At 35.0% G+C, this 72,089-nt stretch overlaps 4 protein-coding genes across 4 annotated transcripts; 2 read left to right on the forward strand and 2 right to left on the reverse strand.

Annotated features, from left to right (window-relative positions):
* Nucleotides 1–34,112: 34,112 nt before the first annotated feature.
* LOC141680207 (uncharacterized) lies at nucleotides 34,113–35,018 on the reverse strand. The gene has a single exon (XM_074486497.1). It carries the CDS (start codon nucleotides 35,016–35,018, stop codon nucleotides 34,113–34,115), a length of 906 nt encoding a protein of 301 aa, XP_074342598.1.
* Nucleotides 35,019–36,374: 1,356 nt separating this feature from the next.
* Nucleotides 36,375–36,884, reverse strand: LOC141680208 (uncharacterized). The gene has a single exon (XM_074486498.1). It carries the CDS (start codon nucleotides 36,882–36,884, stop codon nucleotides 36,375–36,377), a length of 510 nt encoding a protein of 169 aa, XP_074342599.1.
* Nucleotides 36,885–41,361: 4,477 nt separating this feature from the next.
* Nucleotides 41,362–44,420, forward strand: LOC141680209 (uncharacterized). Its single transcript, XM_074486499.1, has 5 exons — nucleotides 41,362–41,531; nucleotides 41,646–42,136; nucleotides 42,381–42,776; nucleotides 42,898–43,046; nucleotides 43,977–44,420. Exons 1-5 carry the CDS (start codon nucleotides 41,362–41,364, stop codon nucleotides 44,418–44,420), a joined length of 1,650 nt encoding a protein of 549 aa, XP_074342600.1.
* Nucleotides 44,421–44,575: 155 nt separating this feature from the next.
* LOC141680211 (uncharacterized) lies at nucleotides 44,576–46,342 on the forward strand. Its single transcript, XM_074486500.1, has 5 exons — nucleotides 44,576–44,600; nucleotides 45,109–45,526; nucleotides 45,624–45,679; nucleotides 45,868–46,010; nucleotides 46,127–46,342. Exons 1-5 carry the CDS (start codon nucleotides 44,576–44,578, stop codon nucleotides 46,340–46,342), a joined length of 858 nt encoding a protein of 285 aa, XP_074342601.1.
* The last annotated feature ends 25,747 nt before the right edge of the window (nucleotides 46,343–72,089 follow it).

A 72,089-nucleotide genomic window follows, 5' to 3' on the forward strand; every position in this document is an offset into this window, starting at 1 on the left:
TTCAAGAGCAAGACTGAATCTTCAATTCTTGAGCCTTATCACCTACTACATGTTGATCTATTTGGTCCAGTGAATGTCATGTCTATTGTAAAGAAGAAATATGATATGATCATGTCAAATAACTGGATAAATTGGTCAAAGACTCTGTGAAAATCATACGAAGTGATAATGACACTGAGTTCAAGAATATGATTATGAAAGAGTTCTGCAAAGACCATGGAATAAAGTAGGAATTCTCTGCTCCTGGAACTCCACAGCAAAATGGAGTTGTTGAAAGAAAGAATAGAACTCTTATTGAAGCTGCAAGAACTATGCTTGATGAAGCAAAGTTACCAACCTACTTTTGGCCTGAAGCTGTGCAGACTGCTTGTTTTACTCAAAATACAACACTTATCAACAAGCATGGAAAGACACCATATGAAATGGTGAAGAAAAAGAAGCCAAATCTGAAGTACTTTCATGTATTTGGATGCAAGTGTTTTGTTCTTCAGACTCATCCTGAAGAGCTATCCAAATTTCATATTGATGGAGACAACATGGATTATGGGGGAGCATCCAGTTCTAGAGATCACCTTCCATCTGCAAGAAAGTGGACTAAAGCATATACATCTGACTTGATTATTGGAAATCCTGAAGCAGGTGTTAGAACTAGAATAACAACATCAAATGAATGTCTCTATCATTCTTTTCTTTCTCAGACTGAACCAAAGAAAGTGGAAGAAGCTCTTCAAGATGCTGATTGGGTGCAAGCAATGCAGGAAGAGTTAAATGAATTTGAAAGAAATAAATCTGGACCCTAGTGCCAAGACCAAAGAATAGATCTGTTATTGGTACAAAGTGGGTGTTCAGAAATAAAACTGATAGTGATGGCATAATTACAAGAAATAAAGCAAGGCTGGTTGCAAAAGGATATTCTCAACAGGAGGGAATTGATTATGATGAAACATTTGCACCAGTTGCTAGATTGGAAGCTGCCAATTTCTTGGAGGCAGATTAGTTTCTTCATTTAGCAAGAAACAAAAGTCAATTTCCACATCAACTGCAGAGGCAGAGTACATTGCTGCAGGAAGTTGTTGTTCATAAATTCTTTGGATGAAGAATCAGTTACTGGATTATGGGTTAACATATTCTAAAATACCCATTTACTGTGATAATCAAAGTGCTATTTCTATGACAGGTAATCCAGTTCAACACTCAATGACAAAGAACATCAGTATTAGGTACCACTTCATAAGGGAACATGTGATGGTATGCACAGTGGAATTGTATTTTGTTCCAACAGATCAACAACTAGCAGATATCTTCACAAAACCACTTTGTGAAGCTACTTTTACAAGATTGGTAAATGAACTCGGAATGGTTTTAGGTTCTTTCTCTAAATCTGTTTAGTTTATGTTCTGATACATCAGACCTTATGATCAGTATTTACAGATATTACTATCTTTATGTATCTGTACTTAAATTGAAATTTACCTAAGTGCTGATTGTTGTCTGATGTGAATTTCTAAACTCTGATAGTGATATGAATGTTTCTGTGACTATTCAATCCAATGAGGATAACTGTGCTAGATGTTGACCTAGTAGTCTCTAATATACTAAAGATCCCATATTTGAAGTAATTGTTTATGTGGAAATCTTTTAACACAAGCAAATTCTGATATTGACTTTAGTTAGGTTTACTTTGTGTATCTTATTACTAAGTCAAAAACTAGAATAGTGCTTCTTATATGTTAAGTTCTTATGTTGGTAAGTCTTATGGATTACTCGGTGCTCATAAACCTCACTTATCAAAAGAAAAAATAAAGAAAAGAAATAAATATCAGGTATCCCTTTGAGATCTAGAGAAAAATGTATGGGGAAGAGAAGACCCAAGTGCATTGCTGGTATTAAGTATTATGCATTAGAAAAGCAAAATAAAATTTTCTTGGTGACTTTTCACATTCTCTGATTACTAGAGAAATACTCTGATAATAGTATAAATTCTGATAAGCAGTTGTGACTCACTTACACTGAGGAGCTCCTGTGAAAAAGAATATGAAAAGATGCATAAAATGAGCACAAAATAGTTGAGGTGGACTCATGCATGAACTCATTCTATAGTAGACTTCAGACTAATGACAGATTTTGAGCAAAGTTCTTAGTTATGCCTTATTCTTAAGATGTACTGAAGTGAATCAGACTTTACTTTTTGTCTGATATTTAGCTTAAAGCACACACTTACACTCCATATGAATGATGAAAATTACTGTGGTGATCAATGTTGGTTTAGATGAACAGTTTAAGTGTCAGTTGCATAAATTCTAAGGACTAATTCTGATGGAAGTTCTGATGATTAAGTTTTGCGGAAACCATATCAGTATTTGTGTGAAGAATTACAGAAATAAACTTTCACTTTTTGAGTACAGAAGCCAAATTCTGATGGCCTTTAAATTCTGATAATAGTCAAGTTCTGATGCTTACGTGGCAGTATTTATTTACTTGATTTATTTTTGGTCAATACTTGAACGGTTCTATTTTATCAGAATATTGGTTTAGGTGAGATAAAGACAGTCATAATTACTTGTTTACTGGGAACAGTTTTTTTATTGAAAAACTGCATGTGCATAGTAATCATTACTTATTTCCCAAGCCCATTAACTATTGTCTTAACTACTGCATGGCTGACAGGTGTAAAGACTATTCCAATTCATCTTAACTGCTGTCAAGTGGCGTGTATAAGTAAAAGAGAGAAAAGATTTAAAATCTTTTATCTACTTTTGTATTCAATACTCTCTCTCTCTTTTCTCTTATTCTCTCTACATTCACTGACAGTTTTTACACATGCATTTTACCAAACACCTTTCAGGCATTCTTATTTCTCACTTCTTTTTCAATGGCACCTAAGGATATAATCTTTAATGGAGAAAAGTTCATCCCCAACAACTACGCTGCCATTCTCATTAAGAGTGAAGCTCCTTCGGTACTTCATTTTATTCAGGATTTCTTATCTCATAGTGAAATTGGGTTCGCTTTGACGCAGCCATCCAGTTTATCCGGAACTCAAGTTCTGACGTTTTGGCGTACAAGACTTTATGATGATGGTGGTAAGGATGGGACTCCAAGCATCGTGTTTACAGCAAAGGAGGTTGAGTATGTTGTTACTCCGGCGACAGTTCGAAAATCTCTACACCTACCTGAAAACTGTCAATTCAGTTCTGCTGTGGAGGAGCCCTTGTAACACCCCCATATCCGGGGTCGAGAATTCGGGTTGTCACGAGTTCCATTTCCCTTAATAATACTTAATCTTATCAATCAACCAACTGCTGCGTACTGTGACCTCACAATATACACACACACACCACAAGTTATAGTCTCAGAGATGAAAACCAAAAAGAACACAAGTCATTTTATTCCACAATTATAAACCATTTCACCTCAAAAGGGGTTTCTGAATAATTTACATATTCCTTGCCATTATTACAATTCATATTATACATAAGTCTAGTTCATCAATAGATGGACTTACTTCCCGAACGTTGGGTAAGTAATCAATTCATTTACGAACACAGCAACCTCGTTGCGAATATAAAATACACCACAGAGCCGAATGCCTCAGGTTTTGAGCGAGTATTTAAATCCCCTTTAAAAGGAAGATCTTAAATATAAAAATGAGTTTTGGGATCCGCTCTAACTTTTAAAAATCATTTTGAAGACTCGAAAATACTTTAAAGAGTGTTTGGAGTAATGCTGATTTAATAAAGTAAATCAGTCCCGATATATTAGAAAAATATCTGAATATTATCATTTAATAATATTCCCATAAGGATAATCCTTATAAAAATAATTGAAGTAAAAGTTTTAAAACTTATACTTGAAATGAATAATAAATAACCAAAGATATACTTATACGAAAGTACTAACTTTATTTGAATAATCGAAAATATGTTTGATTATCGAAACATTATTCTTTAATAAAATAAAGAATATTATTTAGTAAATAATCGGAGTCATAGGACCTCAAATGAATATTCAATTAATATTCATTAAATAATATAAACTGAGTCATAAGTCCTCGAATGAATATTCAAGTAATATTCATTAAATAATATAAACAGAGTCATAAGTCCTCGAATGAATATTCAAGTAATATTCATTAAATAATATAAAGTTATCGAATAAACCTTATTCGATTAATAGTTTTTAAAAACCATAATATATATATATATAAATATATATATATATATATCATATACTCGGGAACATCTACTCCCGATTTTAGAAAAGGGTTCACCTTTGGGTCCCCTGTACTCAGGGTATACGCAACTACTGCTTATCTCTAGCATAGGTATTATGCAACTAATAAGCATCTGAACCAACAGATATATACATCAAGAATATGAAACAGGCATGCATATATACCATATCACATGCTATAATATATCGCAAGAATTTGCTAATAACAAATATGCATTTATCACAAGATCATGCATATACACATATACATCACAACAACAGTTATACGGGTAGAAAACTTGCCTGAGCGACTGGGGGTTACAAATGGCTTGGGACGAGTCTGGTAACCTATAAACAACATTTAAGTTGGAATTAAACTAAAGTCACTTATAAATCTTTACTTTAACCAATTTAGACTCTAACGCTCGCTTTGCGCTCACTGATTCTCTTAAGTCGCTCGAGTACCCTCGGCTCCAGCATTTTTAATAAATTAACCATTAAGGTTTTTAAGGCGATTCTTTCGCGAGTACCTTACCAACTGCCTAATCCACTTTGCATAAATGTTTAATACCCCAATTAGTCATTTAAGGTCCTTAACCAAGGTTTCAAAGTAAGGTGAGGGGTAATGATTCGTTCGCGAAACGTCGTTACTTAAAACGGCCGTTTCTCCTAAACCGTACATCGGAATCAAGCAAACTACATATCAAAACGAAGCTCGTAACATGAACTATATAATAATTGCAATGGTAAAAACCTATCAGTGAGTTCACGGGTCCTAATGTTAAGAACAAAAACAGCCTAAAGTAAATCGGACATTACGACGACTATGTTTACGCGATTACCCAAATTTAAAACACTCCAATTCAACCCACAATCAATCCACAATCACAAACCAATCAAAACTCCATCCATACTACATCATAACAGCCCCAAGAACTCAACATTAACAATTTATACTTATTCTTAAACTTGAATTTAACTACACTTAAGTTCATTAATCAACAATCCAAGAATTACTACCCCAAAACTTCACAAAACTAACTAATCTCTACATTCACAACAAGCAAGCCTCCCATGAATTAAAATCAACAAAACTAAACCTAATTACTCAAATAAAGTTAGGATTTGGAGGGGTTATACCTTCCTTGGAGAGTGGAGAATCAAGAGAATGGCTTGGAATCACCCTTAAAGTCCTTATCCAAGCTTAAACTAAACAAAACTTCAAGAACAAAAATTTTAGTTCTTGAAAAACACTATTCACCATCTTCTTCCATGATTTTTAGGAAAAGATTGTGAAGGAATTTGGAGCTTAGATTCATAGGATAACTATATCTAAGTACAAGGAACCTTGGATAATTACCTCACGATTTAACAACGCTTGGAGCTTGAATTTGGATTTTCTTATCCTTGAAAATAAAGGAAAGCCGAGAGCAAAGATGAAGAATGGAATAATTTTGTGTTTTGGTGAAATGATTTGTTGGTTGGTTGATTTTGATTTGTTTTGTTTTATTTTCTTACCTTTTACCATGGTAACTTTTGTGTGGTTCTCATTCAACCAACAACACACTTGCTTGGTCATGCTTATGTCACCATGTGATGTCATCCTCCCTCCTTTGTCCTCTTCTCAATGGTTTGATGACATCATCCCCACTAATCTCTTTGATTAGCTTTTAATTATTTGGCTAATGACCGCTGATCTGTTACACGGTTCGCTTAACTTTCATTTTCGTTTATCGTTTGAGGGATCATACCCGGGATCTCATTACTTAGGTTCCCTTATCCTTTCTCAATACATTATATTCCTTTTATGATCCTCTATTAAAATCCTTTAATTTAAATCCTTTTTATCCTGTTACCTTATACTCAATTCTTTCGGTATCTGGTGGATTTTCGAGAAAAATCAAAGTGTTCGGATTTGGATTCTGACGATCTTTACATACACTTATATACCACATAGAGTACTAATAATATCTCAGAAGATCAATAAAAGAACCCCTACATAGTGTGGTATGAAAAGTTTTCTTATTCAGCATAATCAGCAAAAAGCACTATTCAGAAGGGTTTCAAAAATTCCAAAATTTGGGGTTATTACAGTCTCCCCTCCTTAAAAGGATTCCGTCCCGGAATCAGATATAAAATGAATAGGGATACTCTCTTAGAATTGCACTTTCTAACTCTCAAGTAAATTTTCCCACATTGTGGTTCTTCCATCAAACTCTGAATAGTTTGATAACCCTTCTCTTAAGCACTTATCCCTTTTTCAGTCTATAACCCTTTCTGGTTGCTCCATATAGGTTACGTCTGGTTGCATGTCTATGCGCTCATATGCCCCTATTTATCTGGAATCCGAATTACACTTCCTTAACATTGATACGTGAAACACGTTATGACTTGCTACATGTTCGGGGGTAGGGATAGCTCATATGCTAACTTCCCAATACGTCTTAATATATCCAAGGGTCCAACAATTCGTGGACTTAAACTTTCCTTTCTTTCCAACCCTCATCAATTCTTTTTAAGGGAATACTTTTAACAATACAAGGTTCCCTCCTTCATACACTTTGTCCTTTCATTGTCAAATCAACATACTTCTTATGTCCATCTTGGGCTACTACCAGCCGTCCTCTGATTAGATCTATTATATCCATGGTCCTTTGGACTACTGCAGGTCCGAGCATCTTGCGCTCTACAACTTCATCCTAACATAAGGGAGATCGACATTGTCTTCCCTCAAAGATCTCATAAGACGACATCTCGATACCTGACATACTATCTATTATCGTGAGAAAACTCATCCGCGTTAAGTGATCATTCCAAATTCTTCCAAGTCTATTGCACAGACTCTTATTATAGCTTTTAGCATTAGAGCCTTTGCTTCTCAATACCCATTCATTTCCAGTTCGTAATCGCTACTACCTTCCGTTCCTAATATTATACTGGTTACACCTTTGCTCGTTAGCATTCTATAACCTTTTAATAATCGCATCAACCTTAGTATCACGAACGCGTTAGAATCGGAATATCACCATACTTGGTACCACTTCCTCTCTAGCTGCCTCCATCTTCGAAAGCTTGGTCCTTCATATAGAAGTAAAATAATTTATTGAGAGATCACTATGATCATGAACACTTGTTACATTGCATAGTTAGTACAGAAGGTGGCCAGCTTTAGTACTTGACAAGCAATTAAACAATAGATGGTATCCTACTCGGCTTCTATCACACAGATAGATAGTCATTCGGCAATACCTCCCCTTCTGGAAGGGTTGTTCTTCTCAGTTTATATGAAATGAAAAGAAGAGAAAAGAACGAATTGAAGAGAATTATATATATGAAAAAATATACTGCCACGAAATATCTGGCTTGGAACCTACCTCTGAACTATAGAGGTTTGTCATAGGAGAACAAAACATATATGTATTTATATCAACGTCAAGTATTATAGCATCGTATTTCACATGCCTAAATATTTTTTCTATTCCGTCCATCATTCTATGGACCCATGCTCTTCCTCGAGCTTATACACAATCACCTTTGAAACTCCTTCGACATCGAGAATCGAATCTGGGATCTCATTCTATACATCATCGTTACTAGAATTCTATGCTTGCACCGCAACCTTCCTCGTATAGTAATACGACTCTCTATTGATAAGAAGGAATAAGTATTCAATAGCTAGATAATCTACTTAATTAGTCTATCAATGATAACTTATACACCACCACGACCCGATTAGTGGTACTCAATCTCAACATCCATTCCAATACAACTCTCACGGTTGTAATCGACTCATTACTCGCAGAATCATTGCTGCACTACTAGGGTCCACCGTTGACCTACTATAATCATTCATTTTCCATAAAGTCTTAATAGCTAACTATACGGAGTCCATACATCTCGTATCGAATTCTTCTAAGGAGGTAACATGATCACCGTTCATGATTCATGAAGAACTCTCTTGAACTTGACGTACATATGACATGAAGCAGATAAAATTGCAGAAGAGTTTCAATCAAAGCAACGATAGCAGGTTAATACCATTCTTAATCATACGCCCTAAATAGAAGACTTAACTCAAAGGTTCGTCTAGTCCTTTTTGAAACATGGTCCTGAATTATCTCAAGATAGTACCTTCTGAGATAGATAGCCTGCTCATGGCGATTACACGAATTAAACCTTTACCAACTACTATTACGGTTGGGTATTGCACAGTCATCAGAAGGAATGTCAATCTTCAAAATCATAATACAACCTTCACAGCTTTAACCATCATCACTGTATTCCTTTGGCACAAGCGCCTATAATTGTCCTCTTACACTTAAAGTGTTGGCCACCTCTTTGGCCTTTCCTGATAGTAAAATTTCCTTACAATCATGTCCTTTTAACCACCTCCAACTAAATTTTCTACCTCACTTAATCACTACTTGTGTGAAGATGTTTTCCTTAAAATCTAATGAGTAAAAAAAATATCACCATTTTTCCATAAGTTATTGCCTCAGTCTTTAGAGGTTAATCACTATCACGACTGACTCTCAATCATACTTAGAACATCTTTTATCTTAGGCCCTAATTGCCCTGAACAATTTCGACCTTTACTGGTTCGATCCATACTTTCTCGTGGTTTAACACGTGCCCCACTTGGCATCATTATAATTACGTCATATTTCCTTTATCAACATTTCTATTCTTGAGAAATTTGAATATTACCTTTCTCCTTGTAAAACCTCTAAGGTTATCCTTGAATCGTTCCTCCTGTATTTCCTAGATACAGGGCATATCAAGATACCCTTTATTAATACCAGAATCATTGTCTATATACTTCTGAAAAATTTCTCCACTGATTCTTAAAGGTTGTTATTACCTTAATCCTTTCCAATTCATACTGTCAAAACTCATTCTATCCCCATTAAGGGTGAAATGCCAACCTTTATGCATTCCCCTAGGATTTATTTTAAGTTACCGATGTTCTATCCTTAATTCCACCTTTAAAAAGGTACATGCATCCTTCCATGGATAAATCAAGTCATATATCCCTGATAAGGGTGTCTTATTCAATCATTTCCACCTCGATAGTATATGCCTAATTTCACAATAACATCTGTATTCAAAATGAGGTCAATCAATATGGCCTCCAAAAGATAACAATGGTTATCCGCTTTTCTTGCCTAATTTGGTAACGATAACAAGGATGTTCTGGAAGATATTGGTCGTGTTCAACGTGAACTTCTTCTTAATAATTCCTTATTTACTTTTGTTGTTTATCTCAACAGTCACCTCAATGTTGGGATATCTTTCATACCTGGCATCTCCCTTTCTGGGTATCAAGCCACCGGTCTTACACTTCACATTCTTGAAGGTCACTTCCTTCATCCAATTTTCCTAATTTCTTACTTCCTTGTCTCCTCAGTCTATCCGCGTCTCATTATTTATCCTTCGAACTATCTCAAGGTTTCCTTGAGTCCTCCCAACTTACAGGGGATAAAATATATGTATCTCTTATGCCTTCAACCATCTATTTAACTCATGGTGAATCACCCTCATCCTGACGATTACATACTTTTCTATTTCTATTGCTACGAGTCTTTAGGGTTTCCTCATACCCAACTTCCTTATCATTCCTCAATCTCTATTGCCTTTATATTCCTTTCCACTTCAATTTCTTTTTATTTTCCTTTCTCTTATAATTATTTCATGAACCAACCCAACATAAGCATTGATTTCAAACATCACATCGTTATAAGATTCTTGTCATCAGAACGAATCTTGACAACTTTTACAACTTAGCTTCATATTTCATCATACTCGTCCGCCTTTGTTCCGGCTCTAAAGCTTTTACACTCTTTCCATAACCTTGGGAATTACTTTCCCGAAAATAATTGACTGAACTTTAATCAGTTTATTCTAACCTCTGGCTCCGTGCCTTTCTTGGTCTTTCACCAGTGGGTGGTCTCTCTCTTAGGAGGGTAAGTGACAAAAACAGTCTTTTGTGATTCGTCAATCATTTAGAATCTCAAATGATTCCTGTATTTCCTTTAGCCAGGCTCTTGCCTCGACTGGGTCAGCTTGTTCCTTGGAACTTTGAGAGCTTAGCGACTTAAAGAACCTGAAAGAATTTCTCGCCGTATTGTTTCCTCAAGGTGGTGGTTGGGGATAATAGTCTAAGTTCTTTTTAGAGAGGTCCATGAATTGCCGTATAGGAGTACCGTCTCGGGTCTCCTTTCCTTACTCGACTTTCTGTTTCCTTAGTATGAAATGTTTCATCCTTCTCCCATACTTGGGGTTATCTTATACGTTAAAATCCTCATTTTCCACTCCATTATGTTATGGGTTCCTTCTATCTTGATGGCGACCTCCCTGACTATCACGTTCAGGGTTCGCTCTAAATCTTATTTCTCAAACTAGCTTTCATCTAAGATTTCATCTTTAAGCTCTTGAACATTTGGAACCCAAATTCTGTAGGAATACCTCATTATTCCCTTATCATCTTTCTCGGTAGTAATCTTAATATCTAATTGTTGGCTCTCTGCCTTCATTAATCACTTTTTCTGGCACAATATGTTCTTTTCAGATAATTCGGACTATATTGCAATCTCAAACATCTTTTCGGTACCGGCTCCGGTTACCTTCACTCCTATTTCCATTTTCTCAAAATCTATTATAAACTCTCCCAAAGACATTATCATCTTGAGTTTCTCCTTTTTACTAAGGGCATCAGCCACCACATTGGCTTTCCCCGAATGATAAAGAATCTCCCAATCATAATTCTTGATTAGCTCTAACCGCCTCCTCTGGCGTATGTTGAGCTCTTTCTACGGGAAAATGTACTAGAGCACTTATGGCTTAGGTAAATCTCGCACTTCTCTCCATACAAGTAGTGCCTCCAATCTTTAGGGCAAAACTATTGCCACGAGCCCAAGCTCATGGGTGAGGATATCGAATTTTTATATTCCCTTAATTATCTTGACGCGTACGTGATTACCTTGTTGTGTTGTATAAGAAGCACCCTAATTCCTTATGCGAAGTGTAACTACACATCTCAAAATCTCCTTTTCCATCCGATAATGCCATCATAGGGGCCGCCACCAATCTTTGCTTCAGTTCTTAAAAGCTGTTCTCGCATTTCTCTTTCCATTAGAACTTCTCAGTCTTACGAGTAAGCCGCGTTAAAGGGGCTACTATCTTTACAAACTTGAACGAACCTCTGGTAGTGACCGGCCAATCCTACCTCTGGTAGTTGCCCTAACCATGGCCATCAATTCCTCAGTGGTCCTTTATTCATTCTTGTGAGGATCCTTCACAGGATCCTTCTCAGCGATAATCCCTTCTAGGATAACATCCTCAACCGCTACATCCTCAATATGAACATCATCCGGTCTCGTGTTAGGATGCTCTATCGGATCCACAATCTGATCTCCAATAACTAATAAAACATCATCGCGTTGTTGCTCCTCAACCTCAGGGTTCGGAGTCCCGCTACCATATACGATAACGAACTATACTTCTATCATGATATTTATAAGGGTTCCCATAAGGGTTTTAACTGTCAGTACTACGTTAGGTAGTCCGGCTATGAACTTGGCAAGAGTTCTTATTTTCTTAGTGAACTTATTATCATAACGTCACATCATCTCTGAGGTTTATAACGCTTCGCTCTGATACCATTTCTGTAACACCCCCAAATCCGGGGTCGAGAATTCGGGTTGTCACGAGTTCCATTTCCCTTAATAATACTTAACCTTATCAATCAACCAACTGCTGCGTACTGTGACCCCACAATATAGACACACACACCACAAGTTATAGTCTCAGAGATGAAAACCAAAAAGAACACAAGTCATTTTATTCCACAATTATAAACCATTTCACCTCAAAAGGGGTTTCTGAATAATTTACATATTCCTTGCCATTATTACAATTCATATTATACATAAGTCTGGTTCATCAATAGATGGACTTACTTCCCGAACGTTGGGTAAGTAATCAATTCATTTACCAAAACAGCAACCTCGTTGCGAATATAAAATACACCACAGAGCCGGATCCCTCAGGTTTTGAGCGAGTATTTAAATCCCCTTTAAAAGGAAGATCTTAAATATAAAAATGAGTTTTGGGATCCGCTCTAACTTTTAAAAATCATTTTGAAGACTCGAAAACACTTTAAAGAGTGTTTGGAGTAATGCTGATTTAATAAAGTAAATCAGTCCCGAGATATTAGAAAAATATCTAAATATTATCATTTAATAATATTCCCATAAGGATAATCCTTATAAAAATAATTGAAGTAAAAGTTTTAAAACTTATACTTGAAATGAATAATAAATAACCAAAGATATACTTATACGAAAGTACTATCTTTATTTGAATAATCGAAAATATGTTTGATTATCGAAACATTATTCTTTAATAAAATAAAGAATATTATTTAGTAAATAATCAGAGTCATAGGACCTCAAATGAATATTCAATTAATATTCATTAAATAATATAAACTGAGTCATAAGTCCTCGAATGAATATTCAAGTAATATTCATTAAATAATATAAACAGAGTCATAAGTCCTCGAATGAATATTCAAGTAATATTCATTAAATAATATAAAGTTATCGAATAAACCTTATTCGATTAATAGTTTTTAAAAACCATAATATATATATATAAATATATATATATATATATATCATATACTCGAGAACATCTACTCCCGGTTTTAGAAAAGGGTTCACCTTTGGGTCCCCTGTACTCAGGGTATACGCAACTACTGCTTATCTCTAGCATAGGTATTATGCAACTAATAAGCATTTGAACCAACAGATATATACATCAAGAATACGAAATAGGCATGCATATATACCATATCACATGCTCCAATATATCGCAAGAATTTGCTAATAACAAATATGCATTTATCACAAGATCATGCATATACACATATACATCACAACAACAGTTATACGGGTAGAAAACTTGCCTGAGCGACTGGGGGTTACAAATGGCTTGGGATGAGTCTGGTAACCTATAAACAACATTTAAGTTGGAATTAAACCAAAGTCACTTATAAATCTATACTTTAACCAATTTAGACTCTAACGCTCGCTTTGCGCTCACTGATTCTCTTAAGTCGCTCGAGTACCCTCGGCTCCACCATTTTTAATAAATTAACCATTAAGGGTTTTAAGGCAATTCTTTCGCGAGTACCTTACCAACTGCCTAATCCACTTTTCATAAATGTTTCATACCCCAATTAGTCATTTAAGGTCCTTAACCAAGGTTTCAAAGTAAGGCGAGGGTAATGATTCATTCGCGAAACGTCGTTACTTAAAACGGCCGTTTCTCCTAAACCGTACATCGGAATCAAACGAACTACATATCAAAACGAAGCTCGTAACATGAACTATCTAATCATGGAAATGGTAAAAACCTAGCAGTGAGTTCACGGGTCCTAATGTTAAGAACAAAAACAACCTAAAGTAAATCGGACATTACGACGACTATGTTTACGCGATTACCCAAATTTAAAACACTCCAATTCAACCCACAATCAATCCACAATCACAACCCAATCAAAACTCCATTTATACTACATCATAACAGCCCCAACAACTCAACATTAACAATTTATACTTATTCTTAAACTTGAATTTAACTACACTTAAGTTCATTAATCAACAATCCAAGAATTACCACCCCAAAACTTCACAAAACTAACTAATCTCTACATTCACAACAAGCAAGCCTCCCATGAATTAAAATCAACAAAACTAAACCTAATTACTCAAATAAAGTTAGGGTTTGGAGGGGTTATACCTTCCTTGGAGAGTGGAGAATCAAGAGAATGGCTTGGAATCACCCTTAAAGTCCTTATCCAAGCTTAAACTAAACAAAACTTCAAGAACAAAAATTTTAGTTCTTGAAAAACACTATTCACCATCTTCTTCCATGATTTTTAGGAAGAGATTGTGAAGGAATTTGGAGCTTAGATTCATAGGATAACTATATCTAAGTACAAGGAACCTTGGATAATTACCTCACGATTTAACAATGCTTGGAGCTTGAATTTGGATTTTCTTATCCTTGAAAATGAAGGAAAGCCGAGAGCAAAGATGAAGAATGGAATAATTTTGTGTTTTGGTGAAATGATTTGTTGGTTGGTTGATTTTGATTTGTTTTGTTTTGTTTTCTTACCTTTTACCATGGTAACTTTTGTGTGGTTCTCATTCAACCAACAACACACTTGCTTGGTCATGCTTATGTCACCATGTGATGTCATCCACCCTCCTTTGTCCTCTTCTCATTGGTTTGATGACATCATCCCCACTAATCTCTTTTATTAGATTTTAATTATTTGGCTAATGGTCGCTGATCTGTTACGCAGTTCGCTTAACTTTCGTTTTCGTTTATCGTTTGAGGGATCATACCCGGGATATCATTACTTATGTTCCCTTATCCTCTCTCAATACATTATATTCCTTTTATGATCCTCTATTAAAATCCTTTAATTTAAATCCTTTTTATCCTGTTACCTTATACTCAATTCTTTCGGTATCTGGTGGATTTTCGGGAAAAATCAAAGTGTTCGGATTTGGATTCTGACGATCTTTATATACACTTATATACCACATAGAGTACTAATAATATCTCAGAAGATCAATAAAAGAACCCCTACATAGTGTGGTATGAAAAGTTTTCTTATTCAGCATAATCAGCAAAAAACACTATTCATAAGGGTTTCAAAAATTCCAAAATTTGGGGTTATTACAGCCCTTGCTACAGCAAATGATGGCTAATCTAGGGTATGAAAAGAGTTTGGCTAAGATGAGTCAACTCAAACGCCCACATATTTATAGGGAATGGAGCTTCTTCTTCGATTGCATCACGAAGACGTTTGCCAACAAATGCTCAAATTTTGATGTCATTCCTATTCTGACACAACAAATTGGGTATGCACTCTTAAACCAGTCTCATTTTGATTATGCAAAGACTGTGTTATGTTTTATAGGAGATAGGATGCATGAGGACAGGAATGTAGTTTACTTTGCTAGGTTCTGTCAGTTAATCTACAGTTACTGTACATCTGATGAACCACAACTAGCAAGTGATCACATAGAACCTTTTAGATTAGCTAAGAGGGCTTTTACTGATCACTTAATTGCTGACAACAAGAAGGAAGTTTTGAGACCCCTTAGAATTCCTTTATCAGTAAAGCAACCTCTGATAAATGCTGATTCTGATACCTATTCATTGATATATCCTGATGTCTAACCCACCAACACACAACAGCCATCAGAACCCACCACTAACCAACAACAATCACAACCTCAACAGCCATCAGAACCTACTACTGCCACTCAACAAAGACACACATCAGAACATGCCAACCATCTATCAGCATATAATCAAGAAAAACTTCTTATTCTAGAGCAAAGAGGACTAAGACAGTACCTCAAGCACATCAGAAAAGAAGGAAGATGATTTTAAGAGATGAGTCTGATGATGAGGTACATGTTCACCATCAGAACCTGTTGCTGAAGTAGCTGAGAAGGTCTCTTCTCAGACAGCTCAAGAAACTGGGAGTTCCAGGCCCCTAAAAAGGCTTAGAAAGCTAAACTCTGATGATCAAGCTCCCAGAGTCTCTCCACCAGCTAAGAGACTTAAAAAGCAAATAGCAAGAAGGGCTGTAGAAGAATCAACCTCTGAAGAAGGAATGAAAGCAGCAGCTGTAGAAGGGGGTCATGAATCTATGATCCCACAAGACCCTACTGTAGTTGAATCTCTTCGAAGTGCTGAGCCAGAACTTCATGAAGCTCACAAATCTTGAATCCAAGAGCCAGAGACTACTCCACCTCCTGTGTTTCCAATAATCTCTCCAGTACATGCTGAAAACCCAGGCACAAGTGCTGAAATTGATATCAACAACTTGGATGTGCCTTTGGTCTTGTATCTGGAAGCTCCATCCACTTCACATCTTTCTCAGCACACTCCACCAGCAACTCCATTGATAGATGCTGATGTCCATGAAGATGAATATTCTATTTCTTCACATACAATCATTCTATTAAAAGATGCTGATATTGAAGATTCAGTATTGAAGGAAATACTGGTGAAGCTGCTGCAAATATCAATGCTGATGCAGCTGGTCCTTCTGGACATGCACCTTCACAAACTGTTTGTAAAGCTGATTTGATTAAGAAGTTTGTGAGAAAGGTTGAACCAGTTCCTTAGAGTGAAACTAACAGAGGAAGAGAATGGATCAAGGAGTGGAACAAAGTTGATTTTGTTCCTACTGCAGATATTCTTGCTGATCACCTGGCTAAAGCTGATGAAATGTTGATGAATGATGACTCCAAAGCACAGCTCAGAGTTACTGCATTGAGTACCAGGAACCTTCAAGGTCAACACTCAATAACTCAAGCCAAGGTGGACAAACTTCAAGACATAGTGACTAAGCAAACCATGAAGTTCACATTGGACAAGAAAAGGTTTTTTAAGCCAGCCTTTGACCGCATTGAGTATATAGAAAAGACTCAAGAAAAGCAGCAAGCTCAACTATCTGATATTTTAAAGAATCAAGCTGCTCAACAAGACCAACTCAATGAAATCCAAAACTATGTGGAATTGCTTGTCTCCCTGCTTCTTCCAGATGATGCCAAAAAGGGGGAGAAAGTAATTAAGTCCAAATGCATAACTGATCAATCACTGAAGGGTAAGGATGATGATAATAAAGACCAGGGAAACTCTTAAAGGAGTAGAGGTCTAAGTCAAGGCAGGGGTTTGTTAGATATATTTGTGATGTTATGTCTAATGATGATTTGTGTTTAGTTTTCAGCTAACAAGACAAATCAGGACTTAACTGCAAATCAGTACTTATACTGAAGTCAGAACTTAAGCTATCAGAAGATATTTATCAGGGGATAATATCAGGACTTAAGGAGACTTTCAGATAAGGAAGGCGGCTGATTGAAAGAAAAGAAGATCAAGACTAAAATAAGAAGAGATATGCATGAAGAAGAATTCTATGAAGAATAGAATACTTGGAAAAAAAGATAACTAGTTGATATGTTTTAGGATGCAGACTTATGTTCGATATCAATTAGAAGATTATCTTGTAACTGTATGTCTATATAAACACAGCATAGGGTTTACACTATATGTGTTATCTTATTCGAGAATATTATTCATTGTAACCCTAGCAGCTCTCGTGATATTTGTTCATCACTGAGAGAGGACGGTTCCATTGTAATACTGTTTTATTAATAAGATTATTCTGTGTTTCATACTTGTGTTCTTAATTCGATTTGATTGTGCTAGACACTGTATTCAACCCCCTTCTACAGTGTGTGTGACCTAACAAGTGGTATCAGAGCAATCTGTTAACATACATACAGTAAAGATCCAAAAACAATCATGTCTGAAGAAACACAAACTCCAACCAAGCCCACCAAAACTGAAGAAACTCCAAACACTCAAATCCATAATCGATATGAGACTATTAGGGTTTCCATACTGAAACCTTCTGAATATCCCATATAGAAGGGGAGGATGTCTATGTTTCTGGAAGCAACAGATCCAGAATGCCTTGACAGAATTAATGAAGGACAACATAAGGCAACCAAGCTCTCTGTTGTAGTAGCAGATCAGCCAGCACAGACTGTACCAAAGGAGAAAAGTGAATTTACAGCTGAAGATATCTCATCTATTGCAAAGGATGCAAAGGTAAGACATTTGCTGCATAGTGCCATTGATAATGTCATGTCAAACAGGGTAATTAACTGCAAGACTGCAAAGGAGATATGGGATGCCTTGGAGACGATGCCAGGGAACTAATTCAATTAAGAAGAACAGGAGGACTATACTCACTCAAGAGTATGAGCACTTTGACTTAAAACCTGATGAGTCATTAACTGGTTTATATGACAGATTTGTCAAACTCTTGAATGATCTGTCACTGGTGGATAAGGAATATGATCTTAAAGATACTAATCTTAAATTCCTTTTAGCTCTTCCTGAAAGTTGGGACTTGAAGGCAACTACTATAAGAGACAACTATGCTCTTGATGAAACTACTCTTGATGAAATTTATGGTATGCTCAAAATTCATGAACTTGAGATGGATCAAAGAAGCAAGAGGCATGGGAGAAAGTCAAGGACAGTTACTCTTAAGGCTGAGGAGGAATCCCCTAAAGTGGCTATCTCAAAGAAAAGCAAAGGAAAAGCTCTCATCACAAAGTCTGATAGTGAGTCATCAAGTCCTGATAGTGATGAGGATTCAGAAATTGAAAGTCTATCTGAGATGGACCCTGATGAAGAGATGATGAAGTTGTGTGCTCTTATGGTGAAAGGAATCACAAAGATTGTATACAGGAATTTCAGAAGGGGAAAGAAAATTTCCAGGAAAGGTGCAAGTTCTGATAAGAAAGGTTTCAGAAAATCTAAAGGCAAACGAGGAAAGTCTGACAGAGGAGATTACTCAAATGTCAAATGCTACAACTGTGGTGAGAAAGGCCACATATCTCCTGACTGCAAGAAAGGAAAAGGTGACAAAGGCAAGGCACTTGTCACAAAGAAGAAAAGTTGGACAGACACTTCAGATTCTGAAAGTGAGGTGAACTATGCTTTAATGGCAAATGTTGATAGCAGTTCTGAAGCTGTTGAGTTAAAGGTACCTCAAACAACTTATGCTTTTCATACTGATGATATTACTGAGTTGAGAAGATATCTTAAAACCATGTTCATTAGTTATAGAGATCAAACTTTAACCTATGATAGATTAACTTCTGAAAATGTGGCTTTTAAGAAAAGGAACGACTATTTAGAAAAAGAGTTAGTTATGTTCCATCAAACTCAGAAAGAAAAGATGATGCTTTTTATGTTAGAGATGAAGTGTTAAAATTGAATCAATCTCTAAAAACTGAGTTAGAAAAGGAAAGAGAGATTATCAGGACTTGGACTAACTCTGGAAGAACAACTCATAATTTGTTAAGTAGTAGAAACTGGAGAGAGGGCTTAGGTTATGGAGATGATAAGAATAATAAAGGAACTGTAGAAATTGAGCCTATAGTTGTTAAACAGAAGCCAAAGGTAAATCCTGTTAAGTTTTTAGCTGTAAAGTATGATATTGATAAATCAGAAGTTAAAAAAAAATTAACTTCTGACAAACCAAAATAGGAAGCCAACCGAAGATAACATAGGCTTAATGACAAAGAAGCAGCTTAAGCATAAGCTGAAAGATGTTAAGAATTTAAACAAGGTAAAGCCACCTAGGAAAAATAGGAATGGAAAGGAAGGTGGGAATAAAAGCAATGATTATAAGCCTGTTCCTAATGCTCTTAGAAAGAAATGTTATAACTGTGGAAATACTAACCATCTGGCTTCTTTTTGCAGGAAGAATAAAAACATAAACTCCTTACCTTTAAAATCAGGAGTTAAGAGTCAGTGTGTTAGATATAGGCCACAAAATCCTTGTTTTCATTGTGGTAGTTTAAGGCATTCCATTTATACTTGTAAGGAATATCATAGTTTGTACTATGATTATTATCAAATAAAAACTTCTTTAAAGAAAGTTAGTATTATTCCTTTTAGTGTAAGTTCTGATGCAAAGTCTGATACTGTAAATTCTGATAAGAAAAATGTTAACATAAACTCTGATGTTAAATCCGCTGCAAATGTTAACAAACTTAATAAGGCCAAAGGATCCAAGCAAGTTCGGGTCCTTAAAACTAATCATTAGTGGTCTTTGTGATTGCAGGGCAATAGAAAAAACATCCTAGTTCTGGACAGTGGATGTTCAGGACATATGACTGGAAATAAAGCCCTGCTATCAGACTTTGTGGAGAAAGCTGGCCCAGGTGTTTCTTATGGACATGGCAACATGGGAAAAACTCTGGGATATGGAAATATTAATCTTGGGAATGTCATTATTGAAAAAGTAGCTATAGTCTCAGGACTTAAACCCAATCTGCTAAGTGTTAGTCAAATCTGTGACAGAGGTTATCATGTGGATTTCTTTGAAGAACACTGTGAAGTTGTAAGCAAATCTACAAGCAAAGTTGTTCTGAAAGGATACAGGCATGGTAACATTTATGAAGCCAAGCTTTCAAAAAGTACTGATGGTTCTGCAATCTGTCTGTTAAGTAGAGCATCAATTGAAGAAAGCTGAGATTGGCACAAGAAACTCTCTCATTTAAATTTCAATAATATAAATGAACTTGTCAAGAAAGATCTTGTGAGAGGACTGCCAAAATCAGTATTTGCTCCTGATGGCCTTTGTGATTCATGTCAAAAGGCAAAACAAAGAAAATCTTCATTCAAGAGCAAGACTGAATCTTCAATTCTTGAGCCTTATCACCTACTACATGTTGATCTATTTGGTCCAGTGAATGTCATGTCTATTGCAAAGAAGAAATATGTTATGGTCATAGTAGATGAGTTTACCAGATACACATGGGTGTATTTCTTGCACACAAAAAGTGAAACTTCATCTATTTTGATTGATCATGTCAAACAACTGGATAAATTGGTTAAAGACTCTGTGAAAATCATAAGAAGTGATAATGGCACTGAGTTCAAGAATTTGACTATGGAAGAGTTCTGCAAAGACCATGGAATAAAGTAGGAATTTTCTGCTCCTGGAACTCCATAACAAAATTAATTTGTTGAAAGAAAGAATAGAACTCTTATTGAAGCTGCATGAACTATGCTTGATGAAGCAAAGTTACCAACTTACTTTTGGGCTGAAGCTGTGCAGACTGCTTGTTTTACTCAGAATGCAACACTTATCAACAAGCATGGAAAGACACCATATGAGATGGTGAAGAAAAAAAAAGCCAAATCTGAAGTACTTTCATGTATTTGGATGCAAGTGTTTTGTTCTTAAGACACATCCTGAACAGCTATCCAAATTTGATCTAAAAGCTGATGAAGGAATTTTTGTTGGATATCCACTTTCCACAAAAGCCTTCAGAGTCTAAAATTTAAGAACAAGGGTTGTCATGGAATCTATCAATGTCTCTTTTGATGATAAGAAGATTACTGGACTTGAAGATTTTAATGATCATGATCAGCTGAGATTTGAGAATGAAGCTTTAAATTCAGATTCTGTAAATTTCGATAGTCTAAATCCTGATACTGCAAACTCTGATGGGTTAAACTCTGATGTTATTAAAACTGTGATGACTATGCCAAAGGAAAATGCACCTGTGCAGGGGGGCATATTGAAGATCCAACCACATCTCAAGAAGCATCAGAACCAAGAACATGCTCTTCAAGTTCTGATGGGGCAAGTTCTGATAATCCTGGAAACTCAAATTATGATTCATCAAGTTCTGATGGGCCAAATTCTGATAATTCTAGAAACTCAAATTCTGAAGGATCCAACTCAGAGAGCATAATTTCAGGGGAGCATCAGAGAATGTTGATGGAGACAACATGGATCATGGGGAAGCATCCAGTTCTAAAGATAATCTTCCATCTGCAAGGAAGTGGACTAAAGCACATACACCTGACTTGATTATTGGAGATCCTTAAGCAGGTATAAGAACTAGAACATCAACATCAAATGAATGTCTCTATCACTCTTTTCTTTCTCAGGCTGAACGAAAGAAAGTGGAAGAAGCTCTTCAAGATGCTGATTGGGTGCAAACATTGCAGGAAGAGTTAAATGAATTTGAAAGAAATAAAGTCTGGACCCTAGTGCCAAGACCAAAGAACAGATCAGTTGTTGGTACAAAGTGGGTGTTCAGAAACAAAACTGATAGTGATGGCATAATTACAAGGAATAAAGCAAGGCTGGTTGTAAAAGGATATTCTCAACAGGAGGGAATTTATTATGATGAAACATTTGCACCAGTTGCTAGATTGGAAGCCATAAGGATATTTTTGGCTTATGCTGCTCACAAAAAGTTTACAGTCTTTCAAATGGATGTAAAAAGTGTTGTTCTTAATGGAGAATTGGAAGAAGAAGTATATGTTGAACAACCTCCAGGTTTTTTAGATTAAAAATTTCCTCATCATGTCTACAGACTTGATAAAGCACTTTATGGCCTTAAGCAAGCTCCAAGAGCATGGTATGAGATATTAGCTCAGTTTCTTCTGGAAAGTGGATTCAACAGAGGGACTATTGATAAAACTTTATTCTATCTCAACCATAGAAAGGACTTACTTTTGGTACAGATATATGTTGATGATATCATTTTTGGTTCTACAAATGACAGACTTTGTAAAAGTTTGCCAAGCTAATGCAGTCAAGATATCAAATGAGTATGATGGGAGAACTTAGCTACTTTCTGGGCCTTCAAGTCAAGCAGAATGAGGAAGGAATTTTTATTTGTCAATCTAAGTACACCAGAAATTTGTTGAAGAAATTTGGAATGCAAGATTGTTCAAGTGCATCCACTCCTATGGCCACTGCAATAAAATTGGATAAGGATACTGGTATATCAGTAGATATTACTGATTACAGAGGTATGATTGGCTCATTACTCTATCTAATTGCAAGTAGACCTGATATCATGTATGCTACCTGTCTTTGTGCAAGATTTCAAGCAGATCCAAGAGAACCTCACTTAACAGCTGTGAAAAGAATTCTCAAGTACTTTAAGGGTACAACTGATCTGGGATTGTGGTATCGTAGAGAATCAGACTTTAAGCTAATAGGTTACACAAATGCAGATTTTGCAGGATACAAAATTGACAGAAAAAGCACAAGTGGAAGCTGCCAATTTCTTGGAGGCAGATTGGTTTCTTGGTTTAGCACGAAACAAAAGTCAATTTCCACATCAACTGCAAAAGCAGAATACATTGTTGCAGGAAGCTGTTGTGCACAGATTCTTTGGATGAAGAATCAGTTACCGGATTATAGGTTAAAATATTCTAAAATCCCTATTTACTGTGATAATCAAAGTGCTATTGCTATGACTGGTAATCTAGTTCAACACTCAATGACAAAGCACATCAGCATTAGGTACCACTTCATAAGGGAACATGTGGTAGAGGGTACAGTGGAATTGTACTTTGTTCCAACAGATCAACAACTAGCAGATATCTTCACAAAACCACTGTGTGAAGCTACTTTTACAAGATTGGTAAATGAACTTAGAATGGTTACAGGTTCTTTCTCTAAATCTGCTTAGTTTATGTTCTGATACATCAGACTTTATGATCAGTATTCACAGATATTACTATCTTTGTGTATTCTGTGCTTAAATTGAAATTTTCTAAGTGCTGATTGTTGTCTGATGTGAATTTCTAAACTCTGATAGTGATATGAATATTTCTGTGACTATTCAATCCAATGAGGATAACTGTGCTAGATGCTGACCTAATAGTCTTTAATATATTAAAGATCCCATGTTTGAAGTAATTGTTTATGTGGAAATCTTTTAACACAAGCAAATTCTGATACTGAGCTTGGTTAGGTTTACTTTGTGTATCTTATTACTAAGTCAAAAACTAGAATAGTGCTTCTTATCTGTTATGTTCTGATGTTGGTAAATCTTATGGATGTACTAAATGCTGATAAGCCTCACTTATCAAAAGAAAAAGAAAAAGAAAAAGGAAAGAAATAAATATCAGGTACTCCTTTGAGATCTAGAGAAAAATGTATGTGGAAGGGAAGACCTAAGTGCATTGCCGGTATTAAGTAATATGCATTAGAAAAGCAAAATAAAATTTTCTTGGTGACTTTTCACATTCTCTGATTACTGGAGAAATACTCTGATAATAGCATAAATTATGTTAAGCAGTCGTGGCTCACTTACACTGAGAAGCCACTGTAAAAAGGAATTTCAAAAGATGCATAAAATGAGCACAAAACAGTTGAGGTGGATTCATGCATAAACTCATTCTAGAGTAGACTTCAGACTAATAATAGAATTTGAACAAAGTTCTTAGTTATGCCTTATTTCTAAGATGTACTGAAGTGAATCAGACTTTACTCTTTGTTTGATATTTAGCTTAATGCACACACTTACACTCCATATAAATGATAAAAATTACTGTGGTGATCAATGTTATTTTAGATGAACAGTTTAAGTGTCAGTTGCATAAATTCTAAGGACAAGTTCTGATGGAACTTCTGAGAATTAAGTTTTGTTGAAATCATATCAGTATTTATGTGCAGAATTACAGAAATAAAAATTCACCTTTTGAGTTAAGGAGCCATATTTTGATGACTTTTAAATTCTGATAATAATCAAGTTCTGATGCTGACGTGGCAGTATTTATTTACTTGGTTTACTTTTAAGTCAATACATGAACGGTTATATTTTTCAGAATATTGGACTATGTGAGATAAAGCAGTGATAATCATTTGTTTAGTGGGAATAGTTTCTTTTTGAAAAACTGAACGTGCAAAGTAATCATTACTTATTTACCGTGCCCATTAACTTTTGTCTTAACTGCTGCATGGTTGACAGGTGTAAGGTCTGTTCCACTTCTCAATAACTGTTGTCACGTGGGTTGTCTAAGTAAAAGAGATAAAAGATTTTCAAATCTTTTATTCACATTTCTATTCTATTCACTCTCTCTCTTTTTCTTATTCTCTCACATTTTCTGACGGTTTTCTTTACAGACATTTTCTTAAACACCTTTCAGGCACTCTAACTTCTCACCTATTTCTGATGGCGACCAAGGATTTAATTGTTGATGGAGCCAAGTTTGTGCCAAATAACTATGATGCAATCTTGAATAAGGCTGAAGCTCCATCAGATCTACACTTTATACAAGATTTATTAGCCAATAGTGACATTGGGTATACTTTGACCCAACCTCAAAGTATTTCAAGCAATCAAGTGCTGACATTTTGGCGAACTGGACTTTTTGATAATGGTAGTGCTGCTGGTTCACCAAGCATAATTTTCACATCAGGAGATGTCGAGCATGTGGTGACTCCAGGAGCAGTTTGTAAAGCTCTCCACTTACCTGAAGGTTGTACATTCTCAACAGTGGAGGATCCTATTTTACAGCAGCTTATGGCCAGTCTAGGCTATGAGAAAAGTTTGGGAAAGCTGGGTCAACTGAAAAGATCAAATATCAGAAAGGAATGGAGCTTTTTCTTTGATTGTATCACCAAGGCATTCGCCAATAAATGCTCCAACTTTGATGTTATTCCCATCATGAATCAGCAAATCGGGTATGCCCTTATCCATCAAACTCATTTTGATTTTGCAAATGTTGTGCTAGGTTTTATAGGGGATAGGATGACAGAGGATAGAAATGTAGTATACTTTGCTAGATTATGTCAGCTTATATATACTTATTGTTGTGATGATGAACCCCAACCAGCCGGTGATTTAATTTCACCCTTTAAGCTTGCAAAAAGGGCCTTTAATGATTTGTTAAATGCTGACAATAAGAAACAAGTGTTGAGACCCTTACAGATTCCTCAATCAGTAAAATAAATCTTGGTAAATGCTGATCCACAAACTTATACATCTGTCTATCCTGATGTCCAACCCACCAACTCATCACAACCAACACAACAGCCATCAGAACATACCATCTCTCACCAACCTCAAACACAACCACAACCTTCAGCACATCCAGTGAAGCCTTCATCTTCAAAACCCAAGAGGACACAGACTGTGCCACAGTCTCAGTAGAAAAGAAGGAGAATTATTCTGTGAGATGAGTCAGATACTGAGGAACAGGTTCCACTATCAGAACCTCTGGTTGTAGAAGCTGAGAAGATCTCTTCTCAGAAAGATACTGAAACTGGGAGTTCTAGGCCCCTCAAAAGGCTTAGAAAGCTAAATACTGATGATGATTCCCAAAGTCTCTACTTCAGCAAAAAGACTTAAAAAGCAAAGAGCCAGGAGGGCTGTAAGTGAATCATCACACTCTGAAAAAATCCTGGAAGCAGCAGCTAAGGAAGGGGGTCAGGAATCTCTGATCCCAACAGAACATGTGGTAATTGAATTACTTCCCACTGCTGAATTAGCTCACAAGTCTCCTATTCAAGAACAAGAGGATATTCCAGAGAAAGTGCCTACACCTCTTGTGTCTCCTATTAATGATCCAGTACATGCTGAAGATCCAGGTACAAGTGATGAAATAGACATTCACAACTTGGTTGTGCCTGATGTTCTGTACTTGGAAGCTCCACCCACTCAAGTTACTCCACCAACAACACCAATTTTAGATGTTGATTTCAATGCAGATGTTCCAACAACACCAATTCTGAATCTGGATGATGAAGATCAGATATTAGGTGAGCATCAAAATTTAGATGTTGATCAGAACTTAGTTACAGATCAGTATTTAGAGGATGATATTAAAACCTCTATAGCCTCACATACTGTTATTCTATCAGAGGATGCTGATACTATAGGCTCTGTAAGTTCTGATGCTGACAATGCTGAAATTACTGGTGAAGCTGCTACAAATGTAGATGCTGATACAGCAGGTCCATCTGGACATGCACCTGAACAAGCTCCATGCAAAGCTGATCTAATCAAGAAGTTTGTTAGAGAGGATGCACTAGTACCTTGGAGAGAAACTCCTAGAGGAAAGGAGTGGACTAAGGAGTGGAACAAAGTTAAGTTTGTTCCTACAGAAAAAATTCTTGTGGAGCACCTGGTCAAAGCTGATGAAATGCTGATAAATGATGATTTCAAGGCACAGCTTAGAGTTACTGCATTGAGTACTAGGCACCTTCAAGGTCAACACTCAATAACTCATGACAAGGTGAAAAAAATTCAAGAATCACTGATCTAACAAGATATGAATGTAATATTGGAAAAGAACAGGTTTTTTAAGCCAGCCTTTGACCGAATTGGGTATATTGAAAAGACTCAGGAGAAGCAACAAGATCAGATTTCTGAAATTCTAAAGAATCAAGCTTCTCAGAAAACTCAGCTCAATGAGATCCAATCCTCAGTGGAATTGCTTATCTCTCTTCTTCTACCTGCTGATGCCAAAAAGGGGGAGAAAGTGATTAAGTCCAAATGCAAATCTATTTAACCACTGAAGGGTAAGGATGATGGAAATGATGACCAGGGGAATTCTGAAAAGGGTAGAGGTCATGGTCAAGGTCAAGGTTCTTCATCAAGGACAGCTGAAACTTTTATACAGAGATCAAACTTTGATGCTGATAGAAGAATAAGTTCTGGTAAACAAGTTCTGACAAAGCCTGATGTTCCTACACAGGGTGAAATTCAAGAGTTTATGCAGAAACTGAAGCTCAATGGGAAGGAAATAATAGTTTACTATCAAGACCCTAAGTTACAGAAGCTGGATGAAGAAATTTTAAAGAGATTATTTCTTAAAGAAAATCCAGGAATGGACTTTGAAAGTCTAAAGGAAGATGAAGCCATACTTAAAGCAGAAAATGTCAAATCCAAGCCTAAAGCTTCTATTGTTGAAAAGAAACTTCCAAAGCCTAAGGGTATTATGATTAAGGAGAAGACAAATTCTGAGGCAACCAAAGCCAAATCACAAGTGGAGGTAGATCCAAGATCCAAGGGCAAAGCAAAAATTGATGAACCTGTAAAGGTATACATGACAATCATGAATGAAGAAATAATTAATGATAAAGATACTAGTCTGATTTTGAAGAAAAAGGATATTCAAACAACCTCTGACAGAGCTCATGTTGTTCAAGATCAGGACTTAGTAAAATTTGATATTACAGTGAAGCAAGCAACCTCTGACATAGCTCAAGTTGGCTTAATATCAGAAGATAAAGAAAAGGAAACCTCTGACATTGCTCATGTTAAACCTTCAAGGATGTTACTACCTGGTTTTACCAAAGCTCAACAATCTACTCAACTTTTGAAGATTACATCAAGTGGTTTTGATGCAAGAGTTATTAGAGGAAAGGAAGCTAGAAACAACTCAGAATTGGGTAGTTCTAAAGAGAAGAGAGTAAACAATACTGCCAATGATCCAACTTCCTTGAGTGAACCAGGAGTAGGAACAACTTCTGAAAGATTGAATCAACTTGAATCTGTACAAATGATGTACCACTCTATTTTGAAAGAAGATGTCATGTTATACTTTATGACAGATGGGAGGGTATTCCAGATCAGGAAGAATGCTATTCCATTGAAGTATTTTGAAGAACTGGAACATGTTCTATTTCTACTTCAAGTGAAAACAGATCAACATATGGTGCTGCAGGTTGTTTAAAATCAAATATTCAAAGACAGAAGAGGCTTTACTCTATAAAATCTGACAGCCCATATTGTCCTAAGTACAAAGATCACAATGATGATATTGTTGAAATGAAGCCTAATACCGTAAAAATCATCACTACATTTTCCGGTATTAAGGGACTTGAATTCAATCTAGAGTCTGATAAAGCCTATATCATCAGACTAGATCAGGATATAAGGAAAGCAAAAATAAATGATCTCAGGGCTGCTATCTTTCAAACTGGTGAAGATACAGTTGAACTGAAAAATGCTAAAAGGAGGATGGTCAATGAACTTGAATATGCTGAGAGAAGTCTGTTGAGGAACTATCTCAGAACAACTCCTGACATCAAAGAGATCAGAAATTGAAGCCAAGTCAAAGATCTACAACTGCTTAAATTCTGAAGTGTATACAGACTGAACCTGATATCAAACTTTAAGGATGGTAAAGCTACAAGGACTGTAAGTTGTAGTTATCTAGTCAAATTCTCATACATTTGTACTTAATGTTTTTGACATCATTAAATATCTGTTGAACTTGTATATTATGCTAATTTACAAGTTGGGGGAGTTTGTTAAATATATTTGTGATGTCATGTCTAATGATGATTTGTGTTTAGTTTTCAGATCTTAACTAACAGGACAAATCAGGACTTAACTGGAAATCAGTACTTATACTGAAGTCAGAACTTAAGATATCAGAAATTAAGTTGTCAGAACTTAAGTTATCAGAAGATATTTATCAAGAGATAATATCAGGACTTAAGGAGACTTTCAGATAAGGAAGGCGGATGATTGAAAGGAAAGAAGATCAAGACTAAAACAATAAGAGATATGCATTCTATGAAGAATAGAATACTTGGAAGAAAATATAACTAGTTGATATGTTTTAGGATGCAGACTTATGTTCGATATCAATTAGAAGATTATCTTGTAACTGTGTGTCTATATAAACACAGCATAGGGTTTACACTATATGTGTTATCTTATTCGAGAATATTATTCATTGTAACCCTAGCACCTCTCGTGATATTTGTTCATCACTGAGAGAGGACGGTTCCATTGTAATACTGTTTTATTAATAAGATTATTCTGTGTTTCATACTTGTGTTCTTAATTTGATTTGATTTTGCTAGACACTGTATTCAACCCCCTTCTACAGTGTGTGTGACCTAACATGGTTCTTTATCAAGGGAAGCCAGAACTACAAGTCAAAGAACAAGTTCTGATACTAAAAGGATGAATTCTGATGAACAAACTCTGAAACTTGATGAAGAGATCTCCAAAAGGCTGTTCCTAAAGGACAATCCAGGCATGGATATTGAAAGTCTAAAGGAAGAAGAGATTAGATTGAAAGCTGAAAATGAAAAATCTAAGTCAAAGTCTAAAACTCAAGTCATAGCAAAGAAACCACCTAAGCCTAACGGCATTGTGATCAAAGAGAGGACAAATTCTGAGGCATCTAAGGCCAAGTCCAAATCACAGGTGGAAGTTGATCCTAGATTCAAGGGTAAGGCAAAAGTTGATGAATCTGTAAAGATATATATACTAACCATGGATCTGGGAGTAAATGCTAATGAAGATACAAGTCTGATTTTGAAGAAGAAGAACAATATTTAAGCAACCTCTGACAGAGCTCAAGTTGTCTTGACATCAGAAGAAAAGGAAACCTCTGACATTGCTCATGTTAAACCTTCAAAAGTTCTACTACCTGGGTTTATTAAAGCTCAACAATCTTCTCAACCTATGAAGACTTCAACAAATGTTTTTAAGGGTAGATTGCTCTAAGGGAAGGAAGTTAGAGATAAAACAGGTTTGGGTAATGCTGATGAGAAAATAGAGTAAACAACTCTACCTCAGATCCTACATCTCTTTCTGAACCAGGAGTAGGGACAACTCCAGAAAGACTAAATCAATTAGAGTCTGTATAGATGGTTTACAATTCCAAGCTGAAAGAAGACATAATGTTTTATTTTATGACATATGGGAGAGTATTCCAGATAAGAAAGGATGCAATTCGGTTGAAGTATTATGAAGAACTGCAACATGTTTTATTTCTACTTCAAGTGAAGAATAGGTCAACAGATGGTGCTTCCAGATACTTAATATCTGATATTGAGAGGCAGAAGAAACTTTACTCTGTAAAGTCTGACAGACCATACTATCCAAAGTACAGAGCTCACAATGGTGAATTAGTTGAGATGAAGCCCAATACTGCCAAGATCACTACTTTTCTGGGTATTAAGGGTGTTGAATTTAATCTGGAGTCTGACAAAGCTTATCTGATCAGACTGGATCAGGAAATAAGGAAAGCAAAGATTAATGATCTCAGGGCTGCTATCTTTCAGACAGGAGAAGATATAGTTGAACTTAAAGATGCTAAAAGGAGGATGATAAATGAACTTGAATATGCTGAGAGAACTCTTCTGAAGAACTATATCAGAACAACTCCTGACATTCAAGAGATCAAACACTGAAGCCAGGTCGAGGACTACAACTTTAAATTTTGAAGGATATACAGGCTAAAGCTGATATCAGACTTTAAGGATGGTAAAAGCTATAAGGACTGTGAGTTGTAGTTATCTAGTCAAATTCTCATATACATTTGTACTTAATGTTTTTGACATCATCAAATATTTATTGAACTTGTATATTATGCTAATTTACAAGTTGGGGGATATTGTTAGATATATTTGTGATGTCATGTCTAATAATGATTTGTGTTTAGTTTTCAGATCTTGACTAACAGGACAAATCATGACTTAATTGGAAATCAGTACTTATACTGAAGTCAGAACTTAAGATATCAGAACTTAAATTATCAGAACTTAAGATATCAGAAGATATTCATCAGGAGATAATATCAGGACTTAAGAAGACTTTCAGATAAGAAAGGCGGCTGATTGAAAGGAAAGAAGATCAAGACTATAACAAGAACAGATATGCATGGAGAAGAATTCTATGAAGAATAGAAGACTTGGAGGAAAAGATAACTAACTGATATATGTTAGGATACAGAATTATATTCGATATCAATTAGAGATTATCTTGTAACTGTGTGGTATATAAACACAACATAGGGTTTATACTAGAAGTGTTATCATTATCGATAATATTATTCATTGTAACCCTAGCAGCTCTCGTGATATTTGTTCATCACTGAGAGAGAACGGTTCCATTGTAATACTATTTTATTAATAAGATTATTCTTTGTTACATACTTGTGTTCTTAATTCAATTTAATTTTATTATACACTGTATTCAACCCCCTTCTACAGTGTGTGTGACCCAACATGCATGTTGGTGGTTCTGCAGACTCTCTTAAGACTGGATTACAGAAGTGTAAGGCGTATGTTGAGAAGGTACTTTAATATTCTCATTTTTCCTACTTTTAATGTATTGTTTCCCCCTCTTTTTTTTTACTTTTGTTCTTTCTTGCTTGTTATTTGTTAGGTAGCTGGAGACCTTGGTAAACTATTAGCTCTAGGGGAGGTCGTCGATGTTGCGGAGGTAACCAAGCTTCGCGAGGAGGTCCAAGCGTTGAGAACTGAAAATTTGGATCTTGAGAAGAAGTCGGATGCTTTGACTAAGGATAACAATGCTTCTGCTGATAGGGTCTTTTCACTTTTGACCGAAAAGTCTGACCTGATGAGTGAATGTTATTCTCTGAACGTGAAGGTGGTCGATTTGGAAAATGAAGTTCGTGGTCTTGAAGCCGCTCTGAGTGCTTCTAAGGAAGGGCTTATTGAGAAGGAGAATCAATGGATTACTGACAAATCTGATTTGATTACTAAGCTAGATGATATAGCGGCTCAGTTAGCACGTGGCGAGGCCGAGGCCCTTGGAACTTTTAAGAAGGTTATGGAGAGTGGTTGAAGTGTTTTGATAGAGAGGGATTTGAAGTTACAGGCCATAGCTTTGAGTGTTACCTTGCAGATCTTCAGGGGAAAGCTGAGGATGGCAAAGCTGGATCTTCTACCCTCCCTGATGGTGCTTAATTTACTTTCTTTGACCTGGGGTATACCCCGAAAGGTTTATGTAATTTGACCTTAGCTGTCTTGCTTTTGCATTGCTTTATCGTTGAAATTTTGAATTATGTGGAGTATTTGGAGCTAAATTTTCATGAATCATATGTTAACTTGTGCCTTCCTTCGGAGAAATATCACCTTTTTTCTGGATATATCCTGTATGCTTCCTTTATTCTTTTTTGAAGTTTTGCATCGTTGGAGTACCGTGTCTTTTGGCGCATATAACTGCATACTTTTTCTTTGTTTTGTAAGTACTTTGTAAATGGAGATTTACCTTGTGTGTGTGTTTTGAATATCAAGGAAAATAAAAAACATTTTCGACCATAAGGTTTTTGATTGAAAGCTGAATTTTTATAAAACTAAGAAAAAACGAGCATTGTCATCCTACATCACAGTTTTGATCAGAGTCGATGTTTCTCACTTGTGAAAGCGACTTGATTACAAGCATGGAGACCTACCTTATATAACTTAATAATTTAAATTGGTGACCTTGATCAATTTCCTTGTCTTCTTAAGGATAGAACTTTTTGAGGTGTATGGCATTTCAAGTGTTTGCTATTGGAGTTCCATCGAGCTGAGCGAGGCGATATGAACCTGAGTTGGTGATCTTAGTTACTTTGTATGGGCGCTTCCATGGTGGAGATATCTTCCTCATTTTTGACAGCATTGAAGTTGCAGCCTCTCTTAACACTAGGTCATTGATTTTGAAGCCTCTAGGCTTGATTTTTGCGTTGGATAGCTTTGCAACCCTTTCTTGGTATTTGGAGACTTTGAACTATGCGGACTCTCTGACCTCTTCTAAGAGGTCATTGTTTAGGCGTAGACCCTCTTCTGAAGCTTTGGGGTTGAATTTTTCAACACACGGAGATTTAGTTCCAATTTCCATTGGTAATACCGCCTCAGTACCATATGCCATTTTGTAGAGTGTTTGCCCTGTTGCAGCTTTTGAAGTGGCTCATAAGCTGCATAACACATTTGGGAGTTCATCGACCCAGTTTCTGTTGGCATCCATTAATCTTTTCTTGACACCTTGCAGAATTGCTTTATTTGTGATTTCGACTTGGTCGTTGGCCTATGGATATGCTACCGAAGCTGAGGTGTTGAACTTCAAGTTCTTCAAAAGCATTCTTCTAACTTTCTCCCGTGAATTGAGTTCCATTGTCAGTAATGATGATTCTAGGTACTCCAAACGGAACAATATATTTTCCATGAAGAACAAGATTACGTCTACTTCTCTAATTCGAGTTAGAGGCTTTGCCTCTACCCATTTGGTAAAGTAATCTACTGCAACGATGATGTATTGACACTTTTTGGAGCTTTTTGGTAGTGGTCCTACCAGGTCTATGCCCCATATATAGAATGGACAAGGTGTGGTGGTTGGGTTGAAGGGCACGGAGGGTCTGTGATTCTTTGAGTTATAGAGCTAGTAGGTCTTACATTGCCTCGTGTATTCTTCACAGTCCTGACATATCGCGGGCCAAAAAACACCATGTCTTATAATCTTTAGGGCCATGTTTTTTCCATCGAGGTGATCTCCACATATGCCCGAGTGGATTTCTTTCATGACTATTTGCGATTCATTTTTATTGATGCATTTGAGTAGTGGCTCGTCCAAGGCTCGCCTGAAGAGCTTATTGTCAATGATACAGTAATGTTTAGCTTTTATTTCTATCTTCCTCAACTGTTGTTTATCATTTTCTGTGAGATTTCCTTGAATAAACTTGATTATTGGAGTTCTCCAATCTTCTTATCTCAATATGTAGTTGATCTCATGGAGCTCTATTGATGGGTGTGATAACTCCGTGAAGTAGGTAGGGTATGTGACCTTCTGAATGTTTGTCGTAGCTAATTTAGAGAGGGCATCTGCCCACTGGTTCGTTGATCTACCAATGTTGCTTATGGTCCATGAAGTGAATGCTTGTAGGATTTTTAGAGTAACCTGCATGTATGTGGCCATTCTTTCATTGATTGCCTTGAATTCCCCTAAGACTTGCTTGACTACCAACTGAGAGTCACTGAATATGTCGATTACAGATGCTTCTAAACTATGAGCTAACTTATGGCCTGTTATCAGGCCTTCGTATTCAGCTTCGTTGTTGGCAGGAAATTTGAACTTCACCACATGTTTTACCACGAAGCCTTCTGGACTGGTGAGAACTATTCCTGCACCTCCTGCTTGCGATGTTGATGACCCGTCTGTGAAGAGTACCCAAGCTTTTTTTTCTGAACTAGTGATCATTTCCCCTGGTTCGAGGTTGGAGAAGGTACATTTTGTAATGAAGTCTGCCAATGTCTGAGACCTCATGGTCGTTCTTGGCTGAAACTCAAGGTAAAACTGGCTTAGTTCCACCGTCCATGATGCTAATCTACCTGTCATATCTGGTTTATGCAAGATTCTTCGTAGAGGTTGATTTGTCATAACTACTATCATCCGTCCTTGGAAATACTGTTTCAATTTTCTGCTAGCAATTACAAGTGCATATGCGAGTTTTTTGGTGTTAGAATAGCAAGTTTCTACATCCTTCAGTGTGTGGATCACGTAGTACACGGGCTTCTGATCTGAGTTTTCCTCTTTGATTAGCACTGCTGCCATTGTGAGATCAACTGCTGATAAATATAGCTTTAATGGTTCACATGATTCTGTCTTCTCCATTATTGGTGGTGAAGTGAGGAACTTTTTTATTTGTTACAAGCTTTCTTCGCATTCTTTCATCCATCTGAAGGGATTGCTTTTTGATGCTTGCTTTATAACTTCGTACATTGGGAGACACTTCTTTGATGATTGAGGTATGAAGCGTCTTAAGGCTGTGATGGAGCCTGCGAGGACTTGGAGCTCTTTGAGGCATTTTGGGGTTGTCATGTTTTGGATAGCTGATACTTGGTTGGGATCAGCTTCAATTTCTCTTTGGGTCAAGAGAAACCCCAGGAATCGACCTCCACTTAGAGCAAAAGAGCATTTTGCTGGATTCAACCTCATGTTGTGATTTATTACCCATTCGAATATCTCTTTTAGATCATTCACATGCGTTGATATGGCGGGTAACATTGTCACTATGTCATCCACGTAGACCTGAACATTTTTACCAATTTAAGGTCCGAAGACTGTGTCCATTGTCCTTTAAAAGGTGGCACCTGCATTTAGGAGTCTGAATGGTACTACTTTGTAAGCAAAGACGCCTTTATGAGTGATGAATACAGTGTCATCTTGGTCTTCTTCCGCTAATTTTATTTGATTATACCCGGAGAAGGCATCCATAAATGTCAACATTTTATTTCCTGTCATGGCATCGATGAGCTTATCGATATTGGGAAGTGGATAAAAGTCTTTGGGACAAGCTGTGTTAAGATCGGAGTAATCAATGCACATACGCCACTTGCCATTGCTCTTTTTGACCAGGACGGTGTTTGCGATCCATTTAGGGAACTGTACAGGCTTGATGAAGCCCACCTCGAGAAGTCTGTCCACTTCCTTTTCAAATGCCTCTTGTTTTTCTTTTTAAAAAATTCTCCTTTTTTGCTTTATAGCTTTGATTCCTGGCTTAAGGTTTTCGATGCAGGGCTATGTATGCCGGAATACCTGGAATTTCTTTTGGGGCCAGGCGAATATGTCTTTGAACTATTTGAGAAGAAGTACAAGAGATGCTCGAAGCTCTTGGAGATTTTTGTGTTTATTTTCACTATTTTGTCCAGTTCCTTATCATCTAGCGGTATGTCTTCCACCGGTTCAACATGATCATAAGTTGAAGGTTTTGGTAACTCGATGATGTCCCTGGGGTCAACTTTCACTATCTGATTAATTGAGGTTTCTATTGCGAGTTCTTTATTCGGAATTGCTGAGCTTATATAACATTGTCTCGAAGTCTTCTGATCACCGCTCATCTCCCTGACTCCAAAGTCTGTGATGAACTTCATTTTTAGATGAGGAGCGAAGATTATGGTTTTTAATGGTCCTAGAGTAGTTCTGCCAGTGATAGCATTGTAACTGGAGATTGCATTTATCGCATGGAATTTAGCCATTTGCCATGTCTGATATGGGGGAACCGTATAGTACAGGAAGGTCTATCACGCCTATTACCTTTATCTCATTGCCTATAAATCCATAAAGAGGTGCATCTCGGGCATCGTTTAGCTTCCTATCGCCAAGATCCATCCTTTTGAAAGCACTATAGTATAAGATATCCACAGAGCTGCCATTATCAACAAGAATCTTTTGCACTGTATTTGTTCCTACTTTTGTGGTAATTACCAACGCATCTTGGTGATCTTCAATGATTCTATCACCATAGTCCTCGTCTAAAAACAAGATGATTGGAGATGGGTTTCGCATTGGTTTCTTGGACTCAATTCTGTATACTTCTCTTGCATATGATTTTCTTGCCCAGTTAGAGTTTCTTCTTGCTGAATGTCCTCCAGATATGATATCAATGACCCTGTCTTGATCATACTGTTGTTGATGAGATGAGTCCTCCTTGATTACGAAGTGAGCGAGCTCTCCGCTTTGGACCTCATCTTCTATCATATTTTTTAACTAGTAACACCTTTTAGTTGTGTGCCCCATATCCTCATGAAAGTCACGGAATTTGGTGCTTGGAGGTCTGTTTGGATTCATGGGTCGTGGAGGTCGGTACCCTGGAGATGCTTTGAGGATGGACATAATATGAGTCTTGTTGATGCTGAGCTTTGTGAAGTCCCACTCTTCACGAGGTCTAGGAGGCCATATTCTCTATTTATTGGCAAAGTCTGTGTTGTTGGTAGTCCTTCTGAAATTTTCAGGGGCTTTTTATCTTGCTTACTCATGGTAGGTGATCTTATGGATGACTCTTTCTCACCTCTATGACCTCCTCTTCGGTAGTCATATTGTGATGAACATTCAGATGACCTGTTGCTCCTTTGCCTTGGAGACCTTGTTGCTTGTATGCTTCCTACTACTTCTTGTAGGGTTAACCTGTGGTAAAACAAGTTAATGGTTGCTTGGAGTGTTACGGGGCTTTTTTCAAAAAGTTCTTCACGCAATAAGTTGTGTCTACTTCTTTCAACCCCCGCTGTGAGATATGTTAGAGCCATATTTTCTATTAAGTCTGGAATTTGAATAGTCTCTGCTCAAAATCGATTGATGTATTCTCGATTCATTTGATCTTTGGCGAATATTTACGAGTGATGCTATCATTTTTCGTCCTTTCTTGTTCGTGGAGAACCTGGATTTAAATTTATTCTTCAAAGTGGTCCACGACTCTATTGACCTTGGAGGGAGATTATTATACCACATAAGAGCTGGGCCTTTAAAGCATGTTGAGAAGTATTGGCATTTTGCTGTATCTGAATGTCCATGGAAGGCCATTCGTCCATCAAAGAGGTGGATGAAGTCTGCGGGGTCCGTGGATCCCTCGAACTGTTCAATTGGCCGAACTTTGAGATCTCTATTTATTCTGGCCCTTTCAGTTCTTCGAGATAGAGGGCTCTCTGAGGAAGTTTCTATTTCACCTGAGTGTGTTCTTATGAAGTCTCTAACCAAAAGCACATCATCTTCAGCAAGATTTTTTACACCTCTATCTTCTTGATTGTCCTCCTCATCTGCAATTTCGTCATCCTCGTGCCTTCGCCTACGCCTTCGAGACGTCAGCGACCCCGTGGAGTCTTCTGTCCTTGTGTATTCGCTTCCCATAGAAGATCTCCATGATGATTCGCAGTCTTCAATTTGATATTCAGAGGAGACATGCCCCTCGGAAACCTCCAAGAGTTCCTTCTAGAGACGAGCTATTTCTCGTTTCTGTCTTACTTTCTCAAGTAGAATTCTACGTTCAATGTCTAGACGGCGTAACTCGTCATCAATCTCAACCTCCTTGGTGTTGATGTCATGCTTTGCAGAGTCTCTGTTTTGGCACTTTATTTTCTCTAGATGGAGCCGTGCATCACTTGTCAGCACCTGTTTGCCTTGTGGAGTGAGAACCCGAGCTCTTTTGTCTTCAGATCTATGTGACTCGAGCTGCAACGCATCATTGTTGTTTGTTTTTTTTACTTTCAGGAACAAACTCTTTGGAGTTAATGGAGCTTTGTTCTTCTCCATCTGTTTGGCACTATCGATTTCACGAGTGTTGAGATTTTTACTTGTGCTTTGCTGGTAATTAGCCAGTTTTGTTATGTGTGTACTATTTCTAGGAGGAGGTTAGAGCTCCTTCTAGCGCCATTGTTAAAGTATATTATTTTGGATCCTCTACGATGTATGTTTACAAGTCTATTTATAATATCTAAATGGGCCACTTAAGTGGGCTCTCTAATATGTGGGCCTAGGGCTAACAAATTTCATATCCATTTTATCTACTCATCTTTTTACTATGTTGTGTTATGTATACCTCAACAAACTAATCAATATATTCCTAAACTTTGCTAGCAAAGAAAAAACCAAATTACACTAAATACCCTCCCCTCCAAAAAAAATATACTACTCTATATCCATTTTGGTAAACATACATTCAGCTATGGATAGTCCAACTTTAAATGGGTTAACCAGCCGTTCTATTTTTACACTTTTTTGGGTTAAAAGATGGATAATCTGGTTTCATGGATAAAACCCATGTCTATTATTATCAAATCATATCAAATATTGTGCAACAAATTAACAAGATCAAGCCTGTCATTACTCCTCAATTTAAGTAAAATTCAAATTCAAATTACACTAATGCTTCAGTCAAGTGTAAACATAGAATACAAATTCAAATGTAGTCTTTTTTCATATCAATTAACAATACATCAGTTACAAGATTTGCAATTTTTGGATTATATTAACACAGTAACATCTTGCCATGATTGAAGATGGTAATCAATCCAACTACACAGAAACGGCGTAACAATGGTCCATTATCTCCTTTTTTTGCACAGAAAGGTAAGACTATCTTCGATTACCAAGTCATATTTGAATTATAATATTTGACATGGTTTATGGCATGATCTGTTGTAGGTTCTAGGAGAAAAAAAAAACCATTCAGTTGTTTACATTTTATATTGGTAAAGAAAACTCTTCTATTAATTCTACGGTTCCTGAGAAACAAAATCACAATGTTCAAGGATCTTCTGGTTTAGGTATGTGTTATGAATATTTGTTAAGCGTAGTAATATTAAATTATCTAATTCATGTTCTGTTTTTGTAGGTATTAAACGAAATCCTCTTGGCCAGTTGTCTCAGACATCTTCATCGAAAGGTTTGGGTATTGTCTTTTTGTTTTACTAGACTATAAATTTTTCAGCATTATTAACTAAATTTTCGTAGGCTTGGATGAACGCTTCTTGCATGCCAATAAGAATTATCAGTCACAAGATAAACTCGATGCATCAACTTTGATCTACCACTCTGGAACAACTCAATTAACAGGTTCACGAAAGGAAGGACATGTGAACCAGGAATCATCATCAGGTTGGTTGGACGATATGTTGTTTAAAATTTGTTAGCAAATTAATGATCTTCCTTGCATTTATAGGTCATAATAGATTCTCTCCTGAACCATTGTCTCCTTCTTCCGCGCCTAAAGGTCTGTAATTATTTAAACGTAGTAATGCAACTAACCTGAATTATTTCACAGATCAGTAATTAGGCATCAAACTAACAAAATATATTGAGCATATTTTCAGCTTCAAGGATAAAAACTCTACAGTCTTCTGAACAATCTAAATTTTGTGGAGAATTATTGTATCAACATTCATTTTCTGAGAATGCAGACCCCAATGTTTCAGTATCAAGTAAAAGTGGTAAATATAATACTCCATTGACTTACATTTTGTTTACCAACATATATCTTGCCCGTCCACGCATGTTTGACAAAATTCTTATGTTAGGTTTTATCCGTCATGCAACTAATCCTGCAGTTACTACTACACCGTCACAACGAAGGCTTAATTTATTTGATTTAACACCTCAGTCTGGATTGACGCACATAAACTCCTCAGCTAATCCATATAGTCCTAAATAATCAGCGTCTTCAGGTATAACTATTACTGTTCAATAACTTTAAAACTTTTGGATAGTTAGTAGTTGTACATTTAACTTTTTCAATCCATGTTTCTCAAGTTTTGCAGCAAAGTCCAGTAGCTCGAATATTACAAAATAGGCCAACGTTGGCTAAGAAACATAGTATGTTTGAGCTCCCTGCATCTAGGATAATACCAAGCAACAATACAAACTTAAATATGAAAGATCCAGTTTATTGTTGTAAGAATTTACGATCCCCGTCAAATTTACACACTAAAGATAAAAAGGCGCAGATTGATACTCGCATTACTGAAAACTCTGCCATGGCTAAGAAAAGAGAACAACGAAATACAGTATCAGTTACAATTCCAGAGACTGAGGATCTTGGTGTTCCACTACCAAGTCATTTCAATATTACTATATTGCTTATTTTATCTGTAGTTCTCTCATTGTTTTTAGATTGATATTATTAATTTTAAAAATTCCATGTAGACTGGTTTCCCGTAATGAAGGTTAGTTATGTCCAAATATTTTTATTTTTTAAAGGCATTTCTTTTAGCATGTTTTTTATTGTTTCGACAATTTTTCATTAAATGGGTATATAATTCAAAAGGAACATCTGCAAGTAGAGGAAATTTGATGGATGCTTTTAATGATGCAAGTGATGTACTACTGGAAGATATGCCAGAATATGAGCAATATGTAACTGGTAATGTCATATACATATATTGAATATTAAAGGATCATTTGGGAAACATCCATGAAAGATGAATGTTGATAATTTTACATCCTGAATGTATTTACAGATGATGAACTTGATACAAGTGAACGCAAAGGTGAAGATTTATCAAATTAGAATGATGAATATATAGATGAGCATTTAGGTATATGACATTTCACTTAATTCACCTATGCACTTTATATAAAGAAATTGATAATAACATGTCATAACCTTTTTAAATATTTTTCAGATTTTTGGAAAGGACACATGGATCTTGGACCACCATAAAAAATATGTGGAAAATGTAAAGCAAGGATGTGGAATGAAGAGAGGAACAGAAAATCAAATAAAAGCAGTTCACCTACATTCTCAATAGGCTGCAAGAATGGTCAGGTTGAACTTTCCAAAGAACGTTCTCCTCCTTTCCTCTACTATTTACTTTCTGGAGGTGAAAAGACCGCTTATTTTCTAAAAAATATAAGGACGTACAACTGCTTATTTCAATTTACCTCACTTAGAGGTAAAATAGATCGTAAAATCAACAATGGAGGAGGTCCGTAATGTTTTGAGCTGAATGGACAAAATTATCATTTGATTAGAAGTCTTAAACCAAAGGAAGGAAAATCGCCAAAGTTTGCTCAACTCTATGTGTATGACACTGAAAATGAAATCCAGAATCGGACGGACGTGGTCCCTGGATCTGATGGTCTTGATCCAGAGATAGTCGAAGGACTCTTAAAAATATTGTATGAGAATAATAAGCTCTATGAAGGATTCCGTTATGCACGTGATCACCTTAATATTTCGGACACAGATGATTTTAGTTTGATTCTGGTATTTTCAAAAGATTCATCCGGCAGAAAAAATCAGGTTGGACCATCCAATGAAGTAGCTGTGTTAATTATTGGTGACAGTGAGGATACATGTCCATTCAGAGACATTGTAGTTCAGACAAAGCAAAAATTTCTTAAGAGTGTTTATGAAACATGCAAGCACTTCATGTCTCTGCAGTATCCGTTACTTTTTCCGTATGGTGATGATGGATTCCATCTCAATATACCATTGAAGAGCAAGAAGCAGAATGTGCCTGGTGAACCGGTTAATGATCAACATCCTGACGAAGCCAGACACAGAACTATAGTCACAATAAGGGAAAACTATGCCTAAAAGCTTATGATAAGTCCTGATGAAGGTATTATCCGTTACTTTATAATTCATGTTAAATATTATTGTTTTTTATTTCATACGTTATATTATTAATGTTGTTTTAGGAATGAATCTACATCTTGGTGGTCGTGTTTGACAACAATTTATTGTCGATGCATTTGCTGCAGTAGAACAGTACAGATTGGACTGGATTAGAAACCCCCAAAGCACCATTCGTTCAGATTTGTACAGGTCTATTCGTGATTCCCTTACAAAAGGTGATACAAATCCTGGAAATATTGGTAAGAATGTCATATTACCAGCAACCCATACAGGTTCTCAACGGTACATGAACCAGTATTTCAAAGATTCTTTGGATATTTGTTGTACGATTGGACATCCATCATTATTCTTGACAATGACATGTAATACTCAATGGCCGGAAATTAAACAAATGATGGATTATCTTCCCGGAGTGGATGTAGCTAAGAAACCGGATGTGATAGCTAGAGTGTTTAAGCTAAAACTTGATCAATTCCTAGACCTTATAAAGAAAAAGAACTATTTCGGAAAATGCAATGGAGGTTAGGCACAATTTTTTAATTTCGCATGACACACACTAATTGTGTCTAAAAAATATAAATTATTAGTAGTCTTTTACACATTTAACATAATTGTTTTTATTTTTTTTATTTTTAATATCAGTTATGCATGTTATTGAGTTCCAAAAGCGTGGACTTCCTCATTGCTATATGTTAATATGGTTGCACCCGCAACCACAAAATGTGCAACAGATTGATGAATTGATATATGCCGAAATACCAGACAAAAATATGGATCATATCGGCTATAACGTAGTTCAAACGTATATGATACATAGATTTTCCTAAAATGAACATATTCATGAGCTTCTTTCAGTGACCTATAAATAAACCTCAAGCTTTCTTCTAATCTTTTGATTCTTTATATTTGCCTTATCTTCATTTCTTCCTGATTTCTTGTGTAGTCGTAATATTTTTAACCTGTCATGTTCTAGTATTGTTCTCGTGTTGAGTTATCACGTAAGTGTTCATACAGCTACGCAGTCTCACCAACACTTACCATGAATGGTTGCTTCTTCTTAACAGACTCTACACCTTTGACAGATTGGCATCTTTTGGTATACAATTTTCTCAGCATTGCCTTCTTTATTAGGGGGCCTTGAGAATTGCTTTCACTTATTCTATGCTTGCCCATATAACAACTTTATTCTTATATGGGCAAGCATAGAATAAGTGAAAGCAATTCTCAAGGCCCCCTAATAAAGAAGGCAATGCTGAGAAAATTGTATACCAAAAGATGCCAATCTGTCAAAGGTGTAGAGTCTGTTAAGAAGAAGCAACCATTCATGGTAAGTGTTGGTGAGACTGCGTAGCTGTATGAACACTTACGTGATAACTCAACACGAGAACAATACTAGAACATGACAGGTTAAAAATATTACGACTACACAAGAAATCAGGAAGAAATGAAGATAAGGCAAATATAAAGAATCAAAAGATTAGAAGAAAGCTTAGGTTTATTTATAGGTCACTGAAAGAAGCTCATGAATATGTTCATGCCTCATCTTCATTTCTCCGTGTATGGTGAAAGGAAAGTGTGGACGTCATTTTCCTAAAAAGTAAGTGCGCTTAAAATTTTTTTTGTCTTAAGCAAGGATTTTAAATTTTAATTGAATAATGCAATTTATCATATACGCAGAAACATGCATTGCTTAATTTAGACTTTTTTTTCTCTTCTTAAAGGTATACGCAAACACTTTCTTCGATGATTGTGGATTTCCTGTGTATCTTAGAAGGCGGACAGAAGCAAGTGTTTTGAAAAAAGGAGTTCATCTGGACAACCAGTATGTTGTATCATATAATAGAGATTTATTGTTGCGCTTTCATTTTCATATAAATCTAGAGGTTTGTAACTCTTCGCGATCTTTGAAATATCTTTTTAAATACTTCTTGAAAGGTCATGATACTGCTACAATGCTTCTTAGAAAGAAAAATACAAAAGATACACCGGATGAATCCACTATCAAGGCAAAGTCAATGGATGAGATCAAAAATTTCCTTATTGGTCATTATATATGTGCGTCGAAAGCAGCTTGGAGATTACTAGGTTTTAACATACACCATCATTTCTCTTCTGTTGAGCGCTTACCGGTACACATGGAAGATGAGAAAAGTGTTTCGTTTTAGCCACATGATGATCTTGGAGATGTTGCTGAAAGAGCCAAAATTCGATTTACCAAACTTGAAGGCTGGTTTGAAGCAAATAAAACTTTCCCAGAGGCAAGACAATACACTTATACTGAATTTCCAACATATTTTACTTGGAATGCAGACTTACATAAATGGAAATTTCGGCAACGTGGTCAGGTGTTTGGTCGATTATCAGACGTTCACTCGCATTCCAGTGAAACATTTTTTTGAGGATGTTACTCATGCATATAAAAGGTGCCACATCATACCAAGATCTCAAGACTGTCAAGAGAATTGTTTATAATTCTTTTCAAAAAGCGTATGACGCACTTGGACTTCTAAAGGACGATAGACAGTGGGATGTTTCTATGTCAAAAAATGCAGTTCATGTAATGCCACATCAAATTAGGTAGCTATTTGTGCATATATTATCAAACCATTAGGTTGCTGACCCTTTAAAACTATGGGAGAAACATTGGGAATCCATGTCTGAGGATATTCTGTTGATCAGAAGACGGATAACCAACAACAATGAACTACATCTTAATCAATCATACATTCAGAATTTTTTTTTGGTAGATATTTTCTAAATTGTTTGTAAGTTGAACAAACTTCATTTTAAAGGTATACCATACAATTAACCTATTATTTTTTTCATTAATTCCAATTTATAAATACATTGCAGAAATTGAAAAACTCTTTAACGATGTTGGAAAAAGTCTTAAAGATTACAAATCAATGCCTTTTCCTGATGACAGCTTTATGCATGAACTTGATAACAGATTATTGTCTGATGAACTTTCTTACAACAAGGAACTAGAGCATGAGGAACATGAAAAACTTTACCGCACACTTAATAAAGAGCAGCTTCATGCCTACGCTTCTATTATTGATAACGTTGAAAATAGCAAAAGAGGTGTTTTCTTTGTATACGGCAGTGGAGGATGTGGAAAAACTTTCCTGTGGAATACTATTTGCTGTAAACTATGTAGTGTTAAAAAGGTCATTCTTCTTATTGCCTCTTCCGGCATCGCAGCTACGCTGCTTCCCGAGGGAAGAACAACTCATTCAAGGATGAAGCTCGGTTGCTGGAATCAAGCATGGTATTGAAATTGGTGAATTGTTGAAGTAGGCCAGTTTGACTATATGGGATGAAGCTCCGATATAGCACTGACATGCTGCCAAAAATGTTGATCATAGTTTACGAGATACTATGACGTCATTGGATCCTGAAAGAGCCAGCCTACCATTTGGCGGTATAACTATTGTTTTTGGAGGAGACTTTCGACAAATCCTCCCCGAGATACCAAAAGCTTCAAGAGCCCAGATTGTGAGTGCTTCTAAATAGTTCAAAGATATGGGATCATTGTCGGGTATTCTTACTAGAAAAAAATATGTGTCTTTCCTCTGGGAAAACTAAACAAGAAAATACATGAAATTGCAGAATTTAGCAAGTGGGTACTTGATGTGGGTAATGGTACACTTCCTAATGTTAATCCAGATGATATAATCAGTGATTCGGAAGTAGTGATTCCGGATAAATTTCTGATTAGAGCAAGAGAGAACCCACTAAAGGCTGTTGTTGACGTAGTTTATCCCGATCTTGCAAAGAACATAAAAAATGTTGACTACTTGAGGGAAAGGTCAATTTTATTCCAATGAATGCCATTATGGGTTATATAAATTCATACATTCTTGATTAGGTTCCAGGAAATGAGCACTCATATTTTAGTCAAGATTCCTTGGTAGACAGTGAAGGTGAGAAAAATGATTTTGGTTATGCTTTTCCCATTGAATACTTGAATTCCATTAATCTGCCTTGCCTGCCAAAACATCATTTGAAAATTAAAGAAGGATGCATGATTATTCTCATGAGAAACCTCAATCAGATAATGGGACTTTTAATGGAACAAGAATGATTGTCAAAAGGTGTTTGCCCAATAGTATAGCATGTGATATACTTGCCGGTTCTCAAGTTGGAACAACTCACATTATCCCAAGGCTAGAAATGGAACCTTCAGATACTCGATGGCCATTTGAGTTCAAAAGAGTTCAATTTTCAGCCCAGTTGTGTTATGCTATGACGATTAATAAGAGTCATGGACAGTGACTTCACAAAGTTGGACTTTATTTTCCGAGATCCGTATTTACACATGGACAACTTTATGTTGTTGTATCCAGAGTTACTTCTCCTTCAGGCTTATATATTCTGATTGACAGTGACAGTGGAGGATATATAAATGTAACGGCTAATGTAATTTTTGAAGAAGTTTTCTACAATTTGTCGAGCAAAGATAATCAAAATCGGTAACTGCACAATTTGCATTTATCTCTAATAAAAACTTTTTTTAAAGAATATCAAGGAAATTTATAGAGTGGATATGTATCACTTAACTTCCTAATCTATACTTGATTGTATGAAGTAAATTTATAGGATTTTTCAAATATCAGAAACAAGATATTCATAATTACCTTATTTTCACCTAATTTATACTAATGTGAAATCGATATTTGATCTTCCATGCGTAAAGCATTTTTAGTAAGATTTGAACATAATTCTTCCACTTTTTACATATAATGTTGATCAAAATTGCCCTATCTTTCTACGAAATCGTTAAACAATATGTGTTATTCTATTATACATGTAATTTAGACAAAATAATCCATTGTAAGATGCCTCCATACACTAAGTAAAATTAAACAAAGCATTCGAATGTGTAATGATTCAATTGACAATGCATATATTGTTATTAAACATTCATAAAATGATAATTAAATGGAGTATAATACTCGCACGTAGCAAAATGATTTAAAAAGTCTTGATAGAATTAGAACAGAGTCAATGACAATTTGTGAAATGCCTGAGTAATAGAAACCTTCAACAATATCTTATTAAAACACCGTACATGTCAAAAGCAAATTTCATAGCGTAAGCGTAAAATGAGTTACTTAATTTCTACCGGGGAAGCTAACAAGAAATACAATAGCATCTTCTTCCAAAAGGCTAAAAACCAGACTTTCATCCAAAGATACGTGGTTATCTCTTGCAAATTGATTCCATCCTCCTGACATCCTAAAAGTTATGCCGGATATCACAATCGCAACACTCCATTCACCGTTTGGAGTCCTCAAGACAACTCTATCGCCAGCTTCGAAAGACCGATTTCGTGGACTGATGTGGTTTAGAATATACTACAGGAAGAGAGTTTAATTAAACTGATCAATCCAACAAAATCTTGAATCACAACTTTAATTGTTATTTATAGAATATTAGAAGAATACAGACACTATAATGTTTCAGCAAACTATATTAATTCAAAATTTATATGTTTCACGTACCGGTCCATGAGTTATGTTGTCCATATTAGATTGGCTTATCACGGCAGTAAAATTGATAAAATCAATATTTAGTCCTCCTTGTTGTATTCCTGCAGCAATGTGCTCCACGCCAACTTCCAGATCAAGCTCGTGGTTCTCAGGTTCCGCAAGTTCGATATCATTTTCCATTTTTGTCACATACAAATAAGCATTTAGTCAGAGCACAATGACCTGTATCAGTAGAACGGTTGTCCATTATCATAAGTTCGACGTCTGAACTATCAAATACCATGATTAAAAAGTTTCCACTGCCAAAGTAAGTAAGATTTTCTCGGACTCGCTTAAACCATAGTCAGCCATAAGATCCGTTATGCCATACATTTTTCGAATATTTAGGAAACATGTTCCATTATACTGATCTCCATTTCTCAAAAAAAATGATAGATTAGGTGGAAGAACTTTTCCAAACTGTCTCCAGAATTGTCCCAGAATTGGCTGAAAAATAAAGAATTGTTAAAGCGCAAATTACAACTTATGCAATATCATCCATTATACAAATTTATGGTAGCTTTTATTGAAAATTAATATTTAAAATTTTAAAAATCATATGAAATCTTAAAATTGAGTATGATGAACACTTCCTGACAAAAAAACACAGTAAACACTAATTTTCAGTTACTAACTATTTCTCCAAGTTTAATTTCCTCACTGTTGAGAAACACAAGTATCTTCCATCCAAACCCATTTGTGAGATCTGAAATTACAATTTGATTCAAAGTATAGGTTGATAAGTATATTACTCTAATAAAAAAGTACGAATATGATTAAGATTCGAAATTGACTATGAGAAAGTCACCTTGATCATAAATTGTGCCACGGGGTATAGTTCTATCCTGGAAATAAATCACCTCACTGAAGTCATCTTTTAAAAAACTTGCAAAGAACTTTCCATTTCCATTATAAGAGAAAATCATTATAGATCCAAACAAACCACGACAATCCCTATTAAATTCTGACATATGACAAAGAGATTGTTCAGTTTTCATAAATCGAACATGTGACTCATGTCCATTGGTTATATGTATTATAACAATACTCGGTATCTTTGACCGAACACCCATCACGAAACTGTATGGTAGCTTCTGCGAGAGGATTATAGTGTTTTATAAATTAATATCACATATGTATCGAAGACTTAATATGTTTCGAACATAATAAGCATTAAAAAAATCATACCACGAAATCAAGCTCTATGTCTTCTCTATATCCCGGTAGAAAAACAAGGAATGAAGGATAGTCCTTGCTATAGTACTTGAGCTATATTGTAAAACATAAATGATAGAATATAAACTCCAAGTTGATTTGTGAAACCGATCTTACGGTTAAATTGGGGAAACCTATATATACACATAAAAGGACTGTAAAATAATGGAAATAATAGCTTTACTAACGATGTTTGAATCTTCCAGTAACTTTATATTTATTCTTCGTGCTTTCATATTTTGACTCATATATGTCATATACATATTGAGTAATATATTATATTATTAATTGATTAAACATTATATCAATCTAAACCCAAACTATTCACCAGTTTGTACATTTGTCTACTCCTTATCATATTAGTTTGTTCCAAAAATAAACTTTAATCGTCTTAATACATATCACAAGTACAAACATTAGTATACAAATTCTACTATATACATAAAAACTTAACCATACACACAATTCTAGAAATGCAAAACATACATAATCTACAAATATTAAGGACAAAGAGTATATGAGTGAATTCTCACAATACTCACAATACTCATTATTTTTTAGTGATAATCTAACTCGTACACACAATACTCACAACTTTAAACCTATTGTCATTACCTATTGGAAATATACAAACCTATTGTGAAGATATAATCATGGTTTAATACAACACAATGAGCAATTATCCAAACTTATTGATACTATTGAACCATAGGAAGTTAAATCAAGGTCAATTAGTGAGAAAATTGATTGGTAACTGAAAGATAAACCTTGAAGAAATGCTTACATGATTAATCGAAGTGAATTTAGTTGCTCAACCGTTTTGTTCCCAATCTTCCCTCTTTTCCGGCCGTTTTCTCCTGGATCTGCATGCAAAGCTTTTCCGTCCCAATGTTTTGGGATATAAATATGTAAGATATTTTTAAAATAAATATAAATTCTAGCTCAACATTTTTTTTGTATAATAGCTTTCCATAGTTAAATAGATTTATATCTTATTATTTTAAAATATAATTTCCAACTTTACAAGTAAACTAAACTCGGTGTAAAATTATTTAATATACCATAATAAAATACTGATTAATCGGTTGTGTAATTTTGTTTTTAAAAAATTAAATTAATTTTAAGTAGACTATAGTACAGTTAAATTAATATGTTAGATTATTTAAATTATATATTATATTATTAAAGAACACTTTATTATTTAATATATAATGAAAATATATTAATAATATCCTGTATTTTTAGATGTAAAGATAATTTACTCAACTAACATAAAACCTTTGTCATTAATGGTTTTTACCTTTGTCTAGGTCTGGGGGTTACTTACTAATTACCAAACTTGTACAAACATGTATAATAATTTAACAAATACATATTTAACCCCTTTAATACTAAACGGGATCTTTTCTAGGTTAAAGTATGAAAACAAGAAACAACACTCTACTTTTATTATAATCCAAATTTAAAATCTCACAAAACTCTCTTTATTACAAGTCATTGTCTAACAAGTTTTAAACTACATTCATCTTTATTCAAATACACATTATCTATCTACACTACACCTGCTTAGATAACTCAAAGTTTTCTTCCTGAATCGGGATCTGCTTTTTTGGTATTAGGGGGTCCCGCTGCTTAACTCGTTTTTTTACCACGCGAGTCCTGATAGGTTTCATGTTCCTTCTTAATTGAAAATAATAAGATGAATAACAACAAAAAAGTGGGTGAACCATAAGTTGCTCAACAAGTCCGCAATATATAAATAATGTTATAATAAGCGAAATGAACCGGTAATTTGGTTACATCTGCAAAGATATAACCTCGCAAGAAAAGAATGAAGGCCATTATCGGCGAGTATCAGTAACAAAACTGTACACAAGTTCGCACATAAATCTTGTTGATAAGCCAGGATATAGTAAAGATTCATACTTTAATGTATAGATCCATTCGGGTACCCAGACTCTACGGCCCAACACAAGGATCCGGATAATTTCCGGTCCTTAGGATCAAGTGTATATCTGATCTTAATCGTCACCATCCAGTCCATAGATGAGCAACCGGAATGATCGGTATTCTTTGATGTATCCCAGCATCGGAATATATCAGGATATATGTATATATATAAGCTATTGAAATATGAATAGAGGATTCAACGAATTGGGAGAAATCAGGAATCGAAATGAAATATGAACAAATGAATAATAATTGTGCATCAGTGTTTGTGAACAGGAAATATTAGTGTGTAATTGCGATAAGAATCTAAAAGCAATTCACTATTCTGAATTTAGAATAGGTGAAAAACTTGTCTTTTACGCGATCTACCACAAGCAATTCACCGTTCTCTAACCCTGGTTTGGTCCACCCTGTTGGCTTCGTCTCTATTATAGAAAGACGTTTATTTAGTCAACTTATTTCTCAATCGCATCTCAAACCAACTTCACATAGTCGTTATCGTCTACCCGCACGCGTATAATTGACTCGTATAACAATTAATAACAAATAAGACTCGATTAACCACATAATTCACATAGCACATAAGTCATATAGTTATTCTAGGTTTAAAATAATTTTTAGAATCGAAATCGACTCGCTATTCGCATTTCTGAACAACATTTGGCTCGTTTCCTATTTTTTCAGAATTTATTGGACTCGTCTCTATAAGTAATAGGGCTTATAAGTAAATAAATATCGAAAGTTGAATCACTTCTAAAAGAATTTAGGATTTAAAACTATTTTTAATGAAAACATTTCATTTTTCTAAGTCGAAGGGCTTTCGTTTCGCCTAAATCGGATAAACGGTTCAATTATTGTTCGAGAAATAAGAATAAATCAATTTATTATTCAATAAAAATAATTTTTCAAAATTATTGAACCCTAAAAATATTTTTAAATAATTATTTAGGAAAAATCAGAATTAAAAATAAATTTTCCATAATTTTTGGAATTAAAATGAATTTATTATGATTTATTGAAAATAATTAAATTAATTATCAAAATTATTAATCTTTTTAAATAATTAATATATAAATAATAAATAATAAATAAATAAATAAATAATTTCAAATTTTGGAAAATATTTCAGAATTATTTATAATAGAAATCAAATAATTAAATAATTAATTAATCAATTTATAAAATAAATAAAACTGACTTTTATAAATAATAAAAATAAAATAAAAATAAAAATTCCAGGAACACATGTTAGAAATGGAACTTCTAACAAAACGGATCAAAACCGGGTTCTGGAAACGGGTCAAACGGGTCAAAATCCGAGTCGTGAAGAACACGCCGCATTTTGCCCAGAATCCGGCCACTGGAACAGATTCCGGCCAGCCTAATTCAGGCCAAAAACAACACTATTTAGTGTTTTTTCACAGGGTTTCAATCCTAAATCACTACAGCAACACACTTCTGCGGAAACTAATCAGAATCATCCCTGTATCAACTTCTCCGGTGAAATCGACTAAAAATCCGGCCAACTATCGTTTTTCTTCATCTGTACATGAACCTTCGATTTTAATAGCTCAATTCAAAACTTGTTCAACACGGAATCAAAGCCCTACCATCTAAGGAACCAAATATTCATCAAAATAAAAAACATATAAATCAAAATTGAACATAAACACTAGAACTCGAACTATCACTTACAACTATCATTCGTTAAATTAACTATCACAAATCGATCATAAACTATCACGTAAAGCTATTCAACCCGTTAATTTCAACAGATAACTCCGGAATCAAAATGTACCAATTCAGACATGAACCCTAGAATTCGAAATTGAAAAATAACACATCAAAACTTGAAATTGATACCAGAAATCGAAAGAACAGATCAAGAGGATGGATTTGGATGCTCACATCGCTTGACTTGATGCGGAAAATCAATCGAAATCACGCCTTGATTCTTGACCCGATTCTGGAAAAACCAAACCCGGAAAACATAGATTTTTTGTATTTTTCTGATTTTTTGATAATTAATTAATAATTATTAAATAAAAATTAGGCTATTTATAGTAGGTAAAATAATACTCCTAATTAAAATTAAGGCCCTAATTATACATCTATTAATATTATTTGGCCCCTAATTTTATAATTTTTGAGTATTAAAGTTTAATTTTTAAATATTTAATATATACAATATATATGCCAAAATTTCCCAAAAATTGTAAATAATTCAAAAATACAAAGAAATGGTGTATTTGAAAGTCCTATAATTTTATAAAAATAAAAATATGATTTTTTGGGGTTTTTAACACCCAATGGGGGTCAGAAAAGTCATTTTTCGCGAAATAAGAAAATTTATAAAATATCTAGATGTTCAGAATAACGCAATGGTACAAGTCGTTCAAAGAAAAATAAGGCCATTTATTTTATTTGAAATATTAGCTATTAAAACATAGTTCGGGTGGTATAACTTTTGATACAAAAGCTTTTAACATGAAATAAAATATCTGATAAATACCCTGATGATACGGAACACGCATAACACATAGCAAATAGGGTTTTATAACTAATTACACATAATGACATAATAAAACACATAATTTATCTTTATTACGGTATAATACAAGCGTAATATCCCAGTCCTTACATCCTTCCCCCCTTAATAGGATTCTGTCCTCGGAATCTCGCTTAGAAAATAACTGGGAATAATTTTCTAACATTTCACTCTCAAGTTCCCAGGTTGACTATTCAACCAAAGGATTTCTCCACAAAACTAGTACTAAAGGTACAGACTTATTTCTCAATACTCTCTCCTGCCGATCTAGAATTCTTATTGGTTGCTCTATATAAGACAAATCAGGTTGAATCTCTATCGGCTCATATCCTATTACATGTCTAGAATCAAGATTATATCTCTTAAGCATCGACATGTGAGATACGTTATGGACATGCTGCATGTGAGGTGGTAAGGCTAACTCGTATGCAACTTTCCCGATTTTCTTCAGAATTTCAAATGGACCAACGTATCGTGGCTTTAGTTAATCCTTGTTACCAAATCTGGTTAAACCTTTCCACGGTGATACTTTTAGTAACACATGTTCTCCTTCTTGGTAGTCCATATCCTTCCTAGCTTGATCTGCATATTTGCGTTGTCGATTTTGCGCCGCTTCAGGTCACTTTCGAATAAGCTCTATCTTTTCCTTGGTCTGTTGAATTAGTTATGGACCTAAGATTTTGCATTCACCAACTTCATCCCAATACACAGGTGATCTGCATTTCCTTTCATATAAAGCTTCATAAGGTGGCATTCCAATACTTGCATGATAGCTATTGTTGTAAGAAAATTCCACTAACGGTAAATGCACGTCCCAACTGCATTCAAAATCTATCGCACATATACGTAACATATCTTCAATTGTTTGGATGGTTCTTTCACTTTGTTCATTTATTTGTGGATGATAAGCAGTACTCATATTTAATTTGGTACCAAGGCATTCCTGAAACTGTTTTCAGAAACTTAAATTGAAATGTGGATCTCGATCAGATACAATGGATACAGGAACTCCATGTCGCATCACAATTTCCTTGAGATATAAGTGCACTAATTTGTCGAGTGAAAATCTTTCATTGATTGGAAGAAAATATGTTGACTTGGTTAGTCTATCGATTATCACCCAAATTACATCGTGATTTGCTATGGTCCTTGGAAGTCCTACCACAAAATCCATCGCTAAATGTTCCCATCTCCATTCTGGGATATCCAGTGGTTGTAGTAATCCGCTTGGACGTTGATGTTCTGCTTTGACTCGTTGGCACGTGTAACATTTACTCACCCATTATGCTATTTCTTTCTTCATATTTGGCCACAAAAAGTTTCCTTTCAAATCTCGATACATTTTTGTACTTTCTGGATGTATGGAATATCTCGAGTTGTGAGCGTCTCGTAAGATTTTTCTTTCAATTCTGGCACATTTGGTATCCAGATTCTTGATGAAAATCATAGAATTCCTTTGTCATCTTTCTGACTTGTGATTTCTTCTCCTATTAGGCTGTCGTCTTCTTGACTCATCACTTCTTCTTGACATCTTCTAATCTTTTCCAACAGTTTTGGCTGAAATGTCATTGCATAAATTAACTCAGTGGGTTCTCCTAGAATAAGAACTTCAATTTCTAATTTTTCAAATTCTCTGACTAACTCTTTTGAAGAAGTCAATATATTTAATCTCTATTTCTGGCTTAGTGCATCTGCCACGACGTTCGCTTTTCCTAGATGATAGCTGATTGTAACATCATAATCCTTGATCAATTTTAACCATCTTCATTGTCTCATGTTAAGTTCCTTCTACGTAAAGATATACTTTAAACTTTTATGATCCCGTAAATTTCACACTTCTTGCCGTAAAGATAATGTCTCCAAAGTTTCAGTGCGAACACGATAGCTGCTAGTTCCAGATCATGCATAGAATATTTATGTTCATGAGGTTTCAGTTTTCTAGAAGCATATGTGATTACGTTAATGTGCTGCATCAATACGCATTCTAGTCCTCGATATGAAGCGTCGCTGTAAATGACAAAATCTCCCTGCTCATCTGGTAACACTAGTACAGGTGTAGTCACCAATCAATTCTTCAGTTCCTGGAAACTCTCTTCACATTTTTCATTCCATATGAACTTTTCATTCTTTTGAGTCAACTTAGTTAATGGCGTAGCTATCTTCGCAAAATCCTTAACAAATCTTCTGTAATAACCTGCCAAACCCAAGAAACTTCTAACTTCTGTCGGTGTCTTTGGTCTTTCCCAGTTTAATACAACTTCAATCTTTGTTGGAACAACTTTGATTCCTTCAATGCTGATAATATGACCCAGAAATTGTACTTCTCTTAACCAGAATTCATATTTTGAGAACTTTACTTTAAAATTTCCAAAACAATCCTCAAATGTTCGGCATGTACTTCTTCAGTCTTCGAGTAAATCAAGATGTCATATTTAAATACAATCACAAATTTATCCAAGTACCTCTTGAATACCATGTTCATTAAATCCATAAATGTTGTTGGTGCGTTAGTCAAACCAAATGCCATTACGAGAAATTCATAATGTCCATATATGATACGAAAAGCAGTCTTGGAAATATCTCCATCCTTGATCTTCAATTGATGGTATCCCGACCTCAAGTCTATTTTAGAAAACCATTCGGCTCCTTTTAATTGATCAAACAAATCATTGATCCATGGTAAATAATACTTATTCTTGATAGTTAACTTATTTAACTCACGATAATCGATACATAGTCGCATGTTGTCGTCTTTCTTTTTAACTAATAATACCGGTGCACCCCATGGAGATACATTGGGTCTTATAATCTGCCTGTTCAGAATATCTTGCAATTGCGTTGACAATTCTTTCATTTCAACTGGTGTCATCCGATACGGAGCTTTCGAAACTAGTTATATACCTGGTGCTAAATCAATAGTAAATTCAACTTCTCGATCTGGCGGTAATCCTATAAGTTCATCTGGAAAAATGTCAGGAAATTCACACACAACTGGAATATCTTCTATTTTCGGACTTTCTTTTTCAGTGTCCAACACATAAGCTATATAAACTTTACACCCCTGTCGTAGTAATTGTTTAGTCTGCATCATTGTCAAGAACTTCTTTCGCTGTTTCTCACCCTAAATATTACTATTGCATTTTCCGCAGTTCGCAATTTCACCTTCTTATTCGCACAATCGATCTGAGCATTACTACCGGCAAACCAATCCATTCCTAAAATAACATCAAACTCTCCTAACTTGAAAGGTATCAAGTCAACTGATAAATGATGTCCGGCTATATCGATATTGCATTCGGGACATACTCGATCTACAGGAACTTGGTCCTCATTCGCTAATTTTATACTTAACATCCCGCCCAGGCGTTGAATTTCACAACATATCTTATCAAATGAATTCTTCAGAATTAAAAGATCGTATGGCTCCAGAATCAATCGACACTTTTGCATCTACTGAATTCACAGAAAGTGTACCTGCAATCACACTAGGACTCTACACAGCTTCTTTCATTGTCATATTAAAAGTTCTCACTTTAGGCTGATTGTGCTATGGTGGTGAAGGTAATGTCAACACTTTTGGAAAACTAGCTGCCATAGCTGGTCCTCTGCAATCCCGGGCAACATACCATTTCTTCCCACACTGGAAACAAGTAACTTATGTTCTCCCTGATGGACATTCATTGGAATAGTGTCCTTTCTGTTTACACTTGAAGCATGTCACATTTGCCTTGTTGCAGACGCCTGTATATTTCTGACCACATGTCTTGCAGTATGGCAATGGTGGTCTGATGATTCCCTGCTGGTTGGGAATTTGGAAACGATTACCTGCTCTCCGGTTGCCTTTCCAGTCCTTTTAAAATTCATATTTGTCCGAGCTTAAAATCTCGGCTTCTTGTTGGAACTGTTCTGAAAATTTCCTTGTCCCTTTTCCTTTTGGGACATCTCACTTTCCCCTTCAATGATCAAGGATTTCTGAACCACGGTGATATAGGCCATCAATTCAAAGACTGTCACTCTACTATGAATCCATGGTTGTAATCCCTATTGAAATATTTTAGCCCGCTTCTCATCAGTATCAACCTGCTCCGGAACAAACCTAGCCAATTCCGTAAACTTGGCTTCATATTCAGTCACGAACATATTCCCTTGCTTCAACTCCAAGAACTTGATTTTCATTTGGTTCTTCATATAGCGAGGATAATACTTTCCAGAAATAACTCTGTAAACCTATCCCAAGTTACGATACCTTCCCCTTCTAAAGCTTTCTTGGATTCCCAGCAATAATTTGCTTCTCCTTTCAGGAAATAGCTAGCAAAATTAGTCTTTTGATCCTCTTCAACTTTCACTAGCGCAAACGCTTTCTCCATTTCTTTCAACCAAGCCTTAGCCTTAGTAGGATACGCTTTACCCTCAAATTATGGAGGCTTAACTGACTGAAACTGCTTAAAAGTAACAACAGGTACAACTGTTGATATCTGAGGTTCGGGACGAGGTGGCTGTTGTAACATCTGTTGCTGAGTCTGTTGTTGATGTTTCTGCATCTACTGCTACATCATTACCATATGTTATTGCATCAGATGGAACATTTGGTTCATAGTATCATTATTTTGTCCCTCATAATTGCTATCGGAGGTTTCAGTTCTGGTCTTTCTTTTTGGTGTCATTTTTCTGATAATAAAATAAATAGTTTTTTTAATAATTTATTAAATAATTGATAATGGATAAAGAAACAATTTGACTAGTATTAAAATAGGAATTTTAAACAATTGATAGTGGAAAGAAAAAACAATTTGACAGATATCAAAACAAGAAATTGAAGCAGTTCAAAATTTAAACAAATCACCGGAAACCATTTTGAAATTTTAAATAAATCAATTGTGCAACATTGTTTTTAAATAAAACAGAGTTTAAGATAGGGAAAAAACTGTAAAGCAGTAAAGTAAATGTAAATGTTGTAAAGACTGAAATTTAAAGAAAAGATTGAAAAAGATTATATATATATATATATCTGACACCAGCCTCAGATGTTAATGCTCGATACAAAAGGTCTAACATCAGGTATGTCATAACTACTACTGATACATGTTAAAACTAAATACTACACACATACATATATGATCTCACTATACTATGTTGCCTCTATCTATATATGTCACATATAATACAACAACTAGCCCCAACTGTCAAACATCAAAACCCTGGCGGAATGCGTCTCAACTCCTCACGAAGCATCTCTATAACTGACTGTGTGAGACGGGTGGTTCTATGAAACTCTACAAAAGTATGTTGCCCATCATGCATTAAGGCATATAAATCAAAAGTAGCACTATACACTGTCTGTTGTAGTCTCTGCCTCATCATGTAATCTGGATGAAGTGCGGCTAACGGTCATCTATCTCTCTGGTCAAACAACCCCATGATCTCTCTGCACTGAGATCTCCAATATTGTACATCCTCTCTCACAATATTATACTCATGATACGGTACCATGTGTGGCTCTGCAACCTGCCCAACAGACTCCTGGGATGGAACCCTAGGTATTCCTGCAACACCCTGTTGTGGCAACCCTAACTGTAATCCCACATCATTGTCATCCATCCCCTCGACCGGGGCCATCTGAAATACCTCTGGAACTGGAGCATATACCGGTATAGGAGGTAGTAATGTAGTTGATGGAAGCTCTGCCTCAGCCTCTGGTATAAACTGATACTCTACAGACAGTGGAGGTAGAAGTAATGGCTCAAATAACTCTAAAGGATCAAACATCTCCATAGGATCTAGTAGCTTCTCAGGAGCTGGTGGGGCTGGCTCCTGTGGTAACTGTGGTGGAGGTGGCGGAGGAATCTGTACTGGTATCTCAGCTGACACTGACGGTACCATTGGCGTAACTGGCCCGGTACAGTCCTCTCAGATGATGCGGATGATGCCATCTGATAATATAACAAAGCAAGAAAAAGGGTCACTCAGCATTCCTCGAACTTATAAATTCCTAATTTAAAACTATCTAAATCCTAACCTTCATATTACTATCTTATATGATCTTCATATCTTATCTTAATCCTTATGTTCTTATTTTCAGGGACCAAACCTACAGCTCTAATGCCAAACCTATAATGCCCTCCAAACCTGGGGTCTAGGTCTAGAGGTTACTTACTAATCACCATACATGTACAAACCTGTATAATAATTAAACAGATACATATCTAACCCCTTTAATACTAACCAAGATCTTTTTCAAGGTTAAAGTATGAAAACAAGAAACAACACTCTACTTTTATTACAATCCGAATTTAAAATCTCACAAAACTCTCTTTATTACAAGCCATCGTCTAACAAGTTTTAAACTGCATTCATCTTTATTCAAACACGCATTATCTATCTGCACTACACCTGCTTAGGTAACTCAAAACTTTCTTCCTGAATTGGGATCAACACTTTTAGTATAAGGGGATCCCGCTACTTGACTCATTTCTTTACCACGCGAGTCTTGATAGGTTTCATTTTCCTTCTTAACTGAAAACAATAAAGTGAATAACAAAAAAAAGGAGGTGAGCCATAATTTGCTCAACAAGTCCACAATATATAAACAGTGTTATAATAAGCTAAATGAACCGTTAATTTGGTCACATCTGCAAAGATATAACCTCATAAGAAAAGAATGAATATCATTATCGGCGAGTATAAATAATATAAACTGGACACAAGTTCGCACCTATATCCTGCTGATCAGCCAGGATACAGTGCAGATCCATACTCCAATGTATAGATCCATTCGGGTACCCAGGCTCTACGGCCCAACACAAGGATCCAAATAATTCCCAGACCTTAGGATCAGGTGTATACCTGATCCTAATCGTCATCATCCAGTCCATAGATGAGCAACCGGAATGATCGGTATTCTTTGATGTATCCCAACATCGGAATATATCAGGATATATGTATATATATAAATCATTAGAATATGAATAGAGGATTCGATGAATTGGGAGAAATCAGGAATCGAAATGAAATATGAACAAAGGAATAATAATTGTGTATCAGTGTTTGTGAATAGGAATTATTAGTGTGTAATTGCGATAAGAATCTGAAAGCAATTCACAATTCTGAATTTAGAATAGGGGAAAAACTTTTCTTTCACGCGATCTACCACAAGCAATTCACCGTTCTCTAACCCTGGTTCGGTCCGCCTTGTTGGCTTTATCTCTATCATAGAAAGACGCTTATTTAGTCAACTTGTATCTCAATCGCATCTTAAACCGACTTCACATAGTCCTTATCGTCTACATGTACGCGTATAATTGACTCGTATAATAATTAATAACAAATAGGACTCGATCAACCACATAATTCACATAGCATATAAGTCATATAGTCACTCTAGGTTTAAAATAATTTTTAGAATCGAAATCGACTCGCTATTCGCATTTCTGAACAACATCTGGCTCATTTCCTATTTTTTCAGAATTTATTGGACTCGTCTCTATAAGTAATAGGGCTTATAAGTAAATAAATATCTAAAGTCAACTCGCTTCTAAAGAATTTAGGATTTAAAACTATTTTTAATGAAAACATATCATTTTTCTGAGTCGAAGGGCTTTCGTTTCGCCTAAATCGGATAAACGGTTCAATTATTATTCGAGAAATAAGAATATATCCATTTATCATTCAATATAAATAATTATTCAAAATTATTGAACCCTAAAAATATTTTTAAATAATTATTTAGGAAAAATCAGAATTAAAAATGATTTTTCCATAATTTTTGGAATTAAAATGAATTTGTTATGATTTATTGAAAATAATTTGATTAATTATCAACATAATTAATCTTTTTATATAATTAATAAATAAATAATAAATAATTAAATAAATAAATAATTTTGAATTTTAGAAAATATTTCAAAATTATTTATAATATAAATCAATTAATTAATCAATTTATAAAATATATAAAACTGATTTTTATAAATAATAAAAATAAAATAAAAATAAAAATTCCAGAAACACATGTCACAAATGGAACTTCTGACAAAACGGATCAAAACCGGGTTCTCGAAATGGGTCAAACAGGTCAAAATCTAGGTCGTGAAGAACACGTCGCATTTTGCCCAGAATCCGGCCACCGGAACAGATTCTGGCCAGCCTAATTCAGGCCAAAAATATCACCGTTTGGTGTATTTTTCACAGGGTTTCAATCCTAAATCAATACGGCAACATAACTCTGGAAACTAATCGGAATCATCCCTGTATCACCTTCTCCGGTGAAATCGAATAAAACTCCGGCCAATTATCATTTTTCTTCATCTGTACATGAACCTTCGATTTTAATAGCTCAAATCAAACCTTGTTCAGCACAAAATCAAAGCCTTAACATCTAAGGGGCCAAATATTCATCAAAATCAAAAATGTATAAATCAAAATTGAACATAAACCCTAGAACTGGAACTATCACTTACAGCTATCATCCGTTAAATTAACTATCACAAATCGACTATAAACTATCACATAAAGCTATTCAAACCATTAATTTCAACGGATAACCCCAGAATCAAAAAGTACCAATTCAGACATGAACCCTAGATTTCGAAATTGAAAAATAACACATCAAAACTTGAAATTGATAATAGAAATTGAAAGAACAGATCAAGAGGATGAATTTGGATACTCACATCACTTGATTTGATGCAGAAAATCGATCGAAATCACGCCTTGATTCTGGAAAAAACCCAACCCATAAAACTGAGAATTTTGGTATTTTTCTGATTTTTTGATAATTAATTAATAATAATTAGGCTATTTATAGTAGGTAAAATAATACTCCTAATTAAAATTAAGGCCCTAATTATACATCTATTAAAATTAATTGGCCCTTAATTTTATAATTTTTGGGTATTAAATTTTAATTTTTATATATTTAATATATACAAAGAAATATATATTTAATATATATTTAATTTTTAATTAATAATATTTAATATATGCCAAAATTTCTCAAAAATTGTAAATAATTCAAAAATACAAAGCAATGGTATATTTGAAAGTCCTATAATTATATAAAAATAATAATGTGATTTTTGTGGGGGTTTTAACACCCAATGGGGCCCGAAAAAATCATTTTTTTGCGAAACAAGAAAATTTATAAAATATCTAGATGTTCAGAATAACGCAATGGTACAAGCCATTCTAAGAAAAATAAGGCCAATTATTTTATTTGAAATATCAGCTATTAAAACATATTTCGGGTCGTATAATTTTTGATACAAAAGCTTTTAAGATGAAAATAAAATATCTGATAAATACCTAGAAAATATCCTGATGATACGGAACACACATAGCCCATATCAGTTAGGGTTTTATAACTAATTACACATAATGACATAATAAAATAAATAATTTATCTTTATTACGATATAATACAAGTGTAATTTCTCAGTCGTTACAATAAGGATACGTTATCTAACCGCAATAGAACGTAATATTTTCATCATTATCAACCAAAATGAAGCAAAAGGGGAAGTATCAAGTAGACTATAGTACTGTTAAATTAATCTGTGAGATTATTTAAATTATTTATTATATTATTAAAGAACACTTTATTATTTAATATATAACTAATATCCTATATTTTTAGATGTAAAGATAATTTACTCAACTGACATAAAAACCTTTGTCATTACTGGATTTTACTGATATTATAATTTCAAGGAATATACATTGATATCAGATTATAAGGATACGTTATATAACCGCAGTAGAACGTAATATTTTCATCAATATCAACTAAAATCAACAAAAAATGTTGAAATATAACTTAATAGAACATTAATTGGAAATATCTTTGTGTTAGCCCAGTGAGAACTTCCATATGGCCATACAGTGCGAGCACAAAATAACATTGCTCAAAATTCTTCTATGCTTAAAAAATGACCTAAAATAAAATAAAATAGATAAAATAATCAGAAATAATTAGGTATCTGCTTCTTTGTATCCTCTCCAATTTTTGCGGTTTCTACATGTTTTACAATGTAAATGCAACTATTATAATACAACCGACAATATGTTATTACTAATGTCTCAAGAATTTAAATTAATAATATTAATTCAAATAAATTCAAATAAATTTATTAGAGTCCATAATAATCATTATTCTGATTGGCGTCTGTTGTTGCTTCGTATCCATTTTTTGTGTTTTCTCCGTATTAGACGATTTAAATGCAACTATTATATTACAACTGGCAATATGATATGTTATTTGCAGAACCAAGTATGTATTAACATATAACAAACTTATAATATGAAAAATGATGCAATTTCACAAATTATATCATGTATTAAAATATGAGCGGCTTTCTGTCACAACAGTACTTATCTAATATGTTTATTCGCGCGTTCTACCATTACTCCGTTCATGTCGAATACTAATTGTAAAATATCATGAGTAGCAAGATGTTGAGTTTTGAAGTAAGTGAAATATATCATATGGAAAATTACAGAACTAATTAAATTTTACGAAATAACGTAAACTTAAATCTTTATTGTTAAATATTTAATTAATACCCATGTTTATAACACAAGTCACAATTCAATCACACCTAGACTTATAAAACAATTAAAATTCAATAAAATGAAGTACAACACAATTCTAAATCTTATTATATTTACAAATATTTCAAGAAATTAAATTAATAAAATAAAATAGATATGATAATCAGAAACAACATGGTGGCTGCTGCTATTTATCCTCTCCATTTTCGTGTTTTCTACCTTTATATAATTTAAATGCAACTATTATATCACAACAGACAATATGATACTGCTAATATCTCAAAAAATTAAAATAATAAAATAAAATAACTGGAGTCCATAATAATAATCATAAACAACATGGTGTATGTTGCTTCTTATCCTATCTATTTTGTGTGTTTTCTCCATATTAGACGATATAAATACAGCTATTATATTATAATAATAACTGGAAATATGATATATTATCAACGGAACCAAGTATGTATTGACATATAAGAAACTTATAATTTAAATCCTCGACTTAAATTTATTCTAATTATGACAATGCAGTAAATCCTGGACTTTGCATCAACGTCTTTCTGTCACAGTTGAAGTTATCCAATATTTTTGTTCGCACGTTCTACCATTGCTCCATTTATGTCTAATACTAATCGTAAAACATCATGAGTAGCAGTATGTTCAGCTATAAAATAAGTGTTATCTTTTTAAGTTTTGGATAACATAATATATCACAAACTGTAATAGAAATGTGAAATATATAATATGGTAAATCACAAAACAATTTTACTGTGTATTATATTACTAATATTTCAAGAAATTAAATAAATTAAATAAAAAATATATAATAATCTGGAACAACATGGTATCTGCTACTATGTATCCTCTATAACACGAGTCGCTAATCAACATTAGAATACGATGTAAATTGTAAAACCCCCAAATCCGGGGTCGGGGATCCGGGTTGTCACGAGTTCCACTTCCCTTAATAACACCCAATCTTAATAAACAACCAACTACTGCGTACTGTGACCCCATAATAAACACACACACCACAAGTTATAGTCTCAGAGTTGAACATCCAAAAATAACACAAGTCATTTTATTCCAAAATTATAAGCCATTACACCTCAAAAGGGTTTCTGAATAAATTTATATTTTCTTTGCCATTATTACAATTCATAAATATACATAAGTCTGGTACATCAAAAGTTGAAATCCTAGCCTATTGGTAGTTCCTACCTCAGCTACAGCGACATCAATGCCTATAGGAAACTGCGGAACGTTTCCTATCCGCTCGCGAATTGGGAGCTTGGTCCTGTTCATCTTGTCTATCTGATGTTGTGTGATGAAAGAAGAAAGCAAGGGTGAGCAACAAGCCCACCGAAATAATATGTATAATAATTTACAATATATGAGCATTCTCATAGTACTCAAGAAAGTCTTGGTCAAGAAGAAATGAACCAAGTTGATATCTTAACGCGACCAAGTCGCAAAATATTCAGTATATACATATATACTTTTCAAAATCTTTAAAATACTCTGCCATGCATAATACACACATAGTTCCAGTTTATAACTGTATAAAAATATCGTCGCAAGGTGATCTCATATATCTACCCTTGTCTCAACGTTTTTCTGAAAATCTTTGACATGCATAAGATAATCATTTACTAGATATAAGTTTGAAAGATGAAGTTACAAGATACTCCAATATACTTATATCTTTTCCGAATACTACTTGAACTACCACCATTCAAGTTATAATTAGTTTCAAAAGTTCATCACATAGATGAGACTACAAGATAAGATTTGAATAGATTCAATCTTTGAAATATCATTGAATGAAATGAAGTTACGAGATACTTCATTAAGTCCCAATATATATATATATATTCATATATATCTCCCATACATTTCCAGAAAACCTCTGTCATGTAAAGTATGAACAGAGTTGCAATATCCAATGAATTTGGAAAGAAAAGAATTTTGGCATAAACCCGATATCTTTGTTGATCAGGCAAAGATACCAATAAGTAACCTTTTCTACTGTAGATGGATGTATTCCTCGCCGGTCATAACCCTGGCCGCAGTAGGACCTCGCGCTAGACCGTTACCCAGCCACTCACGTGTGGATGGACTGTCACCCAGCCTCTTACACCTTCATAGACCGTACCCCGGCCTGTCGCTTATGCCGACTCAATTAGATGGACTTACTTCCCGAACGTTGGGCAAGTAATCAAATTGTTTTCTCAAAACAGCAACCTCGTTGCGAATATAAAATACACCACAGAGCCGGATCCCTCGGATTTTTTAGCGAGTATTCAAGTCCCCTTCGAAAGGAAGATCTTAAATTTGAAAACGAGTTTTGGGATCCGCTCTAACTTTTAAAATCATTTTGAAGACTCGAAAACATTTTAAAGAATGTTTAGAGTAATGATGATTTAATAAAATAAATCATTCCCCGATATGTTAGAAAATATCTTAATATTATTATTTAAATAATATTCCCATAAAGGATAATCTTAAAATAATTGAAGTAGAAGTTTTAAAAAAACTCATCCTTGAAACGAATAATAAATAACAAGAGATATACTTATACGAAAGTACGATCTTTATTTGAATAATCGAAAATAAGTTTGAAATATCGAAACATTATTCTTTAATAAAATAAAGAATATTATTTAATAAAATAAGCGGAGTCATAAGTCCTCGAATGAATATTCAAAATAATATTCATTAAGTAAAATAAAGTTATCGAATAAACCTTATTCGATTAATAGTTTTGAAAACTATTTCTATATATATAAAATATATATATATATTATACTCGGGAACATCGACTCCCGGTTTAGAAAATATTCACCTTTGGGTCCCCTATACTAAGGGTATACGCAATTACTGCTTATCTCTAGCATAGGTATTATGCAACTTATAAGCAATTGAATCAACAATTAGGTATCAAGATTACGAAATAGGCATGCATATATACCATATCAACATGCTCCAATATATCGCAAGATTTGCTAATAACAATCATGCACTTATCACAAGAGAATGCATATACATATATATATCACAACAACAGTATAACGGGTAGAAAACTTGCCTGAGCGACTGAGGTTGGTAAAAGGCCTGGGACGAGTCTGATAACCTATAAACAACATATAAGTTGAAATTAAATCAAAGTCGCTTAAGAAACTAGGCTTTAACCAATTAGACTCTAACGTTCGCTTTTGCGCTTAACGATTCACTTAAGTCACTCGAGTACCCTCGGCTCCACCATTTTTAATCAATTAACCATTAAGAGTTTTAAGGCGATTCTTTCGCGAGTACCCTCCCAACTGCCTAATCCACTTTACATAATTGTTTTATACTCCAATTAGTCATTTAAGGGCCTTAACCAAGGTTTCAAAGTAAGGCGAGGGGTAATGGTTTGTTCGCGAAATGACGTTACTTAGAACGGTCGTTTCTCCTAAACCGTACATCGGAACCAAGTGATCCACATATCAAAACGAAGCTTACGACACACTCTAGCTAACCATGGCAATGTTACAGATTGTTTATTGAGTTTTCTGTCCTGAAAACAAAAAACAAGCAGTTGAATAAAAATGGACATTACGACGGCTATATTTACGAGTTTTCCAAGTTTCTCACTACACCAAAATCTCACCAAACAACCCACAATCATTAACACATCAAAACCTCAACTAAATAATACTATACCAGTCCTTATTCTTCATATTCTTCATCTCAACCAACCACAATCAAGTTTTATTAACTATAACAAGATTCATTCACCAAATCACTCCAAATCCAAATCAAACTACTAATAATCAAAGGTCATGCTTCTCATTTAGAAAACCAACCATCAAAATCACTAATAATCAAAGTAAAGGATAGGGTTTGAAGTTTATACCTTCCTTGGGAGGTGTTAAGTTGCTAGGAAGCCTTAGGGAGCCTCCTACAAGCTTGATCTTTCTAAAGAAATCAAGAACACAAAGTTAGGCTTTGAAGTTTCTAAAAGTCCGATTGAAAGAACTGTAAACATGAGGGTCTTACCATGCTTATTTAGACGAGACTTGTGAACAATAGTTGTAGACCATGTCAATACCTTTCCAACGAGCTATAGAACACAACATTTGAGTGAGAAATGAAGGAGATACAGCAGTTTTAATATGCTGGTTCTGTTTTGGCCGAGAGCAATGGAAATGGGGGAGGAAGATGAGAGCTTGTGTTGACTTGAACTTGTGGTGGAAATGAAATGATTTTAGGATATTTACTTGACTAGTTGTTTTGTTTAAATTAGTGGAAAGTGACATAAGCATGGTGATTTCATCAAGCTTACATAATCCTTGCCACTTGTCTCATCCTTATGGTGAAAGCATCTTTTTAAGCTTAATCCTTATATTAAGATGTTAACTAAGTGTATTAATCTTACACTAATTGACCCTCCTCCTTGCCTCTTGCATTACTTAGTCGTTTAATTATTTTACGACTCGTTTATTGTTCATTCTCGTTGATCGTTTGAGGGATCATATCCGGGATCTCATTACTTGGGTTCCCCTAAACCTTTCTCAATATTTCATATTCCTTTTATAATCCCCTCTTATAATCCTTGAATTTAAATCCTTTTAATCATGTTATTTTATACTCAATTATTTTGGTATCTGGTGGATTTTTGGAAAAAATCAAAGTGTTCGAATTTGGATTTCGACGATATTTACATACACTTATATACTATATGGAGTACTAATAAGATCTCAGAATATCAATAAAAGAACTCCTACATAGTGTGGCATGAAAAGTTTTCTTAATCAGCATAATCAGCAAAATTACTATTCATCAGTGTTTCAAAGATTCCAAAAATTGGGGTTATTACAGTCTCCTCTCCTTAAAAGGATTCCGTCCCGGAATGAGATAGAAAATGAATAGGGATACTTTCTTAGCATTGCACTTTCTAACTCTCAAGTCAATTTTCCCACATTGTGGTTCTACCACCAACTCTGACTAGTTTGATAACCCTTCTCCTAAGCACTTGTTCCTTTTCAATCTATAACCCTTCCTGGTTGCTCCATATAGGTTATGTCTGGTTGCATGTCTATGCGCTCATACGCCCTTATTTGTCGGACATCCGAATTACACTTCCTTAACATTGATACGTGGAACACGTTATGAACTTGCTACATGTTCGAGGGTAGGGCTAGCTCATATGCTAACTTCCCAATACGTCTTAATATATCCAAGGGTCCAACAAATTATAGACTTAGCTTTCCTTTCTTTCCGAACCTCATCAATTCTTTCCAAGGGATACCTTTAACATCACTAGGTCCCCTATTTCATAATACTCTTTGTCCTTTCGAGTCAAATCAGCATACCTCTTATGTCCATCTTGGGCTACTACCAGCCGTCCTCTGATTAGATCTACTATATCCCTGGTCCTTTGGACTACTGTTGGTCCGAGCATCTTGCGCTCTACAACTTCATCCTAACATAAGGGAGATCAACATTGTCTTCCCTCAAGGATCTCGTAAGGCGACATCTCGATAATGACATATGATCTATTGTCGTAAGAAAAAACTCAATCCATGTTAAGTGATCATTCCAATTTCTTTCAAGTCTATCGCACAGACCCTCATCATAGCTTCTTGCACTACAGGTTTTACTTCTCAATACCCATTCTTTTCCAGTTCGTAGTCATTACTATCTTCCGTACATAATACTATACTGGTTACACTTTTGCTCGTTAGCATTCTATAATCTTTTAATAATTGTGACAACCTTAGTATCACGAACGCGTTAGATTCGGAATACCACCGCACTGATACTACTTACTTTCTAGCTGCTTCCATCTTCGAAAGCTTGATCCATCGTATATAAGTAAAAGATTTTATTGAGAGATCACTATGATCATGAACACTTGTTACATTGCATAGTTAGTACAGAAGGTGGTCAGCCTTTAGTACTTGACAAGCAATTAAATAATAGATGGTATCCTACTAGGCTTCTATCACACAGATAGATAGTCATTCGGCAATACCTCCCCTTCTGGAAGGGTTGTTCTTCTCAGCTTACATGAAATGAAAAGAAGAAAAAAAGAACGAACTGAAGAGAATTGTATATATGTAAAAAAAAATACTGCCATAAAATATCTGGATTGAAATCTACCTCTGAACTATAGAGGTTTATCATAGGAGAACAAATCATACACGTATATATATCAACATCAAGTATTATAGCATCATATTTCACATGCCTAAATATTTGTTCCATTCCGTCCGTTATTCTATGGACCCATGCTCTTGCTCGAGCTTATACACAATCACCTTTGAAACTCCCTCGACATCGAAAATCGATTCTGGAATTTCATTCTAGACATCATCGTTACCTGAATTCTATGCTTGCACCGCAACCTTCCTCGTATAGTAATACGACTCTCTATTGATAAGAAGGAATAAATATTCAATTGGTAGATAATTGACTTAATTAGTCTATCAATGATGACTTATGCATCACCACGATCTGATTAGGGGTACTCAATCTCAACATCCATTACAATACAACTCTCACGGTTGTAATCAGCTCATTATTCAAAGAATCATTGATGCATTACCATAGTCCACCGCTGACCTACTGTAGTCATTCATTTTCCTCGAAATCTTAATAGCTAACCATACAGAGTCCATACATATCGTATCGAATCCTTCCAAGGAGGTAACATAATCACCATTCATGATTCATGAAGAACACTCCTGATCCTTACGTACATACATGACATGAAGCAGATAAAATTGTAGAAGAGTTTCAATGAAAGCAACGATAGCAGGCTAATACCATTATTAACCATATTTCTTTATTAGGAGATATGAAGCTCAAAGGTTCATTTAGTCCTTTCATAACATGGTCCTGGCTTATTCTCTAGATAGGACCTTCTATGATATGTAGCCCGCTCACAATGATAACGTGAATTAAATCTTTACCAAACTACAATTACGGTTGAGTATCGCACAATCATCAGAAGGAATGTCAATCTTTCACACCATAATACAACCTTCATGGCTTTAACCCTCATCATTGTATTCCTCTGGCACGAGTTCCTATGATTGCTCTCTTATACTTAGAGTGTCGGCCACCTCATTGGCCTTTCCTGATAGTAATAGTTCCTTAAAATCAATGTCTTTTGAACGATCTTCAACTAAATTTTCTACCTCATTTCCAATCACTAATTGTGTGAAAATGCTCTTCCTTAAGATTTGGTGAGGGGAAAAAAATATCACCAATTTTGCATAAGTTATTGCCTCGGTCTTTAGAGGCTAACATTGTCACAACTGACTCTCGATCATACTTAGGATGTCTCTTACCTTGGGTCCTTCTCGTTTTCACCAATCTCGACCTTCATTGGGTCGATCTACAGTTTCTTATGGTTCAACACAAGCCCATCTGGCATTATTATAATTACGTCATATTTCCTTTATCAAAATTTCTATTCTTGAGAACTTTGAATATTACCTTTTTCCTTGTAAAACCTCTAAGGTTATCCTTGAATCGTTCCTCCTGTATTCCCTAGATACAGGGCATATCAAAATACCATTTACTAATACTAGAACCATTGTCTATGTACTTCTAAAAATTTTCTCTACTGATCTTTAAAGGTTGTTGTTACCATAATCCTTTTTAATTTATACTGCCAAAACTCATGATGTCCCTATTAAGGGTGAAATGCCAACCTTTATGCATTCCCCTAGGATTCATCTCAAGTTATCGAGGTTCTATCCTTAATTCCACCTTTAAAAAGGTACATGCATCCTTCCATGGATAGATCAAGTCTATATCCATGATAGATTATCTTATTCAATTATTCCCACCTCGATAGTCTATACCTAATTTTACAATAGCATCCTTATTCAAAATGAGGTCAATCAATATGGCCTCCAAAAGATAACAACGTTTATCCACTTTTCTTGCCTGATTTAGTAATGATAACAGGGATGTTCTAGAAGATATTGGTCGTGTTCAACGTGAACTTTTTAGTTCTAACTACTCATTTACCTCTTTATTTTATC

Source organism: Apium graveolens, chromosome 8 (genome assembly GCF_009905375.1).
Source record: "Apium graveolens cultivar Ventura chromosome 8, ASM990537v1, whole genome shotgun sequence".
NCBI lineage: Eukaryota > Viridiplantae > Streptophyta > Magnoliopsida > Apiales > Apiaceae > Apium > Apium graveolens.

Excerpts from the sequence above, each read along its gene's own strand:
- LOC141680207 (XM_074486497.1), bottom strand. The coding sequence starts at position 35,018 with ATGGAGAAGACAGAATCATGTGAACCATTAAAGCTATATTTATCAGCA.
- LOC141680208 (XM_074486498.1), bottom strand. The coding sequence starts at position 36,884 with ATGATAGAAGATGAGGTCCAAAGCGGAGAGCTCGCTCACTTCGTAATC.
- LOC141680209 (XM_074486499.1), top strand. The coding sequence starts at position 41,362 with ATGTGGAATGAAGAGAGGAACAGAAAATCAAATAAAAGCAGTTCACCT. Across the intron at positions 41,532-41,645 it reads TTTCTAAAAAATATAAGGAC|AAGTCTTAAACCAAAGGAAG; the intron begins GTACAACTGCTT and ends TCATTTGATTAG. Across the intron at positions 43,047-43,976 it reads TGGATCATATCGGCTATAAC|GTATACGCAAACACTTTCTT; the intron begins GTAGTTCAAACG and ends CTCTTCTTAAAG.
- LOC141680211 (XM_074486500.1), top strand. The coding sequence starts at position 44,576 with ATGGAAATTTCGGCAACGTGGTCAG. Across the intron at positions 44,601-45,108 it reads AATTTCGGCAACGTGGTCAG|AAATTGAAAAACTCTTTAAC; the intron begins GTGTTTGGTCGA and ends AATACATTGCAG. Across the intron at positions 45,527-45,623 it reads GGTTGCTGGAATCAAGCATG|TTTACGAGATACTATGACGT; the intron begins GTATTGAAATTG and ends TGTTGATCATAG.